This window comes from Vicia villosa, linkage group LG5, assembly GCF_029867415.1.
Source record: "Vicia villosa cultivar HV-30 ecotype Madison, WI linkage group LG5, Vvil1.0, whole genome shotgun sequence".
Lineage (NCBI taxonomy): Eukaryota > Viridiplantae > Streptophyta > Magnoliopsida > Fabales > Fabaceae > Vicia > Vicia villosa.
The window spans coordinates 120,732,637-120,804,725 of record NC_081184.1 but is presented as its reverse complement, the minus strand read 5'-3'; the positions used below and the strand labels follow the sequence as shown (position 1 = coordinate 120,804,725).

Here is a 72,089-nt window from a genome sequence, read left to right as displayed (position 1 = left end):
TTCTCTTAGGGTCATGGGCTTTCTTGGAGGTAAGATTGGGCTTCTTCTTTTTGTACCTAAACACATTAGTAAGGGCAAACAAACAATATTAGTATAACGAATTAAAATGGTTTAATAGTTTTAATTTAAAATTCAATTTAAATTAAGATTGAGTTAAATATTAAACCCATAAACCACGATAATTAGTAAGTAAAACTACAACCATTAAATCATACACTAGAATAGAAACGCATAAAATGAACGTATGTATGAATAATTGCACAATTACGCAAATAATATGCAAAGCATAAACCCGTAGAAATAAAATCAGGAGGGCAAATTTTGGGGTATGACAAACCCTTCCATGAAATCTTGTGTGTTCTTCATGACTATGGAGAGCTAAACCCCATTGTGTTGAGTTTAAGGTAGTAGTTAACCTATGAAGATGCAATTACTTTGATTAATTCCTGTGAACAATTGTTTAAGTTTTATTATCAATGAAAAACCTTGCTTTTACTTTATATCATTGTTGAACTATCAATCGAGAGATAGGGTTTATACTTTTGCCTAGGTTTTTACATTGACTTGTTGATTAATACTCAGAGATGAGGTTTTTAAGAAGTTTTCATAAATCATCGTTATTCATTCCCTTTATCTTTATAGTTATTCTGAGAGATCGAATATCATACCGGTAGAGGTGGTTCTAGATTGATCATTAGACATAATATCATTTTTGAGGATGAATGAAGATAATAACTTAGATAATGTTCACATGTGGATTAATTGATTATTGTATATGAATAGGTTGATAAACCCTAGAACTCAACATATTCATTCACCATTGTTATTCAATCTTTAAGCTTTTATTCATTTAAATCTTATTTTATTAATTGCAATTCGAGATCACATAATCAAACCAATACTTTTCATGACTCATTATAAAGTAACTATAGAACGGCAGCAATATTACTCAGTCTCTGTGGATACGATATATTAGAAAATATTTATCCTAAAATACTTTCAACAAATTGGCGCCGTTGCAGGGGACTGTGTCAATATTGCACGCATTGCAATAGTTTTTATTTTGAGTTATTTCCATTAATCTGGTTGTTTCACGTGTTTGTTAGTTTTGCAGATTTAGTGTATGCACAGCAAAGTTTCCAGCGATCAACTTCTTTTTGATCCTGAGATCGAAAGGACCGCTAGGAGATTGAATAGCAAAACACGAAAAAGAGCAAGCATGGCAAAGGCAAGAGACAACGCAAATGCGACTTCGTCACAACCTTTAGAAACAATTGATGAGTCGTCTGAAGGATTTTATTTCCACGAACTGTTTGAAGAAGAGCAAGAAGCCATCATACAACCCACTGTTGTTAACATGGCCGCCACAGCTCCTTGTGCAAATAGTCCGCGTCTCAATCCTCAATTCGCAAGAACTTCCGCCAACGGGCAGACATCTGAATTGAAGACTGGTATTCTACAGTTCATCTGTGCAAGTCCTTTCACCGGATTGGACCATGAAGATCCATACACTCATCTGACTCGATTCTACGAGCTAGCAGGTACTACAGGTGTAGCTCAAGCAGAGGAAGAGACTTTATTCAAAAGGTTGTTCCCACATTCCTTGCTATCAAAGGCTAAGGACTGGTATCTCGATCAACCTGGAACAGTTATGACTGATTGGAATACTCTAGAAGAAAAATTCTTGGAACGGTTTTACTCTCAAAACCGATTCTTTGATGCTAAAATAGAAATTGCGGTATTCTCTCAAGGTAGTAATGAATCACTGAATGAAGCTTGGGAAAGATTTAAAGCCATGCTGAGAAAGTGTAAGGGGCACGGATTTGCGGAAGTCGATCAAATTCACATGTTCCGCAACGGTCTTACACCTACTAATAAGACACTATTGGATGCCATAGTTGGTGGCTCGTTAATGTCCAAGACAACTGCGGAAGCAATTGAGATAATCGAGAGAATGGCTTTGAATGACCGACAAAGTAATCATGAACATACTGTCAAAGATAAGAAGCCGGGGTTGTTGGAGCTAACTAATAATGATGCTTTACTTGCTCAGAACAAACTGCTAACTTCACAAGTGGAGCTTCTGACACAACAAATGTCCAAACTTCCACAACAAATCAAAGAGCTTAATGGAGTTTCAAATTCACACCAAGTTGCCAAGTGTGAGTTATGCAAGGGAGATCATCAAACTGGATTTTGCCCACGAGTCTTGGCAGAAGAAGTGAACTATATGAACTACAACCAAGGACCAAGGAAAAATCAATACCTGTTAGGTGCCAAATTGTGTTTATATTTAGTTTAATTAATGGCACCTTTCGACCGTTTTTATCGGATATTCGTACAATTCCCTGAAGTTTTAGATAATTATTTATAGTTTATAATATTAAGCTTTCATTTTATGTTAATATGTGTTTTAGTTATGATTTTGTAGGTTTTAGCCAATCTTGGGGAAGTTTGGAGCTTGTTTTGAGCTTTGCAAGAGAGTGCCTGGCAGAAGTAAGCGCGCGTCGCGCGGAGATGTGGGCGCGTCGCGCCCTGGGCAAGATATTTTGGAGCTTCAAAGCAGAGAGTTGCGCGCGTCACGCGCATGGGCGGTTTAAATTTCTTAAGTGTATTGGCGCGAAGCGCGCTGAAGGGCGCGACGCGCCCTGGACAGAAAATGTTTTTTGTATATAAAGAGTAATTCTGATTTTTTGGGTGTGGACCTTTTTCTTAAGAGCTAAAAAAACCCTAATCACTGTAGCAAACTAAGAATTGAAGATTGGAAGCCTTGATCGTCGATTATTCGCCTTTGATGCTTGTTGATCTTCATCCTTTACTTCTTGAGCAAGCTACCATTTTCATGGATAGCTAAACCCCTTTTGTATCAAGATAAGATGTAATCTTCCTAGCTTTTTGTATGTTTTTCTTGTGAATATATTATGTATGAACAGGTGATGATCAATATAGATGGTTTAGTTTGTTTATTAAAGCTTTTTCTTTGGTATAAGTGTTTGAGACATCAATATTTGTATCTAGATCTAACTTTATCATCTATCAAACTATAAATTGCAGACATGGATTTAGCGTTTGATGTTTACTTAGTATTGGTTTTAAAACGTTATTTGTATTGTTTAAACGGTGGAGAAATCGTCGGTTACACAATACGGTAAATCTAACTATATCGTTGCGGACACGGACGATATAGGCGTCGATACGTAATTATGTTGATCGTTACCATGTTCATATACGTATATTTATAAGGAGACATACAAATTTAGGTCGATGAAATCGAATCTTGATACATTTTCTTTAACTTAGAACTCTCATTAATTTACTCTTTGCTACTAAAAGAATTGAATGATCTTTTGCAAACCTAAAACTAAAGTAACATTAACTCAAGACAAAATAGGCTATAGAACGGCGGTGATATCGCAATAATCCCTGTGGATACGATAATAACGAAAAGTACACCACAATACTCTTTCAACAAAATGGCGCCGTTGCCGGGGATTGTTGTTTAGATATTGCAAGCATTGCAATAGTTTGTTTTGAATTGAGTCTTATAATTAATATCTTGTTTCTAAATTTATTTTCCTTGTGTTTGTTAATTTGCTTGGTTAGTTTTTCAGATAACAGTTTATGCGAGGACGTGTACCTGCAGATCAACTCCTTTTTGATCCTGAGATTGAGAGGACTGCTCGTAGAGAGAATAGCAAAACTCGTAGGAGGAGACAACTAGCTAGGGAAAGAAGACAACAACAAGAGGCATCTTCTTCTTCAACTCCGGTTGAAAACTTAGTTGAGGGAGAAATGGCAGGAGAGATCCCTAATGTTCCAGTTCGAGGGCCTTGTGTTAATAGCCCTCGACTCAATGCACAATTTGCTCGTGATCAGGCCAATGGAAGAAACTCCGAGATGAAGACGGGGTTACTTCAATTATTATACCAAAATCCATTCACAGGGGCAGATCACGAGGATCCATTTACTCATCTAACAAAGTTCTACGAGATCGCCGGAACAATTGGTGCTCCGGAAGACCAAGAAGAACAGGTGTTCAGGAGACTTTTTCCTCATTCCTTAATTGGAAAAGCTAAGGAATGGTACCTTGATCAACCAAATAATGTCATGACAAATTGGAACGAGTTAGAAGAGAAGTTCTTGGATCGGTTCTTTCCTCACAATAGGTTCATGGAAGCGAAAACTTCTATTGCGGTGTTCTCTCAAGGTTCGAATGAATCTCTCAATGAAGCATGGGAGAGGTTCAAGTCCATGGTTAGAAAGTGCAAAGGTCATGGGTTTGATGAATTGTCTCAAATCCATATCTTTAGGAATGGACTCCAACCTCAACCAAAAACTCTTTTAGATGCTACCGCGGGTGGTTCGTTGATGTCAAAAACAGCTGCTGAAGCAATTGCTATCATTGATAGGATGGCTTTGAATGATCATCAAGGGCAACACAACCGTAGTGCATTGCAAAGAAAACCGGGAGTTCTTGAATTGAATACTAGTGATGCAATACTTGCTCAAAACAAGTTATTGACACAACAAGTAGAATTGCTCACTCAACAAATGTCAAAACTCCCTCAACAAATCAAAGAGATAAATGGGAGCCCTTCTAAAAATCAACATGTGATGTGTTGTGAGTTGTGTAGGGGTGACCATCAAACAGGTTTTTGTCCTCCACCGGGTGAAGAGGTGAATTATGTGTCTAATCCTAATCAAGTTTATGGTGGGAGACAACAACAACAACCTTACAACAATAACCAAGGTTACCAACAAAGAGGTAATCAAGGTTATCAACAAGGATGGAGGCCGGAAGCGGGCCCGTCGAATCGTCAAAATCCTTATCAAGGCGGTTACAATCAACAACCTCAACAAACAAAGCTTTCAATCAAGGACACTCTTAGCCAATTCATGCAATTGCAAATTGCAAGCCAAAAGAGTACGGATGCCGCAATAAAGAACCTTGAAACTCAAGTCGGGCAATTGTCAAAGCAACTTGCCGATCAAAACAAAGGTCCTTTTCCGGCTACTACACAAGAAAATCCTCGTGAGCATTGTAAGTCAATTCTAACTCGTAGCGGTAGAAATATTGATATGGGTGTAGGAGAAATAGTTGAGGAGGAAATTTTTGAGAGTGAAAAAGATAGGGTGATTGAAGTAGAAAAAAATGTTGAGGGTGATTTAGTTGAAAATGAGAAAGAGAAAGAATTAGTGGAAAAAGAAACTCTTGAGAAAGTTGTAGAAAAAGAGAGAAAAAAATTGAGTGTGAGTGAAAAGGGAAAGAAGAAGGTGGATGATTCTATACAAGTGAAGAAATTACCTTACCCTCCAGGTCCGTCAAAGAAAGAAGATGCAAAGCACTATGCTCGGTTCTTGGATATTTTTAGCAAGTTGCAAATTAATGTTCCTTTTTCCGAGGCATTAGAGCAAATGCCGATGTATGCAAAATTCATCAAAGACATCATCACTAAGAAGAGAAGATTCTTGGATCCGGAGGTAGTAACGGTGAGCTCTTGTTGTAATGCGTTAATTCAACGCACTACTCCGATAAAATCAAATGATCCTGGGCGGGTAACCTTACCGGTGTCTATTGGAAATGTTCACATAGGCAAAGGTTTGGTAGATACCGGTTCTAGCATTAATTTGATCCCATTGTCTATGGTGAGAAGATTAGGAATCAACGATTTGAAGCCGACAAGGATGACGTTATCATTAGCGGATAAATCCACAGCTCATCCTCATGGAGTTGCGGAAGACTTGCTTGTAAAGGTTGACAAATTTTGGTATCCTGTTGATTTTATTGTCATAGACATGGAAGAAGATCCTGAGATTCCATTGATCTTAGGAAGGCCTTTTATGAAGACGGCCCGAATGATGATAGATATTGATGATGGCTTAATGAAATTAAGGTACCAAGATGAAGAATTATGTCTTGATCTCTTTGAAGCCATCAAGCATCCTAGTGATGAGGATGATTGTTTTAGAATCGATGCTACCGAAAGGGCTATTATGAAAGTGGAGAATCAAATGCACTTGTCGAATCCTCTTGAGAAGACTTTAATGGAAGCTCTCGAAGTGCTCACCAAAGATCAAGAGAAGGAAATTGAAGATTGCTTGAGAAATTTAGAGGCTTGTGAGGAGATGAATCCATTTGAAACTCAAATTGAAGAGTTGAAGGATGAACCTAAAGTTGAAGAGCAAAAGGTGGAGTTGAATGTGTTACCGTCTCACTTGAAATACGTGTTTCTCGGTGACAATTCTACTAAGCCGGTTATCATTAATAGTGGTTTGTCTAACAAGGAAGAGCATCGATTGAAGGAAGTGTTGACAAAGAATCAAGAAGCAATAGGATGGGTTTTATCCGACTTGAAGGGTATTAGTCCGGCCTATTGTATGCATAAGATTATGTTAGAAGATGATTTTCGGCCCGTGGCACAACCTCAAAGGCGATTGAATCCAACCATGAAAGAAGTTGTTAGAAAAGAGGTTGTGAAGTTATTAGAGGCGGGGATGATTTATCCCATCTCCGATAGCGAATGGGTGAGCCCGGTGCATGTGGTTCCTAAGAAGGGTGGATTGACGGTAGTGAGAAATGAGAAGAACGAGTTGATTCCTTCGAGAGCGGTGACCGGGTGGCGTATGTGTATTGATTATAGGAGGTTGAACCAAGCAACAAGAAAAGATCACTTTCCATTACCTTTTATGGATAAAATGTTAGAGAGGTTAGCCGGAAGAAATTTCTATTGTTTCTTGGATGGTTATTCGGGATACAATCAAATATCAGTGAATCCGGCGGACCACGAGAAAACTGCTTTTACTTGTCCTTTTGGCGTTTTCGCATACCGAAGAATGCCATTTGGACTATGTAATGCTCCTGCAACATTTCAAAGGTGCATGCAAGCTATCTTCTCAGATTTGATCGAGAAAAGCATTGAGGTTTTCATGGATGATTTTTCTGTGTACGGGTCGTCATTTGACTTGTGCTTAAAGAACCTTGATGTGGTAATGGAGAGATGCATTGAAACAAATTTGGTTCTCAACTGGGAGAAATGCACTTTCATGGTGACGGATGGGATTGTTCTTGGCCACAAGGTTTCTTCAAAGGGGCTTGAGGTCGATCCGGCAAAAATTGAAGTTATTGAAAAGCTTCCCCCTCCGGTGAATGTGAAAGGCATAAGGAGCTTCTTGGGACATGCTGGGTTCTATAGAAGATTCATCAAGGATTTCTCCAAGGTCGCAAAGCCTTTGAGTAATTTGCTCAACAAAGGTATGGAATTTAATTTTGATGAATCATGTCTAAAAGCTTTCCTAGAACTTAAAGCAAATTTGACCACCACACCCATAATTGTCGCTCCTAATTGGTCGCTTGAGTTTGAACTCATGTGCGATGCGAGTGACTATGCGGTTGGTGCGGTCTTAGGCCAAAGGAAGAACAAACAATTCCATGCTATACATTATGCGAGCAAAGTTTTAAATGAGGCACAGGTTAACTATGCCACTACCGAAAAAGAATTGCTCGCAATTGTATTTGCATTGGAAAAGTTTCGCTCTTACCTCATTGGTTCTAAAGTTGTGTGTTATACTGATCATGCCGCAATCAAATATTTTCTTACCAAGCCTGATTCAAAACAAAGGCTTATTCGGTGGATTCTTTTGCTTCAAGAATTTGATCTTGAAGTGAAAGATAAGAAAGGTACAGAAAATTTGATTGCGGATCATTTGTCTCGGTTAGTGAATACCGAGGTGACAAACAATGAAAAAGAGGTGAGGGAAGAATTCCCAGATGAAAAACTGTACATGGTACAAGAAGTTAGACCCTGGTTCGCAGATATGGCTAATCATAAAGCATCTGGCTGGATACCGGAGGATCTAACTTGGAATCAAAGAAAAAAGTTTTTAAACGATGCTAATTTTTATGTTTGGGATGATCCTCACTTGTTTAAGTTGAGTAGTGACAATCTTTTGAGAAGATGTGTCGCGGATGAGGAGGCAAAAAGCATTTTGTGGCATTGCCACAATTCGCCTTATGGTGGTCATTTTAATGGTTTGCGTACGGCCACAAAAGTCCTTCAATCGGGATTTTGGTGGCCTACTTTGTTCAAAGATGCTTACCACCATGTTGCCTCATGCGACAGTTGTCAAAGAACTGGTGGAATAGGGAAAAGAGAGGAAATGCCCCTCCAAAGTATTGTAGAAGTTGAGGTATTCGATTGTTGGGGCATTGATTTTGTTGGACCATTCCCTTCCTCAATGTCAAATGAATACATCTTGGTAGCTGTTGATTACGTGTCTAAGTGGGTGGAAGCGATTGCTTCACCCAAAGCGGATGGTAAGACCGTGATAAAGTTTTTGAAGAAAAATATATTTTCGCGGTTTGGCTCGCCAAGAGTGATAATTAGTGATGGTGGATCTCATTTTTGTAATGCTCTGCTTGAAAAAGTGTTGGAGCAATATGGAGTAAAGCACAAGGTAGCTACTCCATATCATCCACAAACTAATGGGCAAGTTGAGAGGACCAATAGAGAGATTAAGAAAATTCTTGAGAAAACTGTGTCTAGCTCTAGGAAGGATTGGTCAATGAAGTTAGATGAAACCTTGTGGGCGTATCGGACCGCTTTCAAAGCACCGATCGGTCTTACACCATTCCAAATGGTGTATGGTAAAAGTTTCCACCTTCCCGTAGAACTAGAGCATAAGGCATATTGGGCCTTGAAGCTTTTGAATTTTGACCACAAGTTGTGTGGAGAGAGAAGAAAAATCCAACTTAATGAGTTGGAAGAGATGAGATTGCATGCCTATAAGTCCAATTCGATTTACAAGGAAAAGACCAAATTCTATCAAGATAGTAAGGTTAGAATGAAGGACTTTAAGGTAGGGCAATTAGTTTTACTCTTCAATTCCCGGTTAAGACTTTTCCCGGGAAAGTTGAAGTCTAAATGGTCCGGACCGTTTTTGGTCAAAGAAGTGAGAAGCCAAGGGGCTATTGTGATAGAGGACCAAAAATCAAACCAAGAGTGGGTAGTAAATGGTCAGAGGTTGAAGGTGTATCGAGGAAGCGATTTTAATCGTGAAACTTGCGTTTTATCGTTTGGCGATCCTTGATTGCCTTTGACCGTCGAGCTGACCGACGTTAAACAAAGCGCTCTTGGGAGGCACCCCAAGTTGTATATATTCACTTGTATTTGTGTTCTTTTTGCAGGTGGGATTTTTGAGTTGTCGTCGAGCCAGAAACGATCTACCGGTATTTTTGGGCGTGCTGAAACAATGCAGTTTTTCTGCTGTTTCTGGTGTAGCGCGCGTCGCACCCATATGCGCGCGTCGCGCGCTATGTGAACTCAAGGACCCCTTCCAGGCAGAGATGAGGGCGCGTCGCGCCGAGTCTGCGCGCGTCGCGCGCTGTACATATTTTTGAAAAAAAAATAATTTTGATTTGGGCCCACCCATGCTGGGCCCGACCCGGTTTCGTGGGCAGAGTGTGTTAGCTAGGGTTTTGGAGGTCTTTGCCTCCATTCCACCCTTTCTCCTCTTTGTTCCAAGAAAAGAAAGAAACACAACACACACTTGTTGCATTTCCTCAATAATTTCGTCACTCCACTGTCATCAATCATCAAAGGTTTGTCTATCTTCTTCTCTATTTCCATTAATTTAAGTTTTAGTTGTTAGGTTTTTAGATTTAGGAATATTTTGAATAATTTTGAAAAACTAGGGTAGAAAACAATCGTTTGCTGTATCTTATGCTTTCTGGAACCTTTGGAAGGGAGGAGAAGCTTGTCTCCTCTTCTGTTTTGCATATTTCTGAAGAATTTTTCTGGGTTTCGCAGAGCGCGCGTCGCGCCCTGTTCAGCGCGCGTCGCGCCCTGGGTTCATCTTTGAAATTTTTTTTATGTTGTTTAAGGTGTAGATAGGGTCTGTTTTGTGATTGATGATGACTGTGGATTGATATAGGCTATTAAAATAGAGGTTATGCTAACTTTGTTTCAATTTGTGTGTTTTGTTTTATTTAATTTGTGCAGGAATGGCACCCTTTTTAAAGAGAAAGAAGACTGGTTCTGGTGAGGGATCTTCCTCACAAGCTGGCAGGTTTGATCGGACGAAGTTTCTAGGTCCGGAGCAAGAGGCGAGGTACCATGAGCTTGAAAGCCGCGTTGTGTGGAGTGAACGAACTGTGGTTCCTATTGACCACGGCCTCTTCCAAAGGGCGTGGACTGCTTTGTCTGAAACATGCTGGGACAAGTTGTTCACTCCACCAAAATTCTATCAGGTGGAAATTGTCAGAGAATTCTACGCAAACGCCTTGCCTCCGAGCGGTTGGTCAGGTACTGAAGCTTACCCGTTTAAAACATGGGTGAGAGGTAAGGCCATTGATTTTAGCAAAGAGGCTATTTTTGATTTTCTGGATAACCCTCTTGCTTTGGTAGAAGAATGCCAGTACCATCCCAGGTTGAACAGAGGAAACTGGGACGTGGAGAGTATTAGGGAGAGGATTTGCAGGACTGGTTTCACCTATACTCTGACTAAAGCTGGGCTTCCAAAGACTTTTACTCGTAGTCAGTTGACGGAGGAGGCTCAGTTGGTGACTTCGGTGGTCCTTTACAACATTAGGCCACGGAGTCACACTTCCTCCCTCACCATTGATACGGCAGGTTTGGTTCAGGGTATTTTGAATGGTGATAACATTGATGTGTCCAGGATTGTGGCGAACGAGCTGAAAAGAGTCGCCCTGAATGGGACTCTTCATGGAGATGGGGTGAAATGTAGGTTGATTTTTCCTGGTTTAATAATGGGTTTGTGCAGGAAGGTTGATGTCCGGTTTCCACCTGGTGGTAGGATTCCCATGGATGGTGTTATAGATGATATTTTTGCTAACAGGTACTGTTTGCCTGGAGGTCGTCCTTTTGGTGTTGCTGCTGGTGCATCTGACCTTCCCGATGCTTCTCAAGCTGTTCCGGTTGCTGCTGCACCGCCTGCTGGTCCACAGTATGGTGATGCAAGTGATTGGAACTATCAGATGCATATGGCGCATCAGAGAGCGTTTATGTTTTTGCAGGATTCTATCCGGCAGCTTTCTCTGCAGCAGCCTGTTGGTACCCGGGATGATCTATCTGCTTATGCTTCATGGCCTGAGGGCAGGCCAGATACTGAGGAGGGGATGGCTGATGCTGATGAGGATACTTCTGATGAGGAGTAGTTTTGTTTTACTGTTTTATTTTTATTGTTTTTAGTTTATGTTAGAACAATTTTTAGTTACTTTGTTTTTAATGTTTATAGTTTTGTTCCATCCTTTTGGATGAGGTACTTTGAAAGGCTAAGTTTACGCCTTTGGATAGTTAACACCTGTTGGTGTGGTTTTTATTTTATATAAGTTCAGTTTATTTTATTTTTGCATTTATTTATTTTTAAGTAGTTTATTTTAGTTTAGTGTTTATATTTTAGAAATAATGGTTTGATAAGTTGTCCTGATGATTAATTAGCTGGAACACGAATTTTTGTTGCCACGATGAATTTGGATGATGCAACACAATTTGAGTGGTGATGATATAAGTTGAAAACTGTACGCGCAAGGTACATCCTTTATCGTTTTATTTATCAAGTACCTTTGATTCTGATGCTTTTAATTGTACAAATTAGTTGTCATTAATTTCTGTGGATAAAATTAGTTCAATTGTGAATCACTTTAGCCTAGCTGTAGTTGTGAGGAGACTTTCCATTGTGTATATATATAAATTGTGCTGGATACCAGCAATGTGCGTTTTAACTCGTTTTTATTATGATTAATCTTGCATTATTATTAAATTGTGTTAAGCATGAAAGTGATCAAGGCGTTTTGTTCTGCACTATGAGAAAAACTTCCAATCCAAATGTAACCTACCCGGTGAGTGTGTGAGTTTTTGCTAACCACTTTGAGCCGTTTGCCAAGATTCTTATCGGTTAAGCTTATGTTGTATATAGATCTCTATACCGATTTTTGATAGAATCTTGATGACTTTCTTTTCTTTCTACCTAGAACTGTTTCCATTTGATATGATAAGGATTGATTCCTTTTTGCCTTAGAATAGGGAGCATTCTTAGTAATGTCTTGGTAATATACAAGTTGGGGAGAATAAAATAAAGGTGTACATTGGTGAGGATAAATCAAAAGATAGTGCTCAAGGGGTATATATATTTATGTATATAATAAAAAAAAAATAATAATAATAATAATAATATAAAAAAAAAAAAGAAAGAAAAGAATTATGTGACCCTTGAGCAAGTAATGAAGAATGTGGTGAACTTGGTTGTTTAGGCTGTGATAATTGAATTTGAATGCTCTCTTAGGTTTTGACACTTTCGTTTCAATGGCCGTGAGATATGACACTTCCTTGTTAACCAAGCCAAGCTACAACCCGAAAGTCCTTAGTGATTCATGCTTATACACTTTTTATATGTCTTATGCTTAGATGAGTTTATAATTAATTCGGTATGTTTGCGTCATTGTCTGGTGAGTGTTAGGATCCTCCATTTTTGTTCTCTCAGTAGAGAAATACGTAGGTGTGATTCATTCTTGAACTTCTTTTGCTTTGTGGAATTTCTGACATAGAATTTGTATATAGGATTAGCATTGTTATCATGGTACTTTGATGAAAACTGGTAAGGATTGATCTTTGTGTACTTTTGGAATTTGAACCATTCAATTGTTCTTGTTTCTACCTTGTTGTTTCATTTGTGATATTTTGTGTTCCCGGTAATTTATCATTGTTTTGTTTGAGGACAAACAAGAGTTTAAGTTGGGGAGAGTTGTTAGGTGCCAAATTGTGTTTATATTTAGTTTAATTAATGGCACCTTTCGACCGTTTTTATCGGATATTCGTACAATTCCCTGAAGTTTTAGATAATTATTTATAGTTTATAATATTAAGCTTTCATTTTATGTTAATATGTGTTTTAGTTATGATTTTGTAGGTTTTAGCCAATTTTGGGGAAGTTTGGAGCTTGTTTTGAGCTTTGCAAGAGAGTGCCTGGCAGAAGTAAGCGCGCGTCGCGCAGAGATGTGGGCGCGTCGCGCCCTGGGCAAGATATTTTGGAGCTTCAAAGCAGAGAGTTGCGCGCGTCACGCGCATGGGCGGTTTAAATTTCTTAAGTGTATTGGCGCGAAGCGCGCTGGAGGGCGCGACGCGCCCTGGACAGAAAATGTTTTTTGTATATAAAGAGTAATTCTGATTTTTTGGGTGTGGACCTTTTTCTTAAGAGCTAAAAAAACCCTAATCACTGTAGCAAACTAAGAATTGAAGATTGGAAGCCTTGATCGTCGATTATTCGCCTTTGATGCTTGTTGATCTTCATCCTTTACTTCTTGAGCAAGCTACCATTTTCATGGATAGCTAAACCCCTTTTGTATCAAGATAAGATGTAATCTTCCTAGCTTTTTGTATGTTTTTCTTGTGAATATATTATGTATGAACAAGTGATGATCAATATAGATGGTTTAGTTTGTTTATTAAAGCTTTTTCTTTGGTATAAGTGTTTGAGACATCAATATTTGTATCTAGATCTAACTTTATCATCTATCAAACTATAAATTGCAGACATGGATTTAGCGTTTGATGTTTACTTAGTATCGGTTTTAAAACGTTATTTGTATTGTTTAAACGGTGGAGAAATCGTCGGTTACACAATACGGTAAATCTAACTATATCGTTGCGGACACGGACGATATAGGCGTCGATACGTAATTATGTTGATCGTTACCATGTTCATATACGTATATTTATAAGGAGACATACAAATTTAGGTCGATGAAATCGAATCTTGATACATTTTCTTTAAATTAGAACTCTCATTAATTTACTCTTTGCTACTAAAAGAATTGAATGATCTTTTGCAAACCTAAAACTAAAGTAACATTAACTCAAGACAAAATAGGCTATAGAACGGCGGTGATATCGCAATAATCCCTGTGGATACGATAATAACGAAAAGTACACCACAATACTCTTTCAACAATACCCAAACCCTCCGCCGTATCAACAGAATTATCCTCCGAGGAATAGCAACCAAGGGTATCAGCAAAGACCCAACAATCAAGGGTACCAACAACAAACTTTTCAACCATACACTCAGCCACCGCAACAACAACAAGGAGGACAATCTAAGTTGGAAGAGACCATGAATCAATTCATGCAAATGTCAATGACAAGTCAGAAAAATCAGGAAGCAGCAATTAAAAATCTGGAAACTCAAGTCAGGAAACTGGCTAAACAAATTGCAGCTAATCAGTCAAATGCGACGTTCTCAGCCAACACTCAAGAGAATCCTAAAGAGCATTGTAAAGCAGTTGTGGCTAGAACTGGACAGAAAGGCGGTGAGAAGGAATTTGAAATTAATGGTACCGAGAAAGAGGATAATAATCGTACTGCAGAAGAGGAGGAAAATGAAGTCATAGTGAGCGATATGAATAAAGAGGCTGAAAAAAATAGAGTCGCGGCGCGCGAATACACAGTCGCTGCGCGCCAATGACAAAATAGCCAGCAGTGTGATTCCCAATCAACATCTCCCATATCCACATGCACCATCAAAAAAGGATCATTCTAGGCAGTATGCAAGGTTTATGGAAATTTTTAAGCAATTATAAATCAACATTCCATTCTCCGAAGCCATTGATCAAATGCCAAAGTATGCGAAGTTTATGAAGGATATTTTGACAAAGAAGAAGAGACCAGAAGAAGAAGAAGTAGTTGTACTTGATGCTCAGTGTAGTGCTATAGTCTCTCGTCTCCCTCAAAAAGCAAGAGATCCAGGACGAGTCACGCTCCCAGTCACGATTGGTAACCAGCACATTGGTAATGGATTGATAGATCTAGGATCAAGCATCAATTTAATTCCTCTATCAATAGTGAAGAGATTGGGAAATATTGAGATGAAGTCAACCAGAATGACCTTGCAACTAGCAGATAAATCCACCACTCTTCCTTATGGAGTCGCACAAGACATGTTAGTAAAGGTCGACAAATTCTTATTTCCGGTAGACTTTGTTGTGATTGATATGGAAGAAGATAAAGAGTCGCCTATCATTCATGGAAGACCATTCATGAAAACAGCCCGGATGATGATAGATATTGATGATGGTATCAAGAAACTAAGAGTCCAAGACGAAGAGGTATGCTTTAATCTCTTCGAAGCCATGAAACAACCTAAGGATAAAAGCGACTGCTTCCGGCTAGATGTCACCGAAGAGATAGCAATAGAGGTGGCCAGTGAGATACATCTCTCTAATCCGTTAGAAAGATCCCTTGTTGATTCATTTAATGTGCTGACTCAAGAGGAAGAACGGGAAATCGAAGGATTTGTGAAGGAACTAGAAAAGGGAGGAAGCATGAATGACAAGGATGGGAAAGTGGAGATATTAGACCCACCAAAAGAGGTGAAGGAAACTGTAATATGGTGAACTGACTTTATTTGAAATGTGCGGATAGCAAGAGTCGTCACCGACTTTTATTTTATCCAATAAGAAAGGCTAAAAGAATAGGAAAAGACCTTTTGAAAAGATTTTTGAGTTCGGGGGGTAAGTTATACACAGGGAAGGTGTAAGGCACCCTTTGTATCCATGGTTATCCATGGGCTCTTAATTGCTTAGCTCACTTTGTTTGTTTGAATTGTTTGAAAAGTGTTGTGTGTGAATTGAAAAATTTTGTTAAGGACTTTAGCTTGTAAATAAGCGTAGCCTTTTGAAAATGAAATGGAAAAAGAGATTTTGAATTTAGAGCAAGCAATTAGTAGCAACTACCCTAAGTTTTGAAATTTGTTCTTTTAGCTTTTCAGGGTGAAAGGATCTATCCATACCATGAGAAGGCAGGAAGTCTTTCAATTGGATGTTAAGGGTCATCGAGAAAATTATCGTTCACCATAAGACTGTCCCTTGCCATAAAGAGGGCAGGTAGTCTAAGGGAAGGATATAATAGTCATTAATCTTTTTAGGCATCATGCGAGGATACCTTAGCAATTGGGACAATCATCTTATTTTTCCGAGGCAGCATCGAGGGACTAGATGATTTTTATTCTTTAAGGCAACCTTGCTTTAGGTATCCTCGGAATCGAGGGACGTGACTATTTAGTACAATTAAAGGCAACAGGCAACAATAAGGCAACAGTATAAGGCAACAAGAGGAATCACCCTAAAGGTGCGTGTGTGGCACAATCACGTGGTTAACTTCGATGACATTTATCTTGTAATTAGTGATCTAAGTTATTTAGCAGGCTTGCACTCCCTAGAGTTACTAACCACAGCAGAAAAATAAAGGCAGAATTAAAAGTTCCTACGCTATTACAATAAACACCTGCGGGGATGGGGGGAATTAAAAGGCGAAGAAGATAAACCTAATCTATTACAATAAAACCCTTATAGAGTAACAGAAAATAAGAGTAAGCAAAAGTTAATTTACACATCTTTGAATGTCTTGATCTTCCTCGAACCCTTGATTGACTCTGAACATCTGAGAATTAAACGAAAAGTAATAGGGGTGAATGTATGTGGAATTCCTTGACATCGAAAATAAACCTTAATTTAACCTATAAGGCAAAAATTAAAATAAAATTTAAACAAGAAAAGGATTAGAACTTAGCTTTTCGATTTGACGGCATGTAACCGGAGGATACTGGAGTAACCCTGAAAATTTGCACAAAAGAAAAGGATTTTTAGTGTATGAATGATCTACAAACTTTAATTGATTAAAGATCTATAAACCCTAAAAAATTTACAAACCCTACCCCTGAACCTAACAGGTTTATTCAAGAAAACTTATTGTGACCTACAGGGTTTGTAAGGCTAAAAAATGCGTTAGTGGATAACGCCTACCAATAGGCGTGATTAGTGATCATGATAAAAATCAGGGTTTAAGGCATAAAAAAAAAACTAACTTGATTAATTAATTAGCAGATGTGAAAGATAATTTTTTTGTAAAAAGAGATTTTGATTTTATGAGAAAAAACGAGTTTTCGATTAAATAAAATTAAATGGTTATGAAATTTTTACATGGTAAAAATAAAATAAAATGTTTGTATAAAATAATTTTGAATATAATAAAAGAAACAAAAAGAAATCAATTAAAAAATGATTATATAATATATAATAAAAAACAAAAACATTTAGAAGAACTTAGCTTTGATTCAGTGCTGTTGGTCTTTGATGGTACACGGTGGAGCTGCGCCTTCCCATATGTTAGATCTGAATCTTAGATGATCTAATGGTGGTAGTTGAAGGGCGCGCCATAGGCATGAGGAAGTCAGGTGTACAGGATCTGTTGGAAGAAAAACTTGAAAAATATTATACATCGGTGGGGATCGACCCCAGGTTTCCTTGGTTACCAACATACTGTCTCTGCCAGATGTGCTGAAGTTGTTAGCTGTTAAAGGATTGATTAACAAAATATAAATATAAAACATTTAGTAAAATGGAAATTTCAAAAGAAAAGTCAGCATGTGTGCCCCTGGTATTTATGCGTGACCAATCAGAAGCAGGGAGAAAATCTGGAATCGTTGCCCAGCCAATTAGAATACGCAGGAAGGCCACGTCGTCCAGTCAAAGCTTCAGCGCCGGAGAACCACCGTGGATCGCCATCTTCTCCGGCGAGCACTTCCTGAACCTGCGAAAATCCGATCGAAACAGAAACAAAAGGGATCCTTACACACTAATTTGGACACTGCGAATCCAATGGTGCTATTGTTTTTCTCTGAGATTTCCTGTAGAGTGAGTTTCGAAGAAGACAAACCGAGTTGCCCTAACAATGGCAACAGTCCATTCCGGCGTTAAAGCTTGCATGTAAAGCATCAAACGTGTTCTAAACATGTATATGAAGGGATCTGGGCAGAAAAAATCGATCAACAACGTATGAATTTAAAGAAAAGAAATCAAGACTTTTACCAAACCGGTGTGTCTTAGATGATGCGTTCTGGAATGCTCTAAGCTCGTGTGAGGGTCTGGAGCGATTGCTGGGACCTTTAGGAGAGCAATGGAATGCTTGGAATTGGCTGCAACTCTCTGTATGGAGAAATCTTTCGTGCCCTAGTTTTTTTCAAAATTTGCAATCGTGGAATATGTTTTGGAGGCTCTCTAAATCCCTCTCCTCGGCTGCAGCAATCATGATATATATATATGGGATATAATTAGGTTTACATCTTTGGAATAAAATCAATCAATGATTCTAAAAAAATTTGAGGTGGTCTTTTTATCAAATCTTTCTAACTTGAGCTTCAATCTATTTTATGCACTTTTCCAATTCATTCTTGGCCATTGGATTGATTTTGAATGATCAAATATATTGGAAGCATTAGTCATATAATATTTTATGACTTTATTTGATTTTATTTAATTTAACTTGATAAAAATCAAATATAAATGAAATAAATATCATTATTTTAATGACCAATGAACCTTCTTGATCTCAAAATTTCGTGGATGGTTCAAGATATTGAAGCCCATTACTCAAAAAGTTGAAATTCTTCACTTTGCCTTTTTGTATTTCCTCAAAAATAGCCCAACTTGTGCAATCTATAACTCTCTCAATTTTTGTCATATGAAGATGTTCTACGACTTTTTAGAAAGCTTAAAGAGTCCTCTAAAAGCCCCTTTTTGTTTCGTCTCAATTGAATCTACCATTTTCAAGTTATGAGCTTTGAGAAAAAATGACTTTTTTGCGATCCTTTAGAAGGACCTGTAATGTTCTGGCTTATATCTCCCAAATGGTGCATTTCTGGCCTTGGCTTGTGAGAGAAAGAATTGTAGAGAACTCAATTTCCTTAAAAATGAGCTTTCGATGGGAAATTTCTGATGTTCTATGTGGAAGTTGTGGCTGGTCAAAGTTGGGGTTGACTTTCTCCTTAAAAACCCTAATTTAGAAACTTAGGTTTTTGCTGATTTTGGAGCTTTTCTTGATGGATCATGATCAACCCTTGATCAAATGATGAATCTAACATTAAAATGTTGATGTTTACCAAAAATCAGAATTTTTGACTGTGGTTTGACCATAGTTTGACTTTTAGGTCAACCAGTCGATTATTGATTGTTTGAACTTTTGACTGAGCAATCTTACGAATCAGAGCTTGCAACTTGGCATGAGGATCCTTTGAGGCATATGAGAGACCAAGGGTTCCACTTGAGGTCTTAGAATTTGATTTGACTTTAAAAAGATCGAAACCCTAGTTAGAGGGTTGTTGTTTAGGAGAGTGTACAGTCAGTCAAGTCTCGAGCTTTTGATATTCAAATGAGCTTGAGTATAAAAATGTGGTGGGCAAATTTTGGGATATGACAGAAACCAAGATGGAACTAAAGCTACTCCCAACTCATCTGAAATATGTTTTTTTAGATAAGGAGGGAAAGAAACCAGTAGTTATTAGTTCAAAGTTAACTCCACAGGAAGAAGAAAAACTACTTCAAGTTCTACAAAAGAACAAAGCTGCAATTGGATGGGTCTTGGCCGATTTAAAAGGTATAAGTCCAGCATATTTTATGCACAAAATCATGTTGGAAGAAGAATTCAAGCCAGTAGCTCAACCGCAACAGAGATTAAATCCAACAATGAAAGAAGTGGTAAGAAAAGAGGTAGTCAAACTCTTGGAAGCAGGAATGATTTACCCAATTTCAGACAGTGCATGGGTGAGTCCAGTACAGGTAGTGCCGAAGAAAGGGGGGATGACCGTCGTCAGTAATGAGAAGAATGAACTAATACCAACACGAACTATCACTGGGTGGAGAATGTGCATCGATTATCGAAGACTTAATAAAGCCACGAGAAAAGATCATTTCCCTCCCCCTTTCATGGATCAAATGCTTGAAATACTATCCGGACAAAACTATTATTGTTTCCTAGATGGATATTCCGGATACAAACAGATTGTGGTCAACCCAGAAGACCATGAGAAGACAGCTTTTACATGCCCTTTTGGAATTTTTGCATACAGAAGAATGCCTTTTGGATTATGTAATGCCTCGGCTACCTTTCAACGGTGTATGCAAGCAATCTTCTCCGACCTCATCGAGAAAAGTATTGAAGTATTCATGGATGATTTTTCGGTCTTTGGAAAAACCTTCGATATCTGTCTGGCTAATCTAGATGAGGCTCTAGGAAGATGTATTGAGACCAAGCTAATTCTGAATTGGGAGAAATGCCACTTCATGGTAACGAAAGGTATTGTACTAGGACATAAAGTTTACTCAAAAGGGCTTGAAGTGGACAAAGCCAAAGTAGAGGTAATCTCAAAACTTCCACCTCCTGTAAACATAAAAGGGGTAAGAAGTTTTTTGGGGCATGCGGGATTCTATCAAAGATTCGTAAAGGACTTCTCAAAGATTGCCAAACCATTGAGTAATTTACTCAACAAAGGTACGTGTTTTACTTTCGATGAATCATGTATCCAAGCTTTTAATGAATTAAAAGAAAGGCTTGTAACCGCACCTCTGATCGTAGCACCTGATTGGAAACAACATTTTGAACTTATGTGCGATGCTAGCGATTATGCCATAGGTGCGGTACTAGGTCAAAGAAAGGAAAAAAATCATGTCATACACTATGCAAGCAAAGTTTTAAATGACGCCCAAGTCAATTACGCCACTACTGAAAAAGAATTACTAGCTATAGTGTATGCCCTTGAAAAATTTAGATCTTATCTCATTGGAACAAAAGTGGTGATTTACACAGACCATGCGGCTATTAAATATCTGCTAACTAAACCGGATTCAAAACAAAGGCTCATTTGATGGGTTCTTCTTTTACAAGAATTCGAATTAGAAATCCGGGATAAAAAAGGTTCAGAAAATGTGGTAGCAGATCATTTATCCCGCCTGGTCAATGTAAATGTCACTCACCAAGAAGCAGAAATAAATGATGAATTCCCGGATGAACAACTTTTTCAAATCCAAGTAAGACCATGGTTCGCCGATCTTGCAAATCATAAAGCAACTGGTATGGTACCAGAGGACTTCGATTGGCACCAGAAGAAAAAGTTGTTATCCGACGCTAAATACTATGTGTGGGACGACCCATACTTGTTCAAGATAGGTAAGGATGGCATACTAAGAAGGTGTGTTACTGAAGAGGAAGCCCAACAAATCCTCTGGCATTGTCACAATTCTCCAAGTGGCGGGCATTTTAACGGATGGAGAACCGCAACAAAAGTTCTCCAATCCTGTTTTTTCTGGCCAACTATTTTCAAAGACGCTCACCACCATGCGACAAATTGTGATAAATGCCAAAGAGTTAAAGGGATAAGCAAAAGAGATGAGATGCCACTTCAAACCATGATTGAAGTCGAAGTCTTTGATTGTTGGGGTATCGATTTTATGGGACCTTTTCTCCCCTCATTTACTAATGAATACATTTTAGTTGCTGTGGATTATGTTTCCAAGTAGGTTGAAGCTATCGCTACTCCAAAAGCGGATGCAAAAACGGTATTGAAATTTTTAGACCGTAATATCTTCACCCGTTTTGGCATGCCTAGAGTAATTATCAGCGATGGTGGATCCCATTTTGTCAATGAACAGGTTGCGAAGGTGTTGGAAAAGTGCGGCATCAAGCATAAGATTGCCTCACCGTATCACCCGCAAACCAACGGGCAGGCAGAAATTTCAAACAGAGCAATAAAGAATATACTGGAGAAGACAGTGTCGGTATCCAGGAAAGACTGGTCCGCTCGGATTGATGATTCTCTTTAGGCATACAGAACCGCATACAAAGCACCCACTGGTGCCTCACCTTTCCAAATGGTTTATGGTAAGGCATGTCACTTACCTGTAGAAATATAGCACAAAGCTTTGTGGGCTCTACGTTTCTTTAATAGAGATGACAGCCTAGCATTCAAGAAAAGAAAAGAACAAATCCACGAGCTAGAAGAGTTCAGGTACTTGGCATATGAGTCCAACAAAATGTACAAGGAAAATATGAAAAGATACCATGACAAAAAACTCAAAAAGAAAGAATTTAAGGTCAGAGATCTTGTGCTTCTGTTCAATTCCAGGCTAAGACTTTTCCCAGGTAAACTAAAATCTAAATGGTCAGGACCATTCATGGTCAAGGAAGTCAAACCATATGGATCCATTGTCATTGAAGATAGCAAAACCAAAGAGAGTTGGACGGTCAATGGAGAAAGATTGAAAGTTTACCTTGGAGGAGAATTTGATCGGGAAGTATGCATTCTCGAACTTCTGAATACTTAAGGAAGCTGATCGTCGAGCTCAAACGACGTTAAACAAAGCGCTTGTTGGGAGGCAACCCAACACAATAATTTTTTTTTATTTATTTTATTACTTTCTTATTTTAGTATCATCTGACCAGTGTGAATGAATGAGTACATCACCTGCATAAAATGCATCACCGCGCCTCGCAACCCAGGCCCACGCCGCGACCTCTTGGCAGAAGCTTTCGCGCGTCGCGGATGATCCTGTCGCGCCGCGTGTAACTCGGTGAACTGACTTTTATTTTTTAAGCAAACAATGTTGCGGTGAGCATGAGTCGCCACCGACTTTTATTTTGTCCAATGTTAGGAAGGGCAAAAAGTACAGAAAAAGACCCTTTTGAAAGAAAGCGGGCTCGGGGGGTAAGTTATGAAAAGGGAAGGTGTAAGCACCCTTTTCATCCGTAGTTATCTACGGGCTCTTAACTTGCTTAGCTCATGTTTTGTTTGTTTTGAGTTGAAAAGAAGTATAAGGACTTTAGCGTAAATGCGTAGCCTTAGTTTTTTGAAATAGTGTGGAAAAGATTTTTTATTGAGCTAGGCAGGTTAAGACAACTACCCTAATTAATTGGTCTTTTTCTATAATTTTTACAGTTCCCAGGACTATCCATACTATATGGGAGTAGGTAGTCCCTGTTATATTGGACGTGCGGGTCATCGAAGGGTCATCGAGGTCGTTGGAAGGCAACAGGTAGAGGTACCCTTAGCAAATTCGAAGGGACAATCATCTTTCGTAGGCAACCATTCGAGGGACGAGATCATGTATTTATAGGCAACATTGAGGGACCATGATCTTTGATGATTTTTAAATCGAGGGACTTTTGCTAATAGGTACCTCTATATTTCGAGGGACGCGACCTTATTTCGAAAGACAACCAAGAGGGGCGTACCCTAGAGGTGAGTGTGTGCAGCAATCACGTGTGTTATGTTCAGTTATTTTATTTATCTTTTAATTAAAGGTGATCTAACGATTAGTTTTATCTTGTCATACAATCCTAAGGCATACATCTAAACAGTTAAATATGTACAGGAAATAAAGAGCGGAAAATAAAGTTTCTACGCTATTACAAGGCTTCGGGGAGGGGGTTACAATCTACCGAATGGGGAATTAAGAAAATTATTACAAACCCCAAAAATGAAATTAAAGCAAAAATAAATATGTACGAAATTATGAAGTACAAAGCTTGTAAATGTCCATAAAGCGATCGGAAGAGATTAATTCCGGATCTGATTCGAGTGGAAGGTCCGGCGGTTGCGGGTTGCGATTCTGGCAGCGGTTTCGAGTGCTTTCCGGTGGTTGCTCGGATCTACTTCTTTCAATTCTTTTTGCCTTCTTTCTGTTTTCCTGCATTCAAAACAAATAACAAAATTCTGGAATTGGTTTATTTGAGTTTAATTGCAGGTTAGTGGAAATTTGATGAAGTTGACTTTTTAAGGTTGAATTAGCGTAGTAGTATTAGTATGGTGTTTATGGTGTGGAGGACTTCTACCAATTTTAATGTGTACTTGTTATACAGTAAAACAAACATGAATCTGGTTGGTGGAACGAAAAGATTCATGCTGAGATTAATGACGGTTGTGTTATTTTTGTGATTGGTTAATGGTAATATGTACAAGATTAGGATTAAGAAAAGCAAGGGTTTTTGTGAATGAATAATGGCGTGTGAGAGATTGAAAGCATATCGATGAGTGTGAAAAAATAGGTGGGATCGTTTGTGTGGTCGTCCCCCTTTTTTTGTGTAGATTCCAATTGTTCTTGTAGCCTCACAATACATGATATCAAACAGAAATTTAATTGACATCAAAAACCTTGTCTTGCAATTTAATTGACATCAAAAACCTTGTCTTTCATAGTTAATGTCTTTTTAATTTTTGAAGATGTTGTCTTGAGGTTGTTTTGGTATGTTTGAAGATTTTGTCGTGTAAATGCTTTTGGAAATAATTGGAAAATCTTTTTTGTTATTTTTGTGAATAAAATGAAAAAAAAAATTAAAAAAGAAAAATGCGTGAAATAAAAAAAAACGAAAAATTAATATTTAAATAAAATTTAAAAAAAAAGTATTTTTGGTGATTTTTTGAATATAAGTAGAAATAAAATTAAACCTAAATTTAGAAACAAATTAAAAAAGATAAATGTCAAAAATGGTATTCGAACCCGTGACCTTGTACTTGCAAACCTTACTTCCTTACCAATTGTGCTATATTATTTGTTCGAAATAAAAAATCAATTGAAAGTATATGAAGCATCGGCCAACATTTTGCTATTTAATAAAATATAACAATTTAAGAGTAAACTATTATATTTTTTTAAAATAGATTTTAAATCGAATATTTATAAAATTCAGGATATCAATGTAAATGAAACCTAGATTTTATAAAAACCCAATTTTTGAAATAGTTTTGAATTTTTGAAAAGTGTGGGCAAATTTTGGGGTATGACAGCTGCCCCTGTTCAATCTTCTTAAACCTGAGGATGTAGATTGGCTTGTGTGCCTATCGGAATCTGAAGGTGGAAGAGGATTGAACACTAGAATACCCAGAAATTTGCCCTTGTTGACGGAGGGACTTTTGTATGAGATGGGCTTAAAGATGCCACCCGGAGGTTGACAGAGAACTGTCTGAGATGGGCTTAGAGATGCCACCTAACTGAGATGCTTGTCAGCAACTTGGGGGGTCATGCTTCCCATGGCGCGTATATGATAGATCTTCAGAATGTTTGGGGTTCAAGCTTCCAAACGTATATCTGGAATAGAGATTCATAGATGTTCGGGGTTCGAGCTTCCGAAACATTTCTGTCGTAGATTTCAGATTATCCGGGGTTCAAGCTTCCGGAATATATCTGTTGTAGAATTCAGATCATTCGGGGTTCAAGCTTCCGAAACATATCTGCCGTAGATTTCAGAACATCCGGGGTTCATGCTTCCGGAATGTTTCTGTCGTAGATTTCAGATTATCCGGGGTTCAAGCTTCCGGAACATATCTGTTGAGAATCTGGGGTTCAAGCTTCCAGACTGTATATTTGTTGTAAAATTCAGATCATTCGGGGTTCAAGCTTCCGAAACATATCTGTCGTAGTTTTCAGAACATTCAGGGTTCATGCTTCCGGAACGTTTCTGTCGTAGATTTCAGATTATCCGGGGTAAAAGCTTCCGGAACATATCTGTTGTAAAATTCAGATCATTCGGGGTTCAGGCTTCCGAAACATATCTGTCGTAGATTTCAGAACATTCGGGGTTCAAGCTTCCGGAATGTTTCTAGCGTAGAATTCAGATGGTCCGGGGTTCAAGCTTCCGGAATGTTTCTGGCGTAGAATTCAGATGGTCCGGGGTTCAAGCTTCCGGAATGTTTCTGGCGTAGAATTCAGATGGTCCGGGGTTCATGCCTCCGGAACATATCTGTCGTAGATTTCAGATCATTCGGGGTTCAAGCTTCCGAAACATATCTGTCGTAGATTTCAGAACATCCAGGGTTCAGGCTTCCGGAACGTTTCTAGCGTAGAATTCAGATCATCCGGGGTTCAAGCTTCCGGAACGTTTCTGTCGTATAGATTTTTGGAATATCCGGGGTTCAAGCTTCCGGAGTGAATTTCTTTAGGAATCTGGGGTTCAAGCTTCCAGACTGCATATTTGATAGCGATTGATTTGTTGATGTTGTTTTCCTGACCAGTTGGTTGACCTCAAAGGAAAAGTTAGCTTTTGTGCAATGTCATGATGCATGTAATGTATTGTATGTTTTTTTGAAATGAATGAGAGTGTAATGCATATGCCATGAGATATATGATGCATGAATGCAAAAAGTTGTTAATGACCACAGCAGATTGTAGTAGTGTTTCGCAGGGAAAATAAATCCTTGACTGGTCAGCGCCTTTGAAGATTATTTGAATCTCGACTTGACTGCCCCAGATGAATTGAACAATAACATGTCATGCCCCTTGTACATATTGGCGTTTTAGCCAACTGAGTAAGTCATGGAAATATTTCTACTCTTTGGAGCACTTCTGAAGCATGCCTGTCGGGAGGGCTTCTTGAGATTTGTGTTGTTATAGGAAACTTGCCCCAGTATCATGAGTTTAGGAATAATGCCCCTGATTAATCCGGGTCGGAGGTAATTTTCAACTATGCTTGGGTGAATGCCCCTGATTGCTCAACACTTTTGAGAGATTCTTCAAATCTTGACCTGATTGCCCCAGATTGAATAAACTATTACTCAACGGAGTATCCAAGTGCTTTTGTGCCCCTGAGGGTGATCAGAATTTGAGATATTCTCGCTCGAACTCAACGAAGTTCTGAAGACAACTTGTCCTTTGAAAGGATTAAAATTTTCATTTACAGTTCATGATGGAAGCTTTCCTGGTGTCAACTACTTGTTCATATGCAAAGAATGTTTATTATGAGAAACATAATTTTAATGCAAAGTTCATGTTTGTCTTGAAGTTTGAAAAGGAAATTTTTGAAAGGATGTTAAAACATCGATTTTTTTCTGAAAGGTGGTGTGATACCAACTCAAGCGTTTAGCAAAACTCCTAGGAGTCAGTTTACTGTATTCTCGTTACAGTACGCTTTCGAATTAACCCTGCTTCAATTAGGACTTTTGAGGGTTGTAACATGGCCAGGTTCATGGTTTTAAAAAAAGATTTTTAGGCTCAAAATTTATTGGTGCCCACCCCCTTCGTGATGTTCTCCAACCTAAGTTCAGTTAACTCGATGCGAGTATTCATCCTTCAAGAGGAGTTTGAGACGATTGAGGAATCAATGAGGTGTTTGGACATGGCAGTCACTTTACCTTTCATATTTTGTGTCTAATCACATGTCTTGTTCTTTGAATTTATTGTCACACGACTTTCCCTTTTGTTGAGGATCTCTTTTTTGTTTCCCTAATTTTTCCGGGACAAATTCTTTTGAATTTCGTATTTGCAGTCCAGCGGGATGCCCTAATTTTTGCCTAAGTCATTTGTTTTCAATTTTGTTGACTTAACGGGCTTTCTTTTTTCTTTTCTTTTTTTTTGGTTCATTTTTCCTTTTTTGAACAAGTCGTATGATCCTGAGATGTCTTCGATTCGTTGGCGAGATAGTGACTGCCTCATTTCTTGGATGACGAAGGATAACCGTTGTTGTATCGTCATATTTTGACCTTTTATTGCGAGGGATAACCATTTTGTACTTTACTGTCCTCAACCTTTTGAAGGATAACCATTGTTGTATCCTTATATGCGTGCTCCTGATGAATTTTGAATGCTCAACCAGGTTAATTGAACACTACCCTGCCCCTGGGTTAAATATAAGGGTTTTTCATATAGAAAAGAAACTCCTACTTCAAGGCTCAAAGGGGTTGACAAGGGATTAACTTCCTTATATCTCCAGTGTTTGGGGATTTGAAATAATGCCTGTACATCATCAACAGGGTTTTACTCGAAAGCACACCATTTGAGATTATGAGTATTTTGTGTACGTCATTCTCCCTTCAGGGTCATCATGCTTTATCACTGAGAGTTTGGTATCACAAGCAAATAAAAACATATTAGAGCGAGAGCGAATGGATTTTTTCAAGACAAACATATTCAATGCATCATTATTATAGTTCAAAAACAAACAAGTATTGCATATAGACAGTATTGAACAAGAACAAGAAAGATTACGCATGAAAATGCATGAGAAATTACGAATTGCCAACATTGAGGAGATTTTCTCCATATGGACTTATTGCTTCAGAAGGTCCATTGAGTCGAAGGAGAACTTCAAATCTGGCCTACAGGTGTGAATATGATAGCCTTTGCATCAATCAGGTCTTGTACCTTATCTCGGACTGGTTGGCAATTATCGATCGACTGACCAAGTGCCCCAGAGAGGAAACCAAACCAAGCGTTCGTATCTGAACTAAAGATTACTTCTAAGAAGAAGATTCTGACGAAGCCACAAAGGAGTTGTAAGTATCAAGCTTTAGGGATTTGAGGTAGAAAATGAGAAGCTCGTTGTCTGGAAACCTGTTATGCAATGATATGTATGCAAATGTATATGCAATGATTTCAAGGATCTTTTTGGAACCCAATTTGCAACATTGACATGTAGTTGCAGCTTTGTTGAAGAACTTCGACTTCCGTCTTTGAACGTCCTACTTTAAGAATCAGGCTCACCATATCTAGTGGGTCATAGCCTCTGATTCGGGGTATGTCACTTTCGAGTTTGAAGGCATATGGCTAAAGGAAAATAAAATCCTCTTGCCCCTTGATAGGAACTGTACCCTTGAATTTGAAGGCATCTAGCTAGAGGAAAATAAATCCTCTTGCCCATTGATAGGAATTGTACCCTTGGACTGGAAGATATATGGCCGGAGGAAAATAAATCCCCTTGCCTCTTGATAGGAATTCTGTCCTGGATAAAAGCACCTGAAATTGTGCGCCCTAAATTCCTAAGATCCTTGAAAAGAGTTAGTCAACAGGTAATGTAAAAGCATAAGGTAGTATGAACAAGTAAGTCCTACAAACAAAACCTGCCAGAAGACCAAGTGGTTAGATAACAAACAAGTCACACAAGAGTCCTTAAGTTTAAAGGCTTGCATGAAGTATGATCAGGTGACTACCCTTCCCCAATAGGTACTTCTAAAGATAAGGATGATATCAGCAAACGGGTTCTACCGAGTTATTCAGAATTGTCAGCCCTTCTAAAGCACCCTCGGACATGATGCATTTGCACCATGCAATGATACTTTGAGAGAGAACCTATCTGAATTGTAGCATCGGGTAGCGACTAGTTCTCAACATTTGTCAAGAGTAGTCCCCCCACTACGTTCCTAAAGGCCAAGATGGGTTAAAGGGTAACTAAAGGTCCTTGAGCTCCGGCGCACCCAAAGTTACATACATAGACCTCCCTCATTTGAGAAAGGTGTGCATATATCTATGGAGTCCTAACTCAAGCGTGAACTTCATATTGACTCATCTCCCACATATGTGAAAGAGGTCGCCATGACTATGCCACTCCTATCTTAAGTGTACTTGAATCCGGGTATAGGATTCATCTTCCAAAGAAACCCAGGCAACCTTGAAAATTAAAGCAATCAAACAAACGAATTAGTGATCTAAGCCCTAAGGTAAACCCCTCTTTAAAGAATCCCCAGCAGAGTCGCCAGTTCTGTAACTCGGTGAACTGACTTTTATTTTTTAAGCAAACAATGTTGCGGTGAGCATGAGTCGCCACCGACTTTTATTTTGTCCAATGTTAGGAAGGGCAAAAAGTACAGAAAAAGACCCTTTTGAAAGAAAGCGGGCTCGGGGGGTAAGTTATGAAAAGGGAAGGTGTAAGCACCCTTTTCATCCGTAGTTATCTACGGGCTCTTAACTTGCTTAGCTCATGTTTTGTTTGTTTTGAGTTGAAAAGAAGTATAAGGACTTTAGCGTAAATGCGTAGCCTTAGTTTTTTGAAATAGTGTGGAAAAGATTTTTTATTGAGCTAGGCAGGTTAAGACAACTACCCTAATTAATTGGTCTTTTTCTATAATTTTTACAGTTCCCAGGACTATCCATACTATATGGGAGTAGGTAGTCCCTGTTATATTGGACGTGCGGATCATCGAAGGGTCATCGAGGTCGTTGGAAGGCAACAGGTAGAGGTACCCTTAGCAAATTCGAAGGGACAATCATCTTTCGTAGGCAACCATTCGAGGGACGAGATCATGTATTTATAGGCAACATTGAGGGACCATGATCTTTGATGATTTTTAAATCGAGGGACTTTTGCTAATAGGTACCTCTATATTTCGAGGGACGCGACCTTATTTCGAAAGACAACCAAGAGGGGCGTACCCTAGAGGTGAGTGTGTGCAGCAATCACGTGTGTTATGTTCAGTTATTTTATTTATCTTTTAATTAAAGGTGATCTAACGATTAGTTTTATCTTGTCATACAATCCTAAGGCATACATCTAAACAGTTAAATATGTACAGGAAATAAAGAGCGGAAAATAAAGTTTCTACGCTATTACAAGGCTTCGGGGAGGGGGTTACAATCTACCGAATGGGGAATTAAGAAAATTATTACAAACCCCAAAAATTAAATTAAAGCAAAAATAAATATGTACGAAATTATGAAGTACAAAGCTTGTAAATGTCCATAAAGCGATCGGAAGAGATTAATTCCGGATCTGATTCGAGTGGAAGGTCCGGCGGTTGCGGGTTGCGATTCTGGCAGCGGTTTCGAGTGCTTTCCGGTGGTTGCTCGGATCTACTTCTTTCAATTCTTTTTGCCTTCTTTCTGTTTTCCTGCATTCAAAACAAATAACAAAATTCTGGAATTGGTTTATTTGAGTTTAATTGCAGGTTAGTGGAAATTTGATGAAGGTGACTTTTTAAGGTTGAATTAGCGTAGTAGTATTAGTATGGTGTTTATGGTGTGGAGGACTTCTACCAATTTTAATGTGTACTTGTTATACAGTAAAACAAACATGAATCTGGTTGGTGGAACGAAAAGATTCATGCTGAGATTAATGACGGTTGTGTTATTTTTGTGATTGGTTAATGGTAATATGTACAAGATTAGGATTAAGAAAAGCAAGGGTTTTTGTGAATGAATAATGGCGTGTGAGAGATTGAAAGCATATCGATGAGTGTGAAAAAATAGGTGGGATCGTTTGTGTGGTCGTCCCCCTTTTTTTGTGTAGATTCCAATTGTTCTTGTAGCCTCACAATACATGATATCAAACAGAAATTTAATTGACATCAAAAACCTTGTCTTGCAATTTAATTGACATCAAAAACCTTGTCTTTCATAGTTAATGTCTTTTTAATTTTTGAAGATGTTGTCTTGAGGTTGTTTTGGTATGTTTGAAGATTTTGTCGTGTAAATGCTTTTGGAAATAATTGGAAAATCTTTTTTGTTATTTTTGTGAATAAAATGAAAAAAAAAATTAAAAAAGAAAAATGCGTGAAATAAAAAAAAACGAAAAATTAATATTTAAATAAAATTTAAAAAAAAAGTATTTTTGGTGATTTTTTGAATATAAGTAGAAATAAAATTAAACCTAAATTTAGAAAAAAATTAAAAAAGATAAATGTCAAAAATGGTATTCGAACCCGTGACCTTGTACTTGCAAACCTTACTTCCTTACCAATTGTGCTATATTATTTGTTCGAAATAAAAAATCAATTGAAAGTATATGAAGCATCGGCCAACATTTTGCTATTTAATAAAATATAACAATTTAAGAGTAAACTATTATATTTTTTTTAAAATAGATTTTAAATCGAATATTTATAAAATTCAGGATATCAATGTAAATGAAACCTAGATTTTATAAAAACCCAATTTTTGAAATAGTTTTGAATTTTTGAAAAGTGTGGGCAAATTTTGGGGTATGACACCGCGGTTGTGCGAAAACAAATTTTTCCTCCGATCTCTTGTGTACTGCAGGTTAGGCGGAACCTAACCCTATCTCCTTCTAGGGGGTGGCAGGCGCACGACCAAATAAGTTCCAGGGGTAACTAGAGGAGGATAGTGAGCTGTTGTGTTTATGATCACTGATATGATGATATTTGTTTGATTTTAATTTTATTTATGATGTCCCCAATTTAGAATGAGTAATTCCACAGCAAAACATGAAAATCTCAAGCAAAGTACCAACAATGGAGCAACATGCATGAAAGTGGTAGGGAGTAAAATTTTTTCAAAAAAATTAAGTTTTCACTTTCTTTTTCAATAAAAGTGACAAGTCAAGTGTGAATTTTCAAACTCAAACTCCTAGTGTGTGCATGAAACGTAGGTTGTTAGTAAAATACTTGACAGAAGTTCTTTATGGTACACTATTTTTGTTGGATCGGCTTAGCCTTAACCATTATGATGAAAGCTTTTCATTGTTTACTATATGCAGGAGACCATCGATTATTTTGACTGGTTTGTATCATGCTAAACCATTTGTCGCATCGTTTGTGGAAATCTGTGGAAGTGATTTAGGCACTTGTTTGAATCTGAGAGTTTCTTTGAGCTGATTTCATTCTAAAACTTATTTTCTTCTGTGAGAGTGTGATCCTTTGTTAACCATTCTTTGAGCCTGAGGTCAAGATAAATTTCATCATATGCACCAAGGAAACACCTGGTGAGTTTTGATCTCAATAAAAAGTTTAGTTTTGGACCATCAACCATAGAATTTGGTGGTGTGTTTTCTCTTTGACCTTCATAGAAAGTAGGGGAGCATTCATATAATCTAAATACAGGTTGATCTCCAAGTTGGGGAGAGTCATAACCAAAAGAAGAGTAAGTCTATAGGTGGTGATTTGCAAAGAACGAAAGAAATTCGTAGCTTGAAAAAAAAAGAAACAAAAGAAAAACAATGGTTGAAAGTAAACAGTTGTTGAGAAAAAAAAAGAGAAACATCGAGCTACGAGTGAAAAAGAAGAATGGGTGAAAAATTTTAAGGTATAAAGGAAAAGGAAAGGAGTTATGATTCGGATGCTTCCGTAGAATAGAAACAACCCTCGTTTATCTTCTTTTCTTTGAATCTAAACCACATTACAACCCTGGAAAGACCTTCTGATTCTCAGATTCCACAGGACTTGATGCTAACAATATGGTGAACGTATGATATGGATTCTTGTTGATTAAATTGTTTGGATGAGTGTTTAACCCCTCTATTATTCATCATACTTTTTGATGAGAGTAATTAGTGCTGATTCAATTGCAATTGTGTAGTGTTTTGAACTTCTGGAGGTAATTTTCTTTCAAAATCCGTTTCATGTGTATGTTCTGAGTTTGCAGGGAGATGAAGAGTATCTGAGGTGGTCACTGAGTTGATCCATTTGAAAAATCTTTTTGAAAAACTTGTTGCATGATTGTTGGTATGTTTTGTTGAATTCATTGAGGTAAGTAATTTTGTTTAGGGACAAACAAAACTCTAAGTTGGGGAGAGTTTGTTAGGAGTGAATTAGTAGTGTTTTCATTTGTCAAATTAACTACCTTTTGAGCTAGAAGTGAACATATCTTGTGCTTTTTAAGGATTTTATAGTTAGAATTGAACTTGAGAGGTTCAATGCTAATTGTAGAACAACTTGCGTCACTTTGGGTGTTATTTGTGCAGATATTGAAGTTAAGAAGCAAAAACGAAGAAACACGCAGGCGTAGAGGCTCTGAAGAAGAGAAATCACAAAGAAGTGGGATAAAGTAAAGGCCGAGCCGCGCCAATCATGGGCGAGACGCGCCAAACCCTCTGACTTGGGTTCGCGCCGCGCCAGTACGTGTCGAGCTGCGACAGCTACGTTACAAGGACAAATTGTTATAAATAGAAGCCCTAATCCTCATAAGAAGGAGATCTTTTGGTGAGCGAAATTTAGAGAGCAATCCTATTCCAGAGCAGCAGACAACTTCCGACGGAGAATTCAACATCAATTGAAGACATTCCCTTGATGAAGATGAACCCTTCCATGAAATCTTGTGTGTTCTTCATGACTATGGAGAGCTAAACCCCATTGTGTTGAGTTTAAGGTAGTAGTTAACCTATGAAGATGCAATTACTTTGATTAATTCCTGTGAGCAATTGTTTAAGTTTTATTATCAATGAAAAACCTTGCTTTTATTTTATATCATTGTTGAACTATCAATCGAGAGATATGGTTTATACTTTCGCCCTAGGTTTTTACATTGACTTGTCGATTAATACTCAGAGATGAGGTTTTGAAGAAGTTTTCATAAATCATCGTTATTCATTCCCTTTATCTTTATAGTTATTCTGAGAGATCGAATATCATACCGATAGAGGTGGTTCTAGATTGATCATTAGACATAATATCAGTTTTGAGGATGAATGAAGATAATAACTTAGATAATGTTCACATGTGGATTGATTGATTATTGTATATGAATAGGTTGATGAACCCTAGAACTCAACATATTCATTCACCATTGTTATTCAATCTTTAATCTTTTATTCATTTAAATCTTATTTTATTAATTGCAATTCGAGATCACATAATCGAACCAATACTTTTCATGACTCATTATAAAGTAACTATAGAACGGCAGCAATATTACTCAGTCTCTATGGATGCGATATATTAGAAAATATTTACCCTAAAATACTTTCAACAACTAGCGTTCTCCAGTGTTACAATATCAGAGCATGACACCGACGCTATACTTAAACAAACTGGCCTGTGAGCTATCCTCACCAAAGCCAAAAGCCGCTACTTGCCAATCTAAAAATGACAACATGTAAGGGTGAGTCTCATCATAATTAATGAATGTTATAGAGTTATAAACAATAACACATCATAATCGCATTATTCACCCAATTGTATCATATACAGATATTCAGATAAGTTTCATCATCACAACAACCAACACATCATCAATATTCATAACACTGGAAAACATCCAATCATGTTATAAAAATCATGCATATGAATGAACTGACACTATGCATGTGGTACCAAACATCATCAATGAGAATAAACCACCGACCGATCTAACATCATTCAGATACGGCCCTGCCAGCACAAATTCCACACAATGGGAATTATGCCATTCACTGATCCACAACAATTATCTGGATACAGCCCTCAACAAATGATTATGAATGAATGCAAACATATATATAACATACTTATACCATCGTCAAATTTATGAGTAACATCATCTCATACTCAAACCATCATCCTCATCATCACCATCAAAGCATGTTTATATATACTAGCATCATTCAAATACAATCATATCATCAATCAACACAAAGGTTATTTCACAAGGTTCATCATGCTCGAAACGGCACTCAAAACAGGCCAACGGTTCAAAAGTTATGAATTTTATAAAATAATTATTTTTCAAAAACGAACAACGGTAACCGGTTACCTCAATCCCAGTAACTGGTTACTGCCTCCCAGACATCAACAATAACACATTTTCAAACAGTGGTAACCGGTTACCTCACTTCAAGTAACTGTTTACTTCACAACAAATAGCAATCCTTCGTTGACGTAACTCAGGTAATCGATTACCACTCCCCAGGTAACCGGTTACCTCGTACCTGCAGCCCCCAAAACACAGATTTACAGCATCCGAACATCTCTATTTCCACCAATTCGTACTAAAACGATTTCAAGTGAGAAGATTTCACATACACCACAACACATATTATAATACACATATAGCATATAATATGCATCAATTAACATCATAACAATACCAAAATCCAAGAATTCATCAAAATGAGCAATTATCGTCAAAACATCCCAAATCCCCAAATCTATTGTACGACTCAATTTATACGAATTATACACTATTTCTGTACTATCATTCTATAACCCGATAATAGAAGTTAATCAGATAAGTCCCCCCTTACCTTAGCCAAATTTCTTGAAAACCCTCCTCTTTCCATGCTCTTTCACGTTCTCTGCTTTCTCCTCTTTTGCTTCTCTTCTCCTCTTTTATTTTTTCCAATTTCCTTCTTTTTCCTTATTTCTTTGTTTTTAAAAAAATATAACCTTGGAAAAAGGCCTACACTTAGCACCCCCTCTTTACTAACACCATACTTGGCCCAATAGCTCTATTTCTCAATTTAATCCAATTAAATTCAATAAAATTCCCAATAATCCAAATAATTAATTTAAATTCTAAATAAATTAATAAATGAAAAATATGGGGCGTTACACAAGTTACAACGAATTCTACTTTTTATGAAGTTGAACATTATTTGGGATTGTATTTTTAGGGCCCGTTTAGTGCGCTGGATATGATAAAGACGTGATAGGATATCAAGGAATATAAGAATAGGATATCAAGCAAGATAAGGATAGGATATGATACAGACAGGATAAGACTTATCCTATCATGTGTTTGGTTCACACAAGATACTATATATATATATATATATATATATATATATATATATATATATATATATATATATATGTGTGTGTGTGTGTGTGTGTTCTGGACTGGGCCGAGCAGGCCCAGCTCTTCCTTCTAGCCGAGCAGGCCCAAAGCATTTGGGCCCATTTACTTGGTAGCCGTTACGGATTGCCCAAGCACAAAGACCGCGCGTCACGCTACAGCGAAGGATCCGGTCAACCTCCTCCGAATCCTCCGCCACGCTCATCCAGGACGTGGGTCACCTGCTGACTCAGCCCTAGCACAAGAGTGTTCTGGCAGTTTCCTAGCACGTGGGCCTCCAACTGGATTTGGCCCAATTAGGAAACCTTGGCCCAGCGCTGGGGGCTATAAATACCCTCTTTCACTAGAGGGTCAGGTATCACATTCTTCACTCTTTAAACCTTCATTCTCTGATAGCTACTGACTTTAGCATCGGAGGACCTTGCAGGTACCCCCCCATCTTGCTCTTCAAGCCAGATTCTGCCGCCTTGACGATTCTTCTGATCAGGTACGATCAGTGGCGCCGTCTATGGGAAACTTGCTCCCCCTTCTTTAACAAACAAAGATCAAAGCTAATCCATTCACAATCGTCATGGCTGACAACAACAACAACAACATCCCAAACCCTGATCCCTTCCAACTGCAACAGCTGATCGAGGATTCCGTCCGCGAGGGGACAAATCATCATCGGCGGGAAGGACAGTGTCATACCTCTGCCGGATAGAGAAGGCCGAGGCATGAGACCTCATAACCCAGAAGGCAGCAAATCCAGAACATCCAGCAGGTGCAGAGCCTTCAACAAGTTTAGAACGTCGAACAAGTTTCACCCGAGGGACATGTTCAGAACGGGGAAGACGAGCAGGCTCAACCCCAAAATGGACTAGAGCAGGCCCAGAACGTGAACGAAACTGACGCCAGGGACGGACATGTTGCCTCCTCGTTCACCCATACCTCCGACAGGCGTAGGGTTCATTATGAAGACGACCAAGAGGAGCAGGTCAACATTCCTGAGGACACAGACCCCACAGCCATCCTCTTACTCAAAGAACTGCAGAAGACCAACCGTCTCATCCGCCTTCAGGGTGACCGCATCCACGAGCTGGAAAGGAAACGACGATATCGTTCCCCCCCGCGGAGGCACTATCGATCGCGTTCCTACTCCTCCTTGCTCTCACCACCGATGAGACATCGCAGACGCTCCCCGTCCTCTTCTCGCTCGCCGCCTAGGAGGAACCGTCACCAGAGGTCATATTCCCGCTCTCCACCACGAAAGAGCAGGAAAAATCAGAGACCTGAAACCACTAAAGCTAGGAGCCTCTCACCCGAGCAAGAACACCAAGGCCCCTCCAAGGCTGTGTTGAAACCCCGCGAGCATTCTCCTCCAAAGGACATCCGCAAAAATTCGGGCAAAACACAGGCTAAGCCCAGGCGAAGCAGTCACTCGACCTCCCCTGGACCAAGCGACGAGGAAGATTTCCGCAGTCCCTTGTCCGAGAATATCCGAAGAGTTCGTCTTCCACGAGGGATGGGAAAATCACCCATCTTGGACCAATACGATGGAACCATTGATCCCGATGACCATATTCGGAGCATCGAAGCTGTCATGGACTATCACGTCGTCCGGGGATCCATCAAATGCCGCATCTTTCCGACCACCCTCAGGAAAGGAGAGATGACATGGTACAGGAACCTTCCTCCCAACTCCATCCACTCCTGGACCGAGCTCAAAGAGCTCTTTCTGAGCCATTTCACAGCATCCCGTCGACAATCGAAATCAGAGGCGAACCTCGAAGCAGTAATCCAAGGAACCAATGAACCTCTCCGAGACTACCTCGGCAGGTTCAACAAAGAAGCCGTCCAAGTACAGACGACCGATTACATGAAGAGGTACCTCCTAGAGCGAGGGCTTCTCCCCGGAAGTGACTTCAAGAAGACCATCAAAATCGAGAAGGTGCACACCATGAACGCCCTCCTCCACAAAGCTCAAGCCTTCATCGCTTTCGAAGAAGGAGAGGCTGCTGCCATGAAAGCCTCGTGAGGAAATGATGCCGCTCGTAGTTCGAACTACGAAAACTCAGGTTCAAGACGGGGACATGAAAAAAGGAAAGATGACAGGTCCCACGACGCCAAAGAGCGCCGAGGACCAGCTGGTCGCTTCAACGACTACACCCCTCTGAATGCTTCACGGGAGAAAATCTTGGCCGAATGCAAAAGCACCGACTTCAAGAATTCCAACATCAGCCCCCCGAAGTCAAACCCCGCAAGACCAGGAACTGACATATCCAAGTACTGCAAGTACCACAAGAGTCACGGGCATCTAACCGAGGAATGCATTCATCTTAAGGATGCCATTGAGACACTGATCAAGGAAGGTCGCCTTTCGAAATACACAAAGAAAGGGGAACCTTCCCGGAGGGACGACCAACGAAACTCTGATGAGGGCAACTCACCGGATAACAGGCCTCTGCAAGTAGCCCTGTCCGTCACCCGTCCTGAAGACTTCATGCCTTCGGTCGGAATAACTACCGCATTTAGCGAGTGGGAAAGATTCCCGACCGCCATGGTCGTCTCTAACGGCGGGGATCCCGGTTCTCTCACCATCAGCTCAGTGAAGAGAAAGTTCGATGAATTGTTCAACGCCAACGCAGACCTCGGCCCTACTCTGCGGAAGTTCAGAGGATAATCAGATCCAATCACTTTCTACTTGGAAGAATTGCCCGGCAGAGCTCCCAACGCCACAATTCCCCTACTCGTCCAGGCCAAAATGGAAAATTTTGACGTCCGACGAGTCCTAGTCGACGAAGGCAGCTCGGTCGACATCATGTACTCTCACCTCTTCCGGACACTCCAGCTGGACGACTCACACCTCACTCCTTATGTGGGTTCTGACCTCCAAGGTTTCAACGGAGCCACAACCAAACCTTGGGGTTACGTCGAGCTGATAGTCACCTTCGGGGAAGGGAAGCCTCCAGACAAGTCAAAACCAGATTCTTGGTGATCGACTGCAAGACCCTATACAACTGCATTATCGGACGCCCCACTCTGGCTGAGCTCACCGTCGTGCCCTCGACTGTGCACCTGAAGATGAAATTCTACACGAGAACAGGACGAGTGGCCACCATCAACGCCGACATTGAAGCTGCCAGAAGAATCTTCGACGCCTCGGTGAAAGGGCTGCAACTGATCGCTCCCCCATCCTCGAGAAGATCAACATCAGACGACCAATGTCAGCTCAATCGACCTTGACGCACGCTTTACAGAAGAAGAGCTGAAGAAAGGCGAAGAGGCGCGACCAAAGGTAGCTCACCCCTTCCGACCTGTCCCGGACAGGGATTTCGAGCTTGTCCCGCTGGGCGACAACCCCGACAAAGCAGTGAAGATCGGAAAGGGCATCCCAGACCTACCGAGAAAGCAGCTCGTGGCTTGCCTTCGAGCTAACGCCGACCTGTTCGCTTGGAGCGCAGCGGAAATGCCCGGACTCGACCCCAAGGTCGCCTGCCACCATCTCTCCATTGATCCAGCCGCGAAGGCAGTAGTTCAACGTAGGCGCCGGCAGTCTCCCGAGAAAGCAGAGGCTGCCGAGAAAGCTGTAAAAGACCTCTTAGAGGCAAATTTTATTTCCGAGGCCAAATATTCTACTTGGCTCTCAAACGTTGTACTAGTTAAAAAATCTAATGGAAAATGGAGAATGTGCGTTGATTACACTGATGTTAACCGGGCATGCCCCAAAGATGCTTATCCGTTACCTAACATTGATAGGCTGGTCGACAACTCGGCCGGCTATAAATTATTGTCTTTTATGGATGCTTATTCAGGTTAAAACCAGATCCCCATGGCGAGGAGCGACAAATAGTTCACAGCGTTCATGACCGAGTCGGGCAACTATTACTACAACGTAATGCCCTTCGGACTCAAAAACGCCGGAGCCACGTACCAACGGATGATGAACAAAGTGTTCCGAGGAGAGATCGGCGATACTCTCGAGGTATACATGGACGACATGATCGTCAAATCTCGAGAAGACTCCGATCACACCACCCATCTCGAGCGGGTATTCGAGCAGGCCAGATCCTGCAAGATGCGCTTCAACCCGGAAAAATGCACCTTCGGCGACCGAGCAGGCAAATTCCTCGGTTTCTATTTGACCGAACAAGGAATAGAAGCCAACCCGGATAAATGCCGAGCATTCTTGGAACTCCCCACTCCTAACAATAAAAAATCCATCCAAGTCCTAAACGGGATGCTCACGGCACTATCCCGTTTCGTCGCAAAATTCGCCCAACACGCTCTTCCATTCTTTAAGTTATTACGAAAAGAAGCGACCTTTGAATGGTCCGAGGAGTGCGAGCAAGCACTATCACACCTCAAGCAAGTACTCTCCAAACCACCTGTCCTCTCTCGACCCGATGATAACGAGCCATTATATCTCTACCTGGTCGTCTCAAACGAGGCAGTCAGCGCGGCCTTGATCCGAGAGATTGATGACGGGCAGAAACCCGTATACTTCACCAGCAAAGCCCTACAAGGACTCGAGGTGCGATACTAGCAGATCGAGAAAGTCGCCCTGGCCCTAGTGACAGCAGCCAGAAGGCTGAGATACTACTTCCTCGCCTATACCATCGTCGTTCGAACAGATCAGCCTATCAAGCAACTCCTTGGTCGACCAGACATGGCCGGGAGAATGCTAAGGTGGTCCCTCGAACTTTCCGAGTTCGACGTACAGTACGAAAGCAAGAGGGCACTGAAGGCTCAGGCACTGGGAGATTTCGTAGCTGAGATGACCTCAATCGCCAACTCCCCGTCCCCCGCTGAGAATAAGTGGACCATCTACGTAGATGGCACCTCAAGCAGCTCGGGGAGCGGGGCCGGCATTATCTTAGAAAACGACGAGGGACTCATCATCGAAGTATCCTTGGTTCTGTCTTTCAACACGTCGAACAACCAGGCCGAATACGAAGCTCTCCTAGCGGGCCTACGGCTCGCCGAGGATGTGGGCGCGCGGGAGGTTAAAATCTACACCGACTCCCAACTCGTCGCATCCCATATCAGCAGCGATTACCAAGCCAAAAACGACGTGCTCGCCGAGTACCTCACGCTCGTCAAAGATAAGATGAAAAAATTCACAAAGGCAGAAGTCGAGCACATCCCCCGAGAACACAACTCACGAGCCGACGTCTTATCCAAACTCGCGAGCACAAGAAAAAAAGGCGGAAACAAGTCAGTGATCCAGGAAATCCTATCAAGGCCAAGCATAGACAAGGGCGCACAACCCCTACCAGTGCTCACCATCGGCGACGACAACTGCTGGATGACCCTGGTGTATAATTTTCTCACGAAGGACGAACTCCCAACCGATGCAAAAGAGGCTTCAGCAATCAAAAGACGAGCCTGCTCGTACACCATCGTCGAGAACAAACTATACCGACGAGGTTTCTTCATTCCTCTCCTCAAATGTGTCGACGCCTTGCAAGCGCTCGAGATTCTCCAAGAGCTTCACGAGGGGATTAGCAGTCAACACCTCGGCGGCCGGTCACTCGCGAGAAAGGCCCTCAGGGCCGGGTATTACTGGCCGACCATACAACAGGATGCAAAGGAGCACGTCCAGAAATGCGACAAATGTCAGCGCCACGCCGACATGCACTTAGCTCCCCCGAACGAGCTTAAATCTTTATCCTCACCCTGGCCCTTCTCCACATGGGGAATGGACCTCCTCGGACCCTTCCCGGTCGGTTCATACCAAAATAAATACCTGGTGGTCGCCGTCGACTACTTCACCAAATGGATAGAAGCCGAAGCGCTCGCCAAGATCACGTCCCAAAACGTGCTCCGTTTTTATAAACGGAACATACTCGCTCGGTTCGGGGTTCCGCAGGCGATTATAACCGACAACAGCACCCAATTCACCGACAGAAAGTTCCAAGAGTTCGTAGCCAAACTCAGAACGAAACAACACTTCACTTCGGTCGAACACCCCCAAACAAATGGGCAAGCTGAAGCTGCCAACCGGGTAATCCTCCGAGGATTGAAGAGGAGGTTGGGCGAGGCAAAGAAAGCTTGGGTCGAAGAACTACACAATGTACTTTGGGCGTACAGGACGACCCCCCATTCAAGCACCGGCGAAACACCGTTCAGGTTAACTTACGGCACCGAAGCCGTGATCCCCGTGGAAATCCGAGAGCCATCTCGTCGGACCGAGTCGCCTCTCGAGGAAGAGCACAACGACGAAGCTATGAGGGAAGAACTCGACATGGTCGAGGAAATCCGAGCAGGATCTTCCCTCCGAGAAGCAAAGTTGAAACAACAGATAGCTTTACGCCACAACGCCAAAGTTATCAAGCGCGAATTCGAAGTTGGTGCCCTAGTGCTCCGCAGAAACATGAAGGACTTTCGCGAGGGCAAACTAGCCCCGAACTGGGAAGGCCCATACCGAGTTTACGATAAAACCGAAAACGGCGCCTATTATCTCGAGAACCTTCTCGGCGAAAAACTTGTTCGGCCTTGGAACACTGAAAAACTCAGACGCTATTATAGTTAGGTACAACCTAACGCTCCCCGGCCGCTTGTACCGAACACGAGGGGAAACCGGACATGGACTCGCGTCATGGTACAGACGCGAGTGCTCCACGACAGCAACAGTTGGAACTCCCTACCAAAAGGCAAGACCAACTACACGGCGGGCCTTACAACTAGCCCACCACGGCAGTACCTGCACGGCAGAACCCCAGCTCGCGATGGGACCGTTCACGCTGCGAGCACTTGGCCCCAACCGCGGCCTCGTGCCCGCTAATAGCGCACACCTGCTCTGCGCAACCGGATCGTACACCACACGCCCGGGCAATAAACCTCGGTCGAGCACAAAAAATAAACAAGACAAATGAACATTGAATCAAAGCATGAAATGCAAAATAGAATTAAAAACCGACCAAACTGGCCGGTGATATCCAAATATTACAAAGATTACGGGCACGCAGACCCCAAAAAATTATTCGAGCATCGCCCAACTAACTACTTTGGCACGCAGGCCACAAATGCACCGGCGCACAGGCCAGAAAAGGAAAAGAAACTGATCAAACGTCGCCGTCTTCCTCCTCGGCACCGTTGTCTTCACCCGGAACATCCTGCTCGTCTTCCCAGTCCTCAAACTCGGGATTTGACTCGATCCGCCCATCCACGACTTTTTTGTAAGGACAAATTCCCTTCGTCACCAAGCGCGGGTTGAGAACTTTCAGTTGATCCACCGCGGCCCTGAATCCAACCCCCAAGGTAGCGACGCAGTCGACCTCCAGCTCCCTCACCTTGCCCAAAAGCTGAGAGCGAGTCACCAACACCTTCTCGTCTTCATATTCCTCGGCGGAAGGGAGGTGAGACTTCTCCAGTTCGGTAACCCGATCACGCAGCACATTCTTCTTCGAGAAGAGTCCCCTATGCAAGGTACAAGAGGGCAGCACTATGTCGTCATCAGAGGGGTTGTAGTTGATGAGAGGACGAACTTCTGGAGTCCCTTCGTTCTTTTGTTTTTTCCCGGTCGGGGAATCACCCGAAGTCGTCCCAACCGACGAAGGGGATCCACCATCAGGAGCGCCAGCAGCAGCTGCCTTGACTTCCTCGACCCGTGTTCGCTTCACGGCCACCTTGGTAGCCGCTTTGTTCTTTGCTCTCATCTTCACGACCTTGTCATGCAAGTCGGCCATCTGCCCTGCAAAACAAAAGGAGTTAGTACCGAAGAGATATTATTCAAACATGAAATAATTTCCTCACCAAGCAAGATCATCGCATCCCCGTAACCCCCGCACTCGAGGATAGCTTTGGTGTTGATATACCGAGGCTCCAGCATGGGACCCCCGTCCTCTTCGAATAAAGGATCCCCGTTGGGATAGGTGCATACTGCCGGCCTAAACCCATCTACGAAGGAGGCGAGCCGTTGATACCCCTCCGTGTCACGCTCGTTGAGATCCTCATCTCGGAAAATATAGTAGTCAGTCCCATGCTCGAAGTGATCATATTGCCACTCCAATGGGAACCGAGCAGCGGGACCCATCTTTTTCACTCCGTCCTGAATATACTCTCGAATCTCAAACAAATGATCCTCGGCCCCAGGAGTGAGAGGTTTAACCATAAAGTATCGACCCTTGAAATGCTTGATGGAGTCCTGGTAAATGGCGAACAGCTTCTTCGGCTGCTTGAAGGACACCCAACTCCATTTGCCGTCCGAGTCACGCAACCTCTGCAGATGAAACACTCTGAAAAATAGGGGCAGAGTTGCCTCGACCTCCAAAAATCCGCACACGATTTCAAAGGCCCTTAGAAACGCAAAGGCGTTGGGGTGAAGCTGGGACGGACATAAACGCAGTCACCCGAAAACACTCCGCTGTAGATGCGTGAAGGGGAGCCTGAGCCCGACCTCCTTGAAGACGAACTCATACATAGCGAAGCGAGGACCAGGGAATTGCGAGCAGATCCTCTGATGAGACTTAGGCACAAAGGCACCCCAGGAAGGCTCCTCGTTCGGATCAAGATCTTCGAGGACATTAAAGCCCTCCTTAGGATGCGTCGAGAAGCGCGACGCGATCGTCCTCGGAGCGACGGCCACCCATTCCTCAAGCTCCCTCGGGGAGGTCTCAATGATTGGAACACCCTCATCCTACGAGCAACCAATAGCTTCGTCCCCGTCGGATATGTCAAAGACGACGTCGTCCTTGTTTTCGTCAGCCATTTACCTGAAAAGCAGAGGAAACAGTGAATTCGACTTGTCAAATCCACCCTTCCACCGCAAGTCAAGTGAAAGGGCGAGGAGAGAGGACGAGGAAAGACTCCTGCCTACGACCAACATCCACGATGCACCCTCCTAGGTCCATCAGATCCGACCAACCACCATCGAACTACATTAAAAAAAGGTGCTCGCAAGATAAGGTGACCACCCCCAACGATGGTCGACAAACACATCTAATTCTCCAACAACCCTGATCGAGACAAGCAAAATCTTTTGCTCGTCACATTTAAACTCTCCTCGTCTAATTCAAAGGCTGGATGTCTCACTCAACTGTTCTCGCTCGGCTTGCTCAAGTCTCACTCGGCAAACGCATATGAAAGAATAACAATTTCCTAAATCTACTCGGCACACTCATTAGCCTTGCTCACTGTACTCTTAAATCTTGCTCGCCGCACTCAAACTAGAACATAAATCTTAAATAAATAAACATAAAGGAGAAGACGAGGAACTTACTTGAGAGAGCGGAGGAGAGATGCACGAGACGAAGAAGAGAGCTGTGAGCGAGTCTTGGAAGTTTTCAAAATGCTAAGTGATAAATGAATGATCTTCTCGCTCTTTATATAGAGGAAGGAGGCCAAAGGGTGTCATGATGGCCTAGGCAACCTAGGAGGCGCAATCATTGCCTACACCCCAAGGCGGCTCTTAGCATGGGAAAGCGCCAAGTGTCATAAAGTGTCTTGGAAAACCCAAACGGCGCAGCCGGTACTTATTCCGAAACGGCGCTGCAATGATGGCAGTCTCAACAGTCGCCACCTGTCAGTCAAACTCTGACAAGAAGCAACCAAAACGTGTCAGGTGGAAACCAAAGGGACAGTCGCCTCCTCGGCCGGACTCCGAGAACTAGAACCGACCACCTCTTTGGTCTTGCATCCCCGTCAGCAACTCCTCTCCCCGCTAACCTAAGCATCCGAGGAGAGCCCAGTTGACGACAAGCGTTCGCACTCGTGCTCGGCCAGCCTCTTGGTTAAAGTCATCACTCCCACACGACTAATGACTTGGGGGGCTCCTGTTCTGGACTGGGCCGGGCAGGCCCAGCTCTTCCTTCTAGCCGAGCAGGCCCAAAGCATTTGGGCCCATTTACTTGGTAGCCGTTACGGATTGCCCAAGCACGAAGACCGCGCGTCACGCTACAGCGAAGGATCCGGTCAACCTCCTCCGAATCCTCCGCCACGCTCATCCAGGACGTGGGTCACCTGCTGACTCAGCCCTAGCACAAGGGTGTTCTGGCAGTTTCCTAGCACGTGGGCCTCCAACTGGATTTGGCCCAATTAGGAAACCTTGGCCCAGCGCTGGGGGCTATAAATACCCTCTTTCACTAGAGGGTCAGGTATCACATTCTTCACTCTCTAAACCTTCATTCTCTGATAGCTACTGACTTTAGCATCGGAGGACCTTGCAGGTACCCCCCATCTTGCTCTTCAAGCCAGATTCTGCCGCCTTGACGATTCTCCTGATCAGGTACGATCAATATATATGTAGATAACAATTATATTTTTTTAAAATTATTTTGTAAAATATTTTAAAATTTATAAATTTGATAAAAAAATAAATATTTTTCTATAATTAAAAAAACTCCTTAACACTATTGAGTAAATAATTTCAATTTTTCTTGAAAAAGATCATAGAAAATTTTTAATAATTATTTTGTTTCTAAATATTCTAATTTTTATATTTTATAAAATGAAAAAATATTCTTATGACAACCATAATATTTTTTAAAAAGTATTTATTAATAATTTTAATTTAATATCAAATTAATTTTTATTTATATTTTGTCATATTAAATTTTTTATTTTAAATTATATTATAGGAGTAAATTAGGAAATCATTTTCTTATCCTATTCTGCTGAATTCTAACCCAACTCATATTCAGGATAACTATTTGAACTAGTGAGGCAGGATAGGATAAGTTTCAGGATTAACTTATCATGTCTTGTTGTGTCAGCAAACACTGGATTGAGATAGGATAGGATGTGATATAGATATCATATTCTATCACTTATCCGGCGCACCAAACGGGCCCTTAATGTCTTATTGTCAAAGTCAAAGTTTTCTAGAATAGCATATCATAGAGGGCATATCATATGAGAATGTCTTCTTTATATGAGAATGAATCTGAACCATTAGATTTTAAAATAAATGGTGGAGATTATGTGTGAATCTTTTTTTATCTCTCCTCCATTATTAAAATAAATGATGTGAGAGAAAGAAAAAAAGATTGACACTTAATATCCACCATTTATTTTAAAATCTAATGGTTCAAATTCATTCTCATATTCTCACATAAAAATGTCATTCTCATATATATATATATATATATATATATATATATATATATATATATATATATATATATAGGGAGCATATCAAGTGAGAGCATTTTTAAATGAGAGATGAGAGGAATAAATATCAACCTTTAGATTCATCAAGAGAGAGAATGTTAATACATTAATGTGGCTATTAATTTCTGTCTCTTGATGAATCCAAAGGTTGATATTTATTCCTCTCATCCTCTCATTTAAAATTGCTCTCACTTGATATGCTCCATATATATATATATATATATATATATATATATATATATATATATATATATATATATATATATATGGCATATCATATGAGAATGACATATTTATATGAGAATGTGAGAATGAATCTGAACCATTGGATTTTAAAATAAATGGCGGAGATTATGGGTGAATCTTTTTTTTCTCTCTCCTGCATCTTGAAATAAATGAAGTAGGAGAGGGAAAAAAAAGATTCACCCATAATCTCTACCATTTATTTTAAAATCCAATGGTTCAGATTCATTCTCACATTCTCATATAAATATGTCATTCTCATATGATATGCCATATATATATATATATATATATATATATATATATATATATATATATATATATATATATATATATATATATATATATATATATATATATATATATATATATATATATATATATATATATATATATATATATATATATATATATATATATATATATATATATATATGCGCGCGAAAAAAAAAACATTATCTTGAAAGAATATAAAGAAATGTTCCTAATATCTTACTATGTTACTATGTTTTGACAAATATTTAATTTTTTTTATTGTTGATTAACTATACATGTTTTATGGCACTTTACCCAACCTCCTTGAATAATAACTTCTTTTGTTAACTCATCTTAAGTTTGTATTCTTTCTTTCTTTTTTTATCATATAACCACATTACAAGTTTATTAACTAAATAAAAATTTAAAATGTTTTACTTAAAGTTAGGTTTTAAGAAAATTAGTATTGACAAAAGTTTTATGTATGAAAAGGTATAGAGTAGCAACTTTTTAAGATTGGAGTGGCGGCTTACATATAAAAATTTTGAAATAAAATTTGTATTAAAAACTATTAAAAAATATCTATAAAAAATAATTAATACTCTTGTAAAAAGAAAAAAATAGTTAAATTTCTAAATTAATATTACTAATTAAAAAATTTGACTAAATAAATAAAAAGAATACTATTGTTAACTTGTGGTAAAAACACAAGTTAATATCAAATGTAAAATATTTGTGTTGCAATTAAATTTTAAAGTAATTTTTACAATGTAACATGAAATTTATAAATTAAAAAATTTTAAATTCGGCTTAAATAATATGTTATTTTAGATATTTTATATTTTTATTACAAAAAATTAAATATCAAAATTTTAAAATACCACTTAATTTTGAGCTATTTCAAATAGCTTTTTATATAAATCATCTTTGAGATATAACTTTTTTGAAAAAATGTCAAAATCACTTAATTTTAAAGCTATAATGAGCATTTTTTTTAATAGTGAAATGAAATGTCATGCGAATTTGCATTGAGATTTCATCTACCACAAAACGGAAGACTCACTGTTCTCAAGGCATGTTTAGCAGGCGGAAGAATGGAGATCATTCTTTCAAACACTCAGTAGCATTGAGATGTGTAGCTCAAACATACAGGCTGTCAGATGACAGATGTCAAACCTAAATGCTGATTCGATAAACAACCGCTTAGTTGATGGAGTCGAGAATGTTGTCGTGCATCATACAGAAAGGCCAACAATCCAATATGGTGTGTATGGGATCACTTTAACATAAAAAAACCTTCACTATCCTCTTGACTCCAGCATTAACTGTGTCCAACTCATAAGAAACTCAAACATCTTAAGCTAATTCATACCCGGCCGAGGTTGAAGAGCATTATCAAAACCACCAGGAACAAACACTGGAAGTTGATTTGAATGTGAATCTCTTCTATATCTTGGTTCTTGGGGTAAGTTTACTGCTATGCTATCATGAGCCTCTACTGATCTTTCATTTTTCAAACCATCTTTAGCAGCCACACTCAAAAATGGACCACCAAAAAAGATAGACTCTCCTGTATACGTCAGATTCTGTGCATGCTGCCTTGGAGATTTAGGTGCAGATGACCCCGGTTCCTGTGGAGGTATCATTGGTTTCCTTCCAATACTGCTTGTTTCAGTATTTGAATTTGGCATTTCTGTTTGCAGAGATGACCTATTTCGAGCTTCTGAAGGCAATGAAGGAACTGAGATATATCGGCCGGCTTCTTGATCCCAAACAACTGATGTCCGTTTCACATCTCTTAGAATCGATGTGCTGGAAGCTGAAAGCAGTAACGGGTCGTTACTTGCTCCCTTCAGCATCATTGTTCCATCGAATCCATGAGACGGATTGGATATTGGGTTCCTGAAGTTTGGCAATGTGGCTTTAGAAGTTAAAGGACGCTCAGGCACCAAACTAGGAACTGAAATACCAGCCCTGAAGCCACCCAAAGTACGCCCCTGGGGAAGAGGGCTGAGAGTAACTGCCTCTTGAGCATGGCTTGGACTACTGAAACTACTCATACTTTGAGTTCCAGTTTCATACTCGTCACGGCTTCCTTGACTAGGAGCAATCAAATTCCCCACTGGAGACAATCTTAACTCGTGTTTTACTTCCTTATTAATTCCAGTATCTATACTCATACTACTTCTGATGCTCATGTTTCCACTAGAGCTTAATTCTGCATCAGGTGGACGATGGCTATCTACAGGTCGCAAAACTGAAGAAGATGCCCTGGCTTTAGCCGCTGCTCTCGCTGCCTCTTGAGAATCCAATTTAGCAAGCTTCCAAGCACTAATACGAACAGGCCTTTTTGGCATCTTTTGCCCTCTTTCTGCAAACCCAGCTGCATCTGGATCAACAGTTGATGGCAGCATTCCAGGCTCCAAGTGAGGCACAACTTCATCCTAAAATCAATGTTTAAAGCAAACTCCATGAACCAAGTCACAGAAATACTTTTTAAGAGCAAATCAACATTTTTTTTCTTGTCAAGAAAAGAAAAACAGTCATATACGTTAACATGTAATGATGCAATTTGCATAATCAGAGCTTGATAAAATATAAGTGTAAAAGTAAAAGTTTAAATTAAATGGATTGACATGAAAAGTAGCTATTAACCCATAGTCAGTACAACAAAGTGTCAACTACAAATCGATTAAGACAGTCCAAAAGTTTTTTTGATATTAAGTTTAAGAGTCTCTCAATGGCACAAGGGTGCCAAGAATTACTCATCGTCTATTTGGAGAAGCAACTGGATACAGAACAACTTGCAGAATTTAAAGACTACTCAGTGTTGGGATAAGAGAGTGGTGAGGATTATACTTAGTCAGGATGAAGTGCTCAACAATATAATTGGAATACCCTTTTAATAGATTAAACATTTAAATTTCTATAGCAACTTGCAGTAATAAAAGATTTGAACTAAATAAGAAAAATTTATCATGCTTTGATTATTGCCCAAGAGTTTTTCACTAAAGTTTCCTCGCTACAAACCTATGATATAAAAAGTCAACAAGAATCTTTTGGCACTTAATATTGCAGCATAGCTTATTTTTAGATGAAAATAAATTCAAAACTAAGTACCTGATAGTCGACAAATACCCTAGGAGGGGTACACCACGCCCCTTTGTACTGCAATCCAAGAGAACTTCCTCCACTCAATCCAGTTGTTGCTGAGCCAGTTGGAGAGTAAAGTATATTTGGCAAATCCCCATCCACAGATGCCCCTGGAGGTGCTTCGCTCATGGCTCTCATTGCTACAACATACTCATATGTTGTGATACCCTGATCCAAAAGAAGAAAGGATGGAAGATAAGAGAACCACTCTGTGAAATGGCTAAATAATTCTAGCTAGAAACTTAAAGCTAATAGTGATATTTAAATATCAGGGTAGAAGCAAGAAATCTCAAGCATCACTCGCAAAAAGGCTTTAGTGACAGTAACTAACACTTAAATTTGGTTTTACCAGTATGAAAGTCTCTCATTAAGTTTAATGTTTCAACTTTTTGCCGATGTACACTGTTGCTTCATTAGGAGGATGTTTTACCCTTCTCTGTCTTTGTATTTTAATTTCTTTAAATTAAATATAGATTCTATAGAAGCATTCATTAAGGAATGGGGTTGGGGAATAAATAAGAACAGAAAAACAACCTCAGAATCTCAGCTACTGAATCACTGACCTTCCTGATTAGGATCATGTGGAAAAAGAAAAGCTCACCCAAAGGCACACAAGCCAAGACCGAAACTGCAGTACATACGACCTACAAATATTGAACAAGAAACATAAATTTTCAAATATACTTAATAATGGCCAGTTGCCACATCCAGATTTACTTATACTATAAAACCTAAATAGAAGAGATACCACAACTGCAGCAAACGGGGGACGAGAGAATCCATTTCCAAGTCTATCAATGATTTCAGATTCCATTCCTCTCTTATTAACAAAGAAACGCACTAAAACAGCAATACCGACTCCAGCTTCAATAACAAGCTGAGTGCAGAAGAGTAAGTAGAAAAGGCATTATTAGCAACAAAACAAATTATTGCTTTTAAATAATAAAAATTAGTGGACCAATATACATACCCATGCAAGACTAAAGGCCATAAGAGAAATAAAAGAATGGTAATTTTTCTGACCCACGCAGTTGTTAAGCCACTGCAGCAATGTGATGTATCAAGTGAAGTGAGGATCAAAGTTGAAAGAAATAAATAAAATGTTAAAGCAGAGTTGAAAAACACTCCAAGATGTAACATTTCCGTCATCAAACGAAGTCATACCCGACAATGGTGATCGAAGCCATCAACACATTTATCACAACTTCTACAATGTTTACTGAACTTGCGCACCTACAACATGGGAAACAAATCATACAAACTGAGGGAGAAGCAGAGATCTGAGGTTTAAAGCTATTCACTAAATGTTTATATTCAAAACTGAACGCAACTACATATATTTATAAAATTAGAGTAAACAAAATTGTGTTCCAAATATTTAGTGGCTTTCCAAACATAAACAAAGGAATGGCAGCAAAAGGGCTCACAATTCACCAACATATTTATCACTCGAAAATCCAGGTGAGTGGAAGGAAATTCTAAAAGTAGATAAAGAAGGAACGAAAACGAAAACGATAACAATCATAATTCAGCAGCATCTCTATACCAGAAAGAGAAGTCCCGGGTTAAATTAGCACCACAACCAGATAAAAAGTATTGGCCAACATTATTTTATAGACAAAAATAAGTGATACCATTGATGAGAACAGAAGAAAATACACAAGAACTAAATACCCATACATAATGGAAGAATAAACAAAATAAATAAATTCATCAAAACCATAACTCTGTCAAATGAAGAAACAAATATCCCATAGGAGCCAGGATATGTCATAAATACTTACATGAAAAATTATTTAGTATCATCTATATGACTTGCTCAGTCTGACTTAGTTTATATCAACAAAACATAGTATTTAAAGAATGCGGAAAATTTTTGTCAAAAAAAAAAAAAAAGAATGCGGAAAAAAAATACTTTGGTGACTGTTCATCCCAAGATTTGTTATTTATTATACTAGTGACATAGTTCTATGCAATGCAATTAATAGCAAAACAGGGGTAAAAGAAAAACATAGAAACAGAAAGACCTAAAATTGAAATATATTCTGCAACCAAAGTGATAGAAACAGAAAGAACTAAAATTGAGATATATTCTGCAGAGTATCAAATAGTCACAAATCACAACATAATACCTCAGAATTGCACAAAGTGCAGAACAGAGCATCTTCCCCGCCGCCCTGCTCATCAGCTGTTTCCTGTTTTCGGCAATCTTCATGAGAAAATAGTATGCAGCAAATTCCCCCAATTACATCACATGAGCTTGGTTTATACTGATTTCTCAAATCATCTACTCTGTCAGGATCTTCCACTGAACTTTTCTTGCTCATATTTGTCATAGACCTTTTGGAAACAGCAGATGACAGGGAGGAATTCTCTCCTGCAGCAACATCACCGCGTTCAGAAGATTGATGCTTACCCAACAACCCATGGGCAGGGTCGAACATATCTCCCATTCTAGGGTCAAATTTAGACATAATGCCTGGATCTGCAGGGTTAATTGCAGTACATCTGGCATAAAGAATAAAAACAATGAGTGCCTGCAATGCCACAAGAATGAGACAATATTAGCCATACTCCTCCTGCAGGTAAGAAAATAATATATACGAAATGAAGATGAATTATAAAAAAGGAAGTTTGCATACCACAGGAGAGTAGACACCGATAAAGGTGTATTCCCATATATGACCTCCAACAAACGGTGCAAGGAAAGCATAGAAAGCAATCACCAACAAGCAGAATACAGTGATTGCAACAACCTATTCATGTAAGAGCCAACAATTTTAGAAAAATAAGTTGGCATGCCTGCAACTGATAAAATACAAGTCACTGAATTCGATGTGTAATCACAACACTAAGTATTGGTGAAGAATATGGAAGAATAATAGTTTATTTTCCTGATGTGAGGATCAAATTTATTTTTTCCCATTTAAATGGTGCATGGGTCGTGTAGTCAATAAAAATTAAATTAGTTATTTTATATATTAGTTTAAATTACAGTTCCCTGCCTGAGTCAGATGCTAAGCTTACTTTTCTTTTTCTTTTTTTTTTAAATATAACACTTCCTTCTTAAGTTAGATTAAAATTTGTTATACTTATAGTTCATATTAATGTGAACGAACTTCACAGGGGCGGGTTTTCTCTCTATGCATCGTCATTAAATTGTTTTAAACCCTGTATTACTGTCTTTGGAACTATAAGAAATGAAATAAAGATTTCAGTTGAAGAACCAAACCCAATAACGAAGGTATTCATTATTTACAACTTCCTTTCATTTTCTAAAGTCTCATCAGAGAGTTTTAAACTGACAGAAAGAGACATCAAGAGCCTCAGAAGCTCAATAATAAGTGATGGCTGCTTGTCACCACCGAGAGTTATGTTTATATTAATACAAAAATGTTGTGAAGCGGTAGTGTATTTTCATTCCTAAGAGGAAAAGAGAAAGGCAATTTTTTAAATGAATCCAGATCCTCTGCAGTTTATTTTAAAAAATGCATAAGATCCCAACCTTTCAAATTTTGTAGTTCTATAATAATATTTTTTGTGTTAAAAAACTTGTAGAGTATTTGTGTATGTTTTTTTGTGAGTATTAATCAAACATTACATGATTTAGAAAGAACTTGATTTTGCAAAATTAATTAATTTGATTCAAGGAAAATCACTTTTCACACCCTCCACCATGCATCCAAACACGCGCTATATCATATTTTACATCCTAAAACTTGCAGGCACATTTTCTTCAAGTACAGTCCCTTCCTTCACATGCTACCTTATATCTGTTAAATATGTTTGAATTCCATCCCTCGAAAAGCTAGCTCAAAGGGTGAGGTTGCTCTCACATATTTATACGCCCAACAGCCCGGGAACCTAAGCAATGTGGGACTTCAAAACACAACTACCAATTTCAACAATATCCGCAATAGTTCATTCCTATTCTACATCATCAAACTTATCAACTAACAACACAACTTGTCATTGCCTCTTGTTCGTGGGTCTATAATTTTGTAATTAGGGAGCAGAATATGAGAAATGTAAAGATGTGAAGATCTACCACCTATACTATTTCACTCAGTTCATAACTAGATGAAGACTTGGGCAATACATGGAAGATAAAAGGGGAACTATTTGATCTATAAACACCTTGGCCAATTTCTACCCCCAACTCAACCCTAAAAAAAGACAATTTGCTAAATTGTTATTATTCCAACAAAAAAAAAACTCTTTTTAAGCTTCCAAAACAAACACCTATTTTGAAAATAACTACCAAAAAAACAATTTTTAAAAAGGGGAAAATGAACCAAAACAAAATCAAACAATCCCCAAATCTAGCTACACTGAAAAACTAAACCACTACTGAACTACCACAAAGTAGACCTTTCTAATCCATCAGCTAAATCACACGTTCCAGTTAAGCGATTAATTGAACTACGCAATGAAGATACACAACACCAAATCGGAATCAAACAAACCCTAACAAAAAAAAACTGAAAATTAGAAGAATGAAAAAGGTTAACCTGAAAAGTGTGTGCTGGTAATTGCCAGCCGTGTTTTCTGACCATGTTTGAAGCTTAGATGAGTTCAGATTTGTGAGAGTTTAACTCACTGAGTCACTGAGTCAGTACCAAGTAAACGCGCTTAGCTGCTATTTCAGCTGAAGAGTGACAATGGAATAATGGAAAGAGAAGGAAACAATAAATAATTTAATAAATTAATAAATAAATAAATAAATATAGAAAATATACCTAATCCCCAAAATGGAAATTTCTTACACATAATATATACCGACTTTTTTGGTTTTTTGCTCTTTATTTTTTATTAATTTTTTGGAAATAATAGTTTCATTTCATCGTAAGGAATCTTTGTCTTAGAAAAGTATTTAAACAACTATTTAAATTTTAATGACTAACTCGTCGTTTAGTCTAGTAATTATGAAGAGAACCCAACTATTTATAAATGAGTGTTTACTTAGTAGTGTATTTATAGACTCTTAGAAGGGTTAATTGCTACTGGAACATTTGCAAGGTTTGTGAAAATTCAAAATAAGAGACATAGACAAAAATGTCTATGACTGAAATTTAAATTGATTTGAAATTTTAAAAAGGTTTAAAATAATATTCTCTTTATTCGAAAATAAGTATCATGTTTAAAAAATGTATTTGTTTCATAATATATTATCAATTTAATTTCTTTTTATTTTTTAATTATATCATTTAATTAATACTCTTAAATTTCTTGTTTTATAATGTTGTTAACATCTTCAAACTTGTAAATCAAATGACTTCAAACACAAGAGAGGTGAATTGCGATATTCGAAATTTACGATTCATTTATAAAAAAATTATTTTTGAAAATATTTATATTAAAATATATAAATAAGGTAGAAAGAAGATCAAGGATAAGAGAGATATGCATCGGATATAAAATAAACAACAAAAAATAAAGAGAAAAGAGAGATAGAAAGCGCAATAAAGATTTATACAAGTTTTTTTTTTGTTTAGCCAGTCAGTTCCGACCCACACAGTAAACTGACTAATTTGGTTTTGTGGTTCAGAGGAACGACTCAGTGGCTGAGCCTTGTTTCCACCAAGAATCGAACTCGGGTAGTACCCGAACAATTCGTCTTTAGTGGAAGTTCCTTTCCCACTAGAACCCAAATACTTGAGAGTTCCACTAAAATCAAACTTGAGTTTTTACAAGATCACCCCACAAACTTTCAACAACAAACAGACAAAGCATTTAGACAAGCATAGCTCAAGAATCTTCACTCAAACTTTTTTCAAGTTTAATTTACAACCTTCAAATCCTTTGCAAAGATAATTCACAAGAGAAACATATTATTGAATAAAGCAAATTAAACACAATACTAGTTACAACACAACTATCTAAAGGACTTTTCAATTTTTCAGCACTACGACAATTCTCCTGAAAAAACAATTTCAAATACAAAGAGAGTAGAAGAATAACCACTTTGTCTACTTTATATATAAAAAAGTGTTGCTGAAAAGGAATATGATGTATGGTCAAATTAAATTATTTAATAGATTAAAATACTTTCAAAAATATCAATCCTAATTCAGAAAAGAAAACATTAAAACGACTATATCAATTAGTGTATCAATAGTCTTTTTAATCTATTAAAATGTCTTTCTCCTTGCTTTAATCAATCTGTCAAGGTTCTTAATTGATTAGGCAATGAGTTAATTTTCCTAATTGATTAAAAATACTTTTTAATCAATTTCATACATGTATTGATAGATTTTTAGAAGTTTTAATAAAAATATAGAGTTTGAAAAAAAATTGTTTGTCTGTGTGATTTCCTTAATACTTCAAGACATACTATTGACCTTTTAGAATTTAGATTGATCACTCTAAGATGTTAAGCATAGGACAAAGAACACTTTCACATTTTTTGTCCTCCTGACTTCAAGATCCTCTACTTGATTCAAGGATTGATTAACACATCAGTTGGATATTTGAATTATCTAACTAATGAGGCTTGAGGTAACTTTTTGATAAAATGTCATCATACCTTTATTTCATATGCATGTGAAACTTTCTAATGTTGATGTAATTATGTCATAGATAACTTTCTTGATATTTGATATTGATGTGTATTAATATTAGGATAATGTGTCTTGTATGTAGAGATTTCCTTGATAAAAATGTATTATCAAGTGTTAGTTTATGCATGCATGTCAAAATCTTGAATTTCTCAGGGTGCTTTAATGTACAGATCTTCATGTTCATATTTGTTGGGTTGCATAGTTCTCGCCAAGAAAATTTTCACTCGTTAAACCAAGGTTTTTCTCTAAAACTATGAGTTTTTGTTCGTGAATTTTCTAAGCGATGGGTAGGATCTCTAAGAGATATTCTTAAGGTGTATTTTTTGGGATTTTTGTTTGTATTTTGTTGTGCAACACATGTATTTTTTAAGAGAACTTCACATTGCCAGAAAATATAATGTATATGTGTTTGAAATCAATAAGCAAGTGTTAACTCTTTATGAAAATTACCTAACAACAAATCACATGTTTTTCATGTATATCCTTGTACAATTGTATGTATTCATATCATACAGCATTACTTGTGTTGCTTTAGTATAACATAACATCGTTATAAATCATCGCAGCCATGCATTGGCTCATATTATTTTATTAATAAGAGTTATTGCATATATGTAGGGGTGGCAAAAGGACATGCTTGACCCGTTTAGGTCTGTTCCGCAAAAATAATGAGGTGGGGAAGAGCGTACATAGTTGAGAATGTGGGTCTAAAACGGCTCACCCTGCAATAAAGTGAGTGCGGGGAAAGCTCGCGAGCACTATCCCTTTTAAGCCTAAAAACAAAAACAAAATTAGGAAATTTCTCTATGAACCCGTATACATACTCACAGATCCGCGGTAGAAATCCTAAAATACCCTTATATTTCAGATGTGCATTTCCGAAGATACATTTTTCTATAAAAAAAAGGTGATTTTGGATGTGCATATCTGAAGTCACCCTTTTTTTAGAAAGGGATGACTTCGGAGATGCATATCCGAAATATTCCAATTTTTAGTGTTGGGATTTTTCGAATATGCATATCTGAAATATCCCAATAATTGTTAAAAAATTAAAATCAAGTTGAATTAATACAATTAATAGTATAATTAATTGTATTAATTAAAATATATAATTAAATGTATACCATTATAATCGAGATATAATAATAATAATAATAATAATAATAATAATAGCCTAATAAATATTTAAATCAACACAATATTTTTATATAAAATTAAAAATTATAATATTTGTTATTCACTATCCCCAAATTTGTTATTCACAAAATAGAAGCTATTTGTAGAGCTTTTGTGTGGACTGGGACTGAAAAGAGTAAGAAGAGCCCGATTGCGTGGAAACGGGTGTGTAGCCCAATCAAGAACGGAGGTCTGAATCTCATTGACATGGAGGTTTGGAATAGGGTTACAATGCTTAGATGCTTGTGGATTATAAGCTTGAAGATGGATTCTCTTTGGGTCAAGTGGGTGCATACGGTTTATTTGAAACATGAATCTGTGTGGACTGCCAAAATACCTAGTACTGCTACTTGGATTTTCAAGGATATAATGGCTAGAAGGGAAGACATGAATCAGATTGGAAATTGCTGGAATAATATGCAGAGTAGAGGAAAATTTTCTATGAAGCTCATCTATGATCAGCTGTCCAAGGATGCTGACACAGTGGATTGGAGCCATATTATTCAACATAATGCTGCGCGTCCTAGAGCAGTGATCTGTCTCTGGCTTGTGTTTCATAGTAGGCTGGCGACAAAGAGTAGGCTCAAACGGTTAGGTCTGTTGCAAGAGGATCAGTGCAGTTTGTGTACTGAGCACGAGGAGGACATTGACCATCTGTTGGTTGACTGCAGTGTTACTAAGCATGTCTGGAAGGAGGTTCTAGATTGGATTGAGGTGAAGCATCAGCCGGGTCAGTGGCAAGAGGAGAAAAAGTGGATTGTTCAAAATACTAAAGGGAAAGGATTCCATCCTCACATGTTGAAAATCGCCATCGCCGAGACTGTGTATGGCATATGGATGTATCGCAACAAGCGTATTTTTGATTCAGGTGCTAATGAAGAAGCAAATAGAATAGTTCCCAAGATCATAGATTCTATTGTTTATAGAGGTTGGTTAAAGGCCAAATATAGGAAAAGAATTGGTTTGCTTATGATGTAAGGCATAGTAGATGTCTGTATAGCTCTTGTATATAATTCTTTGATATATATATATATTCTTTTTTCTCAAAAAAAAAAAAATTATAATATTAATAAGAGAATATTTTTAACATGATAATTTCATTAATTATAATGCATAATATTGTAGTCATTTAAAAATAATTACGTTTATAATTTGTGACAAATAAATTATTAAAAAATTAAAATTTTATTTAATCTCTTTATTCCTTATTTATAACAATTTGTATTTAATTTATTCTTTATTAATAATAACTCACTTTAATTATATTATATCTATATTATAAATAAATATCTTTTTAAAATAAAATAAAAGAAATTTGGGATTTTGGAGATGCATATCCGAATGGTATTTTGGCGTTTTCAGGGGTGTTTTTCACCCCATATGGGTGTACAAAGAAATTTCCAAATTTTATGTAAATGATCACGCCCGCAGAAGCCTGCAAAGAAAATAGAGTGGAGCGGGGCAGAAACATTAGACGGTGAGGGCCTAAATTCTTATCCCGTCCTATTCTAAAGTGCGGACAAAACATACATGTCACCCCTACATATATTTTCATATGTAGAAGTATGAATAAGAATAAGTGGAAGTAATATGATTCACCAAGGTGGATTCTACATCAATAAACGAAGGGACGAATAAGCAAGTGTAAACAGGACACTATTCATGGAGTTAATTAATCTTCACCCTTGCTATAAAGGTTGAGGTACACTGACATGTCAAGATGATCAAAACTAGTCATGATATTTTATATAATATTTGTCGGTTAATTTAAATCATTGGGTTTCTTGTGTTCAAGATTTTATGGTTTATTTAATCAAATGGGAGAAGAAGTATATGATTATTTGGATTATTAGTTATTTTTATTTTATTTTATGGAGGATGTGGAAAATGAGGTGATTAAAATTCCTCCAAGACTAATTTTAGCTCCCCTCCAAAATAGGGAAATTTAGAGGGAAGAGAGTAATTCCTTGAATCTAGACTTAAATAGTCTAATAAATATAATTTAATATGTTTCTTTTATTAAAATCTCTCTCCTCTCATTAAACCAAACAAAAAGTTTTATAAATATCACTCATCTATCACTAATTACTCATATTTAATGGTAATGTAATGTAAGGACTTAGTTTTTTTTTTTGACCAAGAGAAAATCAACTCATATCATTAATCAACAAAGTAGCAATACAAGGAGGTAATACATTAAAACAACTGCGCCTAGACCAAGAATCGGCCGCCTTAGCTAAGGAATGAGCCACCGAGTTCGCTTGACGCTTCACAAACTTCACCTCAAAGTTAGGAAAAGCAGAAAGTAAATTACGGATAGAAGCAACAATAAGACTGAAATCGGACACACCAGGATGATCCGAGAGAATAGCTTGAATAGTACGTTGAGAGTCACTTTCAAAAACAACCTTCTCCATATGTAGATCAATAGCACTAAGGATAGCCTCTTTCATAGCCAATGCTTCCGCTTCCAAAACAGAAAAAGAACCAAAATCCCAAGCCGTTCCCCCACACATGAAATAACCCAAGTGGTCTCGAAAGCACCACCCTCGATTCGTAGTGCTTCTACTAGTATTAAAACCCGCATCAACATTGCACTTCAAACTCCCCTCCTCCGGCGGGGTCCACCTAATCGTAGGAATAAAACTACTCTCATCATCCCCATGATTTTGGGCCTTAAACCACTCTTGCCAACCACAAAGAGCTTGAGAGCCAAGAATAGAAGAAACATCACTCTCATTATTCCAAATCATATTATTACGATTTTTCCACATGGTATCAATCATAACCGCTACTCTACCCGCCACCATCGAATTCTCATTATAACAAATATCGAAAATTAAAGAGATAACATCCGGAAAAAGATGTAGACGAGGAGCTACAATATGAATCAAACCTGCATGTTGCCAACAGCTTTTTGTAACTTCACAACCGAAGAAGATATGCCAAGAATCCTCCACATGCAAATCACATAACGGACAAGTAATCGGGCAAGGTACATAATGCTGATGTAACCTCACCCTAGTAGGGAGACAATCTCTACAAATCCTCCACATAAGATGTTTTACTCGAGGTGGAGCCTTAATATTCCAAAGACTACTCCATTCACCTGCCACCCTACAAGAACTACCCGCCCCTTGCATCTTCCTCCACAACCTATAACCCGACCGAACACTATAACACCCATTTTGCTCCTCCTTCCAAACCCGCCTATCTTCAAACACATCCTCAATTAAAGGAACCTGAAGGATAACATTTGCAGCCCCCTGATCAAAGGTATCCTTGATTAAGGGTACATTCCAACCTTTGCCATTTGGAGATATCAAATCATGAACCATAAGCCCATAAGCCTCCTGTCTTTGTGGACCATTTAGCATACCCTCAGTACCTCCCCTAATCCAAGGCTCTCCCATCACAGAAATGTTTCTCCCATCCCCAATGCTCCACCTACAACCAAGAACAAGAAGCTTCCTAGCTTGCCAAATGCCCCGCCAAACAAAACTTGGATTATTACCCAACTTAGCATTAAGCAAGGAAGTGGTAGGAAAGTACCTAGCTGAGTAAATTCTGCCCACAAGAGATTGTGGATTAGACAACAAATACCATCCACGCTTCGCTACCATCGCCATATTAAACGATCTGAGATCACGGAAGCCCAAACCCCCTTCATGCTTAGACACTGTCATCTTCTCCCACGCCATCCACCTGATACCACTACGGTTACTTCTCCCCCCCCACCAGAAAGAATTAAGCATTTTCTCAATATCCTGAATAATATCATCAGGGAGGATAAAGAGACTCATAACATACGCTGGAATAGACTGAAGCACCGACTTTATCATAACTTCTCTTCCTGCTCTAGAAACCGGTCTGCCCCTCCAAGAATTAATTTTCCTCCAAATCCGATCCTTCACATACCCAAAAACAGCCTTTTTACTCCTACCTATAAGGGAAGGAAGCCCCAGATAAGTACCTGTACCAAGAACAAGACTCACTCCCATGATGCTAGCCAAATCCTTCTGGGCAGGTATGCTAATATTCCTGCTAAAGAAAACCTCCGATTTAGACAAATTAATTTCTTGTCCTGAAGCGTTAGCATACACCTGAATAATCTCCATTAAGTTATGAACTTCTACTAGATTCGCCCTGCAAAAAAGAAAACAATCGTCAGCAAAAAGCAGATGAGACACACTAGGTGCCCCTCTGCATATCTGGACCCCATGGATATCCCCAAGAACCACTGCTCTCTTCACCAGAGCTGAAAGACCCTCTGTAGCAAGAATAAAGAGATAAGGGGATAGCGGATCCCCCTGCCTCAATCCCCTCCCTGGTTGAATAGGTCCAATACTGTCCCCGTTCACAAGCACAGAATAGTTCACGGACGAAACACACATCATCATCCACTGAATCCACTTCTCAGAAAAACCCAACCGATCCAACATCCCCCTCAGAAACCCCCAATCAACTCTATCATATGCTTTACTAATATCAATCTTCAACGCCAACTGTGCATTATTGCCCATAGATCTTCTCTTTAGAGAATGGATAACCTCAAACGCAACCATAGCATTATCAATGATTGATCTTCCCTCCACAAAGGCAGATTGTTCCTCCCCAATACATTTATCCAAACACTTCTTCAGTCTATTAGCAAGAAGTTTGGAAAGTATTTTGTACACCACATTACATAAAGATATCGGCCTCAACTCTGTCATATTGGTAGGATTTCCATTTTTCGGAATGAGGCAAATGTTAGTATCATTAAGAGTAGATGGAAAGAAACCCCTATCTAACCAAAGTTTTGCTTCTGCAAAAATATCATCACCACAAATGTCCCATAAATTCTGATAGAAGGCCGGATTAAAACCATCCGGTCCGGGGGCCTTGTCAGGATGCATCTGCTGTAGCGCCACATGGAGTTCTTCCTTAGATATCTGAGCAGTAAGAAGTTCATTGTCAGCATTAGAGATAACAGAATGAATCAAGGACAACACCGGCGTATAGGAGCTCGACTTTTCTTCAAACAACTTCTCAAAATACAGCTTAGCTATCCCACACAACCCTTCTTGATCCCGAACCTCAACCTGATCATCATTAGTAAGCATAGTAATTTTTTGGAAAATACGCCGAGCCGAAGCGGTACGGTGAAAGAACTTTGTATTAAGATCGCCGTCCCGGAACCAGTGAGTCTTCGCCCGCTGTCTCCAATAAGTATCTTCCCTTATGAGGATCTTATTTAAATCATTGTGAGCCTCCATGTAATGTGAGACACTAGCCGGATCCGTACTACCTCGATACTGCTCCAATTTTGCACAAAGCCAAACTTTTTCCTCACTATTTTTCCTAACACAACCCCTCTGCCAATGCTCCAATTCAGTAGCACACCCTGCAATTCTCTCCACAACAGAATTCATACCATCCGCCCTCCAGCTCTCAGTAACCACATTTAACAGTCCCTCCTCTCCTAACCACCAGTTCTCAAACTTAAACCTCCGTGTCGCATGTCGAGTCTGAAACGGATCACAATTTAGCAAGATGGGGCTATGATCCGAATAAGACGCAATCAGATTTGATAGCTTGGCCTGAGGGAAAACTTGCGACCAATGCGCCGAGACCACTGCCCTGTCAAGACGTTCCTCAATCATATTCGTAGAACCTCGGCTCTTCGTCCATGTAAACGGGTATCCCTCGAGGGGAATATCTGTAAGATCACATTCAGCAAGCACTTCCTGAAATCCAGCACACAACCAGTTCGGATGGGGATGAATGCCTTGTTTGTCATTCTGAGAAAGGAGATCGTTAAAATCTCCAATGATGCACCACGGAAGAACCGACATCATATTAAGCTCACGAATCAAGTCCCAAGCTTGTCGACGACGAGCCCGTTCAGGATAACCATAATAACACGTAAGTCTCCAATCCCCTCTTACCACATCTTGCACCAGAATATTTATGAAATTCTTACTAAAGTTGATAATACTACACTTGCTATTATTCTTCCACAACACAGCAATACCACCGCTTCTGCCCTCCACATCTACCGACAAACACGCATCAAATTTCAAGGTAACACGAATACTTTCCAGCTTCCTCGAATTAGTGAGAGTCTCAGACAAAAATAAAATATCAGGGTGATATTTGCGAGCCAGCAAACGCAAATTAGGAATCGCTCTCGGGTTGCTCAAGCCCCGACAATTCCAGCTGAGGATTTTCATAAGTCCCGGCAGTCCTGGCTGCCAGGACTTGCCGATAAAAAATGCTGATGAACATCATTGTCCGAAACCGTCTTACTGTTAACTTCATCACGTCTTCGCTTCTTTTCTACTTGTCCAGCCTCTGGGGATGTCGCTATGCTAGTAGCAGTCATGGATGGTTCAGTGTGAATATCAATAGAAAGTGAAGGAGGGATAACAGGTTTGGCACGGGATACTTTGGTTTTGTTATTTTTGGGCGGAATTTTCTTGGCTTTAGTGGAAACATATTTAGCTGTATGGGATTTATTTTTCTGGCTAGGTTCTGTTTGGGAAAGGAAATTTGGAGTATGAGATAAGTGTTGAGTTGGATTAGTGTCTGGAAGAAACGTATTAAGGAAAGAAGGCGTGGATTGGTCAGCATGGGTTAACAGGGTTTTGATTGGCTGATTCATGTTGGGATGTATGAACAATTGATGGGCAGACACGGTGGGGCCCGTTTGGTTATGAGGCAAAGATGGAAAAGGAGAATTGTTAATACTATGTTTAATGGGTGCCACTATCGTGGGAGCATGAGGGCCCACCTGGCTAGAAGCAAGGGCACGTGGGGGAGTAAGAGATTGGCTGACATAGTCCTCCTTGTCGGTTGGGGAAATAATTTGGGAATTAAAAGGGAATAATTGAGTATGAATGCCGCCAGACATAGACTTTAAAGCCAATGATTTTCCATTACTGTCCATAGCATGACTGTCGCTCACATTAACTGCCTGTGGGACCCATGTTGTCTCAGCCGGAATTTCACGCCCTTGAGTGGGAGCTTGGTTCTCACGCGCCGGCGTTGCAGCATGGTCCTGGAAACCATTTTCTCCATATTCTTCCTTCAGCCACCTAGAGTTTCCACCCCCTAACCTCCTACTCTCAGCCCGAATTTCCGTCGACCACCCCCTTTCTCCTGTATCCTCCACCATAGCAAAACGAACCGCACATTTATGTTCAGAGTGCCCAAGCAAACCACAGACAAAGCAAAAAATTCCAAGCTTTTCATATTTAAAACTCACGATGCACCAGTCTCCCCCCTTATTCTTCACTCTCGTATTTTTCTTCAATGGAATCCGAACATCAATCTTAACCCGCACCCTCATATATTGTCTCCAGAAACTTGAATTGTTGTTTTTATCGTACTCCACAAAAGACCCGATGAAATTAGCCATTGTCTTTCCAACCTTTTCAAGCATGAAACCCGCAGGTAAATTATGGATTTGGACCCAGAACTCCACATGAAAGAGTTGTATGTTCTCGATCTGGACTCCCAATTGGACTTTCTCGAGAATCAGAAGATGACTGTCATAAGACCAAGGCCCTCCCTTCTGCGCCGCCTCCATATCCAGTCGATGATTAAACTGAAAAAGGAATCGGCCCTCCGTTGCTTCCTTTATAGCCACCTGATTTACAGGCCTCCAAATATCCGCCATACGCGCTTTCATTGACTTAACATGAATTGGCCTATCACTCAAGAATCTTCCGATCAAACAGTACTTCAGATTATCAGCACTACCACCATCGTTTTCCACATCGAAACAGAAACCCTCTTCATTATCTGTATCGTGAATCGATAAATCCTCCAGATTAGGACCAGTCGAAGATCCCTCCATGAGAGAGGGATAAAACACGTGAACAAACTAAGCAGGGAATAGACACAGCAAAAGGACCCAAACAACCAGGAAAAGAGAAAACAAGCTTCTCACAAGGAGAAGAAAAAGCAAGCCCTAGCAGAGAGGCCTAGGGAAAAAAAACGTTACAACAGTGTATTAATGTGATAAAATATAAAGACATATATATGTAAGGACTTAGTTATAACCCATATTTCAGTAACTCAGAGAAATAGCAATTTTAACTCCCACAATGTTTAGTTTATTAAGGTAAAAAAACATATGGACTATGGTATGACTGCTAAAGAAATTGGTAGGTATCATCATAGATATTGATGCTTGTATGTTATATTTTAAGGTGGCCAAAATAAAATAAAAGAATGATCCAAATTGGGTGGCTTAAACTTTTTCTTTTTAGAAAACTCTGTTGAAATAAAATAACTCAAAGTAAAATTGAAAGTAAATAAAGAACACAAGAATGTAATACAACGTTTTTTTCCTAGTTTACAAATCAAAACTTTGTAGTTATGTCCAGTTCCTTCATACTTGAAGGATTTTTCATTATAACCAAGCTAATACAACCATTAAAATATCTCCTTATTCGGCTAATAATACTTTAAATTTCTCTCATAACGATTTTGACTTAAATAAGTGTTTTGTCTTCTCGTAGAATTAACTCAAATTAAGTCATTTGAGGAGTTACAATTTTGTAATGAAAAAGTGTTTGAGTATTTACAAAATAATTCTTTAGGATTATGACCAACTTTGATGTATTTAGGATCCTCATAAACGAGTGAGCTCTTGTGACATCGTGTGTACAGAGCTTTTTGGGAAGCTTAAAATGAAAATGGAAAAGTTATCACGATACGAGAGATCCGGCCTACAAGCCTTTAAAGACACAACTACTTGCTCACAAGGATACATCAAACTAATGGCCACCCTTGAATTTCCATATATCCTTTTCCCGCTACATATTTAATCGTTTGTTTTTACAAAAAAAATCAAACTCTCATTTTCCAAATGATTTTTTTTTAAATCAACACTTTTCAAACCCACACAGTTCACGCTCTCTTGTGTATGGTGTCACATGTTTAACAAAAGTAGGGAAACTCATACCACGAAAGGAATGAGAGAACTCCACACCTTCTTCCTAGTTGGAATAAGAAGGTTGGAAGGGAAAAGATAGATTGGGGACCTCGCAGCCAACATATGAGTGGATTCTACATGTGAAGAGGTGACCCTAGGTGTCTTCTTCATTTGAAGCATTGTCTTGTGACCCTTCATCTTTTCTATAAACAAAAAAATTAAACAGGTGAAAAAAAGGCACGACATAGTCAACGAAGCTCAAACTTTTATCTTATGCAACTCACCAAAGATGACACAACTCTTTTCTTTAGCGGCACCTTCTACCAGTAAGCGCATATCTATCTTCAATTTCTTTTGTTTCTTTGACGCTGCCCATAAAGGTACGACATAGTCAACGAAGCTCAAACTTTCCCACAAGGCCACCAGTTTCTTCTTCAGATAGGTCTCCTTCTAGGATGAATCGTCCCAAAGGTAAACGTAGGACTCAACCTCACCTAGAAAATGACTTTAACGCTTGAATTTTGGAAACCTATCATAATATTTAAAGGGCGCCTCAGATTGAACGTCACACATACTTGCATGGGCCACCTTATTAAAAGGAGTAACCAGGTAGTACCTGTGGAACCTTGTTTTGCAAGTAATAGGTTTTGTTTTGATGATGACAACTGTGAAGAACATAATAAATATTCATCATGATAAAGATGCAAGACATGACAACTGTAAGAGATCAGAAAAGAAAAATAACATTTAACATAATAAAGATGCAACAATTATTAAAGTCAACCAATGCACTTAAGCGATTAAAGATGCAAGTCATGGGTTTGATAAGGATTGACAAAAGTTTCAGACATAGATAAAGCCTCAAACATCAACAAAGTTTCAGACAAAGGTAAACAAACATGCAACATCAAAAGCCTAAAAAAAATCTCAAAGCAAATGTCAACACAAGAGAATCTACCAGACAAGGCTTATAAGAGTTAATCTCTCAATTTAGTAAATGAGTGAAACTTTTGTAAAAGCAAAAGTCTTTCTTCGTAGAAGTGGATGGCTATAAGCACACACACATACTTAAAACCTTTTATAAAACGCTTTTAAAAATAAAAAACTTTGAAGAAGTATATAAAAGCTACATAGAAAAGGATGGGAACATTAAAAAAGCCATAAAATATTTTTAACTGAATCTAATTGATTAGAATTAAATGTTAATCGATTAGATTATCACTTTCTTGAGGAACAAGATAATTTGAATGCGCTCAGATCCTATGCAATTACTACATATTAATTCTTCCCTATTTTGGAACTCATAGTTGTTATTTTTAAATTAACTAAGTGATTGACTCAATTGATTAAAAATTGTCCTTTTTTTCTTTAATGCTATTTCCTCTTTTGGGATTTTTCAAGCCTATAAATAGAGGTCTTATTCCTCATTTCATTTCATCCAGAAAATTAATTGTGTATTGACACATACAGAGTCTCTCTCTAAGTTTTCATTTTCACTTTCTCTCACTAGTTCTTATAGAAAAATGCTTTTGTTAGGAAGGATCTTTTGTGAGTGAGGTATCCTTGTAATTCTGGATGGGTAGCATTGTATAAGTTTTCCAAGAATTTTGTTTATGCATCTTGGACAAACATAATCCATTTAGGGATAAAAATACGTGGTTAGAAACTAAACTCGTCAAACGCTTTGGTTGGGTATTATGCTATCAGTTCCTATGTTTATTTAGGTTGAAGGTCGTTGATAATGATGAAATTCCCTTAATGCACTTAGTAAGCCTTGTTTATTTCAAGGTTGAACATTATCAAATTGATGAACTTACCATTAGGTTCATGGTTAGCTTGTTTAAAACTATAGGTTAGAAGATTATCCTGTTAAAATCTCAAGAGGTTATTGGTTATCCTATAAACCCAAATTGAGTTCAGATATTTCGTGAAGAAAAGATTAATCACTTCAATCTACAGTTGGGAAGGAAGCTTGGCCACTCCAGTCTCAACACTTTCTATGGAGAAGATGCAAACGATCATATATTTTGTCTTGTGTTATCATGGTTGTAAAACAACCATTATTTTCTTGTATAAAGAGGTTCGCGAGTTTTACCTACTAAAAGCTCTCAAGTATGTAATGAAAACTCCCAAGATGAATTCTTGGGGAGAGAAGTATGTATCTTATTTTTTACCGAACCTCTATAATTATTGGTGTTTTTCTTCTTCCCTTAACTTTTTCAATTTTCTGCACTTTATTTTTATATTCCGCTGCTTAGAAATAGAAAAATATTTTCAAACTTTGATTTTGATCTCGAAAAGTTTTCAAAACTATGGTTTTCAAACCACACAATTCACCCTCCTATTGTGTGTGAAGTCTAAAGTCTAACACAAGAGGGGGTAATGGGGTCTGCACTAAGCTCGCCACCGGACATGGCTAAAGAATTTGACGATCTCCCAGCAGGAATGGACTCCCGACTCTTCACCAACTGTCTTAAAGCCTCTATAGGGTTCATATTCTTGATGGCCATGTTTTCCTATCGACCAAGAGAAGCATTGGAGGAAGAATAATGAAATAAAAGCTAGGAAGTGGTAGCCATGGCGATGAAGAATTTCTAATGCCTGCTGACAGTTGATTTTGTATAACTTGTGTTAGTGTTGCGTCAAAAGCGTCATCATCAATATCTATCTAGCTATCATTTTGATATTTCTGTTGGGTAGGATCTGGCTCCCTTAGACTATCAATAGGGTCAAATGAGTCCTTAAGGTCTTGGAAAGCGGAAGGAAACAAACGCCTAAAGTTACCTCGACCTTAAGTAGACCGAAGATCACTTTCGTCAACCACTGGTTGCTCGGTCATGGTTTCACCAACTAAATTTGTAAGTGTTGGTCGTTGGATCGACGGGGAGCTAACCTCTTTCAACATTGATGGGTTGCTAATATAAAAGTGAGTAAAAAAATTATTTATGTCTTGGTCCATGAGGTGCTGGACACCGATGATAACTTGAGATGGCGCAGGTGTGGCAGAGGATGAATTTTCCTGCAAAATAAGAAATGGAATCAGTGTGGTCTTGGCATCTCACACGAGGAGATTAAATAACACAACACATTCCTTATTTTGGAACGGGATGGAGTGTCTTCACCTGTGCTGATGATATGGAAGGGACGAAAGTCGATTTCTTTATATTTCTCTTCTTCTCAGCTACTAAAGTATTAGGAACACCAGTAAAATACCATTTCTTCTTACTGTGACTAGAATCTGTGTCCGCTACTGAGCCAGTTGAGCATTCTCAAGGCTTAACAGGGGCACACTAAGGAAACATCAGATCATTAGCATTATCGTTAGCAGACTCAACCTCAGGAGCAACATCGTTAGGATCTTTCGCATTTTTCTCTTCTTTGAGGCAACAGTAGAAATGCCACTATTCCTTTTCTGTCTCTAAAAGTGAAGGAAGTAAATAAGTTAAAGTCTCGATTAGTAAAAAACTGAAGAACATGTATTCAAAGTACACCTATTTGGGTTCTTGCGTGGAGTCAGGCTCATCGATCCGCACCAGTGTCCATGTTTTCTTTAGTGCCCGAGTGGGAAGGTGCACAAATGTGAATGTTCGACATAGGTGAGTAATAGAAATTAGAGAAAACCAGAAGCACCAAGAATCTTGTTAATCACCTGAAAAAATGGGCGTTAAAACACATACGTTTTTAATGTCTATGAGAAGAGGGTCTTTATAATCATCCAGGTGATATTTAGTCGAAACTACTCAATGATGGGTTTTTTTCAAGGCATTATTTGAAGCAGATAAGGAACCACACACTAATCAATCTGGAAATGACGGACGAAAAGCCAAACCGAGATCACAAGTTGGAAGTGGTGGGATTTCAGAAAAATAAGATTTTGGAGCAAAACTATACATATCAGTCACATGAGAGGGAATTTTCAAGATGGGAAACTTCTCTATAACTTTTTGTTGTAAAGTAAGAGCCATGCCAAAGATAGTTCGAAAAATGTCACAAGGGTTACATACGACCTCAAAATAATATTAGAAAGTTTGAATTTCTTGAATATGTGTACCCGTAAGCTTCTTGAACGTGTCTACACAGTAGAAAAGTATTTGTCAGAAGCTATAGAATAATCATATATGCCACAGAATGAGTATAATGGTACTTCGACCACTATTCTTCAAATTATTGTATGTACAAACAACTAGCTTGAAAATTAAAAAGGGTTAAGGTAACACAAGGGATGGTAAGGAAGTCCAATTTAGCTTGGTACTTTTCTTCTGTGAAAAGGGTAGTGGTCGTAGAGATTTCTACTTCATGAAGAAAGAACAATTTAGGCAAGAATTGTCTAAAGCCAAATTTTTGAGCTACCAAGTTAGGTTGATAACCGACAAGGCCCATTCCTACCATAATCTTGGTCGACAAGATGGTTGGTTGGAGAAATGTTGACCAGATGTTAAAAGCCTCGCCCTGATGATCAAGAGAAAGGGGAGGGAACTTCCTCTTGAACCAGTCATGACCATAATTTCTGCTGACAAACAGGGCCATACATGGGTCGAAGACATCACATTCGGCAAACATGATGAAATACTTCTTGAAGGCGTCCATGGTTGATAAATCGTTATCTCCTAGTTTCAACAAATCGAGAAAACTGGGTTCG

The 72,089-nt window shown here is 38.9% G+C and overlaps 3 protein-coding genes across 3 annotated transcripts; 2 read left to right on the top strand and 1 right to left on the bottom strand.

The window, feature by feature from the left end:
* The first annotated feature begins 37,697 nt into the window (after nt 1-37,697).
* Nucleotides 37,698-38,708, top strand: LOC131605292 (uncharacterized). The gene is made up of 2 exons (XM_058877666.1): nt 37,698-38,059; nt 38,141-38,708. The coding sequence occupies exons 1-2, from the start codon at nt 37,698-37,700 to the stop codon at nt 38,706-38,708; spliced, it is 930 nt and encodes a 309-aa protein (XP_058733649.1).
* A 10,114-nt stretch (nt 38,709-48,822) lies between these two features.
* On the bottom strand, nt 48,823-55,490 carry LOC131602253 (probable protein S-acyltransferase 19). Its single transcript, XM_058874321.1, has 9 exons — nt 55,300-55,490; nt 53,431-53,544; nt 52,921-53,325; nt 51,953-52,021; nt 51,759-51,830; nt 51,537-51,665; nt 51,352-51,432; nt 50,756-50,956; nt 48,823-50,079 (listed from the first exon to the last, which is right to left on the bottom strand). Exons 1-9 carry the CDS (start codon nt 55,342-55,344, stop codon nt 48,997-48,999), a joined length of 2,199 nt encoding a protein of 732 aa, XP_058730304.1. The 5' UTR covers nt 55,345-55,490; the 3' UTR covers nt 48,823-48,996.
* Nucleotides 55,491-58,731: 3,241 nt separating this feature from the next.
* On the top strand, nt 58,732-59,502 carry LOC131605291 (uncharacterized). Its single transcript, XM_058877665.1, has one exon. The coding sequence runs from the start codon at nt 58,732-58,734 to the stop codon at nt 59,500-59,502; it is 771 nt and encodes a 256-aa protein (XP_058733648.1).
* The last annotated feature ends 12,587 nt before the right edge of the window (nt 59,503-72,089 follow it).

What these genes read in the sequence shown, in the direction of transcription:
- LOC131605292 (XM_058877666.1), top strand. Translation starts at nt 37,698, where the DNA reads ATGACATGGTACAGGAACCTTCCTCCCAACTCCATCCACTCCTGGACC. An exon ending in GCTGCTGCCATGAAAGCCTC is followed by an intron (nt 38,060 to 38,140) that starts GTGAGGAAATGA and finishes GAAAGATGACAG; the next exon opens with GTCCCACGACGCCAAAGAGC.
- LOC131602253 (XM_058874321.1), bottom strand. Translation starts at nt 55,344, where the DNA reads ATGGTCAGAAAACACGGCTGGCAATTACCAGCACACACTTTTCAG. An exon ending in GCACTTTGTGCAATTCTGAG is followed by an intron (nt 52,022 to 52,920) that starts GTATTATGTTGT and finishes CCCATGTTGTAG; the next exon opens with GTGCGCAAGTTCAGTAAACA. An exon ending in GGGTATTTGTCGACTATCAG is followed by an intron (nt 50,080 to 50,755) that starts GTACTTAGTTTT and finishes CATTGATTTTAG; the next exon opens with GATGAAGTTGTGCCTCACTT.
- LOC131605291 (XM_058877665.1), top strand. Translation starts at nt 58,732, where the DNA reads ATGGAGGTTTGGAATAGGGTTACAATGCTTAGATGCTTGTGGATTATA.